The sequence below is a fragment of the Marmota flaviventris genome, chromosome Y (assembly GCF_047511675.1).
Source record: "Marmota flaviventris isolate mMarFla1 chromosome Y, mMarFla1.hap1, whole genome shotgun sequence".
In the NCBI taxonomy this organism is placed as follows: Eukaryota; Metazoa; Chordata; class Mammalia; order Rodentia; family Sciuridae; genus Marmota; species Marmota flaviventris.
In genome coordinates, this window is record NC_092519.1 from 12,351,135 (window position 1) to 12,423,223 (window position 72,089).

At 37.6% G+C, this 72,089-nt stretch overlaps 1 protein-coding gene across 1 annotated transcript; it reads right to left on the reverse strand.

The window, feature by feature from the left end:
- Positions 1-16,668: 16,668 nt before the first annotated feature.
- On the reverse strand, positions 16,669-40,601 carry LOC139703584 (ubiquitin-like modifier-activating enzyme 1). Its single transcript, XM_071607074.1, has 25 exons — positions 40,485-40,601; positions 40,304-40,359; positions 39,977-40,145; positions 39,756-39,890; positions 30,550-30,656; positions 30,256-30,346; positions 30,015-30,147; positions 26,639-26,736; positions 26,396-26,542; positions 26,091-26,267; positions 25,871-25,975; positions 25,702-25,782; positions 25,231-25,386; positions 23,485-23,650; positions 23,160-23,356; positions 21,561-21,625; positions 21,149-21,344; positions 20,518-20,592; positions 20,200-20,389; positions 18,332-18,420; positions 18,035-18,127; positions 17,712-17,903; positions 17,152-17,253; positions 16,959-17,059; positions 16,669-16,804 (listed from the first exon to the last, which is right to left on the reverse strand). The coding sequence occupies exons 1-25, from the start codon at positions 40,599-40,601 to the stop codon at positions 16,669-16,671; spliced, it is 3,174 nt and encodes a 1,057-aa protein (XP_071463175.1).
- Between the last annotated feature and the right edge of the window lie 31,488 nt (positions 40,602-72,089).

Here is a 72,089-nt window from a genome sequence, read left to right on the forward strand (position 1 = left end):
AAGGTATTCCTTGAGTTCTTTATTTGACCATTTTTCTGATGACTCTAGGTCCTCCTGAATATTTAGGCTGTCCTGCATTGTTTGTACTCCTTTTCTTCCTTGCTTTTTTATGCTGCTCATGTTACTTCTTGTTCTGTTTGACTGCTGAGTTACTGTTTACTCCTATAAATTTATTTGATGCTTGGGAGGAAAGGTATTAGAAGGGAAGGGAAGAAGTCACTAAAGAGAATGAGAGTAGGCAGGTAGAATTCAAGGATGGGGGAATAAGAAAATTGAAAAGAAATGAAAAGACAAAAGAAAAAAATAGAAAAGAAAAAATAATAATAAAAAAATAAAAATAAAAATTTTAAAAAATAAAAATAAAAATTTTTTTAAAAACAACAACAAAAAAATGAAAATGAAAAAAAAAACAAATTAAAAAAAATAATAAATGTAGTCTTAGAGTTTGATTAACCTCTCTTCCAGTAGGTGGAGCTGTGCCCACCAGGCCAAGCTTCTCCTCTCAATACCCGGGAACAAATCCCTGAGCAGCAGCTCCTCCTCCCAGACTGGGTGGGTCTCCAATCCTGAGTGCCTAGGGCCTTCTCTTGTGTTTCCTCAAGCCAGGCCCCGCTCACCGGTGACACTCACCACAATACTGGCTACACGCCAGGTCTGCTGCTCCCGGGAGCCCTGTTTTCATGAACGACTGGGCACACTCTCCCTCTTTGCCTCCCTCAGACCCTAAGTTTGTATAGCTTGGGGCTGAGAACCCTCAGCGAATTTTGCTAGCCCTCTGGTAGCTACGCCCCTGTTAGCTGGTGCAAGAGACCTCAGTTATCAGCACTGGAGGGAGCGGTAGCCGGGAGTTCCGAGCCTCGGTCCCGGGCCACTCCTGATTCCCTCAGTCTGGCTATCACGCTCACGGGAGAGCTGGGAGGGGCCCTTAAGGTTTCCCCGCTGTGTGGAGAGGGAAGGCTAGGGGATTACACACCTGTCGCCGCTGGTTTCAATGAAGTTATCTCCTCCACCGCATTCTGGTGACATCAGTTCTCAGCCATGGTGGTATCCCATGCAAATGGCGACAGTTCGTTCCCTTTGCAAGGTGACCAATGCAATGGGTGGGTCCTGACTGTCTCTCCCAAACCCCGTTTCAATCCTGTGGCCACTGCCTAGGATCAGATCCTCCCTAGGATCAGAAGGGCCGACCAGTTGTTTCAGCGGGATCATTTAGTTCTGAGTCACAGCAGTTTGTCTGCGAGAAGCAAGCGAACGGGAGCTTGAATTTAGCCGATCCAGGCTTGGTGTGTGTTCTGAGAGGCCCAGACTGTTCGCCCCAGATCCACGTCAGCTCAGCATTGCCTAGTGATCCTGAGCAAACAGCATTTAGCTGGTTTACGACTCCCTATGCCCGTGCAGCTGAAGAGGTCAGAGACTTGATCTCTCCGCGCCCGCCGCCATGTTGGATCTCTATCCCCTCCCATCCTTGGTGGCTTTGTCATTTTCCATGTAGTTTGGAGCATAGAATAAAAAAAAACCTTTAGAGATAAAGTAGGGGTTTTGAATTGGCCTCATTCCATTCAAACATGTTTGGAAAGTTCTCACTCATTATGGCCCCACTACTTGCCAAGCCCCTGGTGCACATAGTTAAAAACCTCTGTAGATAGCATTCCCCTGGCCTAACCCTTAATCCTTTAAGTGAGAAAAGCCTGGATTCTGCTCTAACCTGTTTGGTACATCCAAGAAGAATTTTAACAGTTACAACCTACTACAATGCTCATTCCTGGTAGATTCCAACCTTAGAAGACCTGAAGAGAATATTAGATAATAAATCACCTATAATAAACCACCCTCATTGTGTTTCCAAGTGCCCTGGATAGGAAGACATTTGCCATTTTTTCTCCAGGAGTTTTAATGTTGTTACTATTGTTTTCTTAATTTATTTTAACTTTTATTTTATTTACTTTCACTATTTTTACTTTTTAATGCTTGATTTCATATTTCTACTATGTATTTCCTTTTCTGTTGAATTTTTCCATTGTCTTATCCTTTATTTTTTAAACATTTACCTTTATTTTTTAAACATCTCTTTTTTTTTTCTCCAGTAGTAGGTATAAAGTCTATAGCTTCATTCGTACTGGTCAGATGTTCAGTTTATGGCTCTTTCAGCTACTTTGAAAAAATCCAAGATTAACTCTCCAACAACCCAGTCTTGTACAAACCCTGACACAATTCTTAATGGAAATGGGGACCATAAGTTCCCAGATGTCAATCCAGATAGAGAAAGGCTAAGTTCTGTCCCGGGAAAGAAAAGCCCTACAGTAGCTGCAAAGAGGGGAGAAATGATTTTATATTTTTAAATCTCATATATATATATATATATATATATATATATATATATATATATATATATATATATATAATTTATATAAAATAGTTTATATTTTTAAATATATATATATAAAATCATTGCATCTAAATATGTACATTTAATACGTTATCAGAGTTGCATTTGGGCTGATCACACAAGGCTAATAAGACTAAAAGTGAATTTTTTTTTTTTTTAGATATCTCTGATTTTAGCTCCCACACTTATGAGTTTTAGGATGAATCTTCTACAGAACTGGTAAAAATAGCATCAGAAGTACTAGCAAATATCAAAGATATTACCAATAGTGCCTGTGGAAATCCCCAACTCTTAACACAGTCTGTTACTCCCAGAGTAGACATAATCACAGAGAATGCATCTTCCATGCTCTGCTGTCTACACTATAATAGCCTGAAGTGCCAGAGTGTACCTAGTCATACAATAGCTGTAGAGATAGTGGGTTTCTCCAACCTGATATTTACACTCTGTACCAAAACCCATAAATCATAACCAAGGATGCTACAATGATATTTTGATATGGAGATTAGTTGGAAATAAACTCAACACCACACAAAAAACCAATACCCCAGGTCACACTAGGAAAAGATAGTAACATAACAAGGAGGACACCACATGGAAGTGAAAGATATCATCAAAAGAGATGTAACGATCTCAATGAAGAAACCTGAGATTAAAAAAAAAAAAAAAAGAGTACTCCCATGGGGAGGAGAATCTGATATTATTGTGTGGTATTATTATCTCTTTGGAGAAGAGACTAGCCTATACTGACTGAAAATTTTTTTTCTCCACAACTATTTGAAGTCAAATTGTAAAAGAAAAAAATCATATATATACATTCAAAGTTTAGCTTTGAAGGTAAACAAGAAGAAACATAATTTCAAAATGTCCATCTTCTAGGTTCTGGGGAAGGAAAACTTTTGAAAGAGAAGGGGCAACAAAATGAGACATAAGGCAGGAATATACTATACACATTTTAGATAGCCTGTGCTAGACAGGCAGAGCAATCTTCAAACAGCTTCCTTAGTGTCTGTCAGCTGTAGGAGATGTGGGGAAGAACTACATCATTTACTAATTTCAGTCTGTTTCAAATTCCTTATTTATTTTATCCTGAGATCTCCTTGTCATCTGACTTACAGTCCATTTCTAAATTGGCTTGTAGAATTTGAACCTAGGAAGTAACATTCTTGTTTCTGAAAGAGGCAAATTTTGAAATATTTAATAGTGCCATCTAAGGGAAAGGCATGTTACTTTGCATAAAAACTCGGTAAGCTCCCAGCTTATGGCAGGATTTGGCAAGTAACTCCATGTGAGTCCCTGTCTCTGAAGAATTTCCTCTGAACATGTCACTGATTATGTGCCAAGCAGCTTTGTTTCATGTTGTGGGAACTTCATTCATTCTTTGATCTGAAACAGAGAGTTTGAGTCATCATTGGAAGATATATCTTATTCAATCCCCCCCCACACACACACACACTTTTTAAATAGTGCATTATAATTGTATCTAATGATGGGATTTATAGCTATATATTTATACATGCATAAAATATGACAATGTATTTAGCCAATACCACTCCCCAGCATTTCTACCTTCCCTCCTGGATTTCCACCCATTGATCACTTTTCTCTATTAATCTCCCTGTGATTTTTAGGAGACATAACCGCAAACGTTTCTTTTCTTGTGTGCTCTATAGTCTGCATGTGAGAGAAGATATATGATCCTTGACTTCCTTGAGTTTGGTTTACTTTGCTTAACATGATGGTTTCATGTTCTACCCATTTTCCTGCAAATGACATAATTTCATTTTTCTTTATACCTGAATAAAATTCCCTTGTCTATAGTACCACATTTTCTTTATCTGTCATCCATTGATGGATACCTAGCTGGTTCCATAATTTGGCCATTGTCAACCATGCTGGGTATGTTTGTACCATGCCTTTCATTCTTCAGGTAAATACCAAATAGCTGAGTCATATGGTAGTCCCATGCCTAGTCTTTTGAAGAATCTCCACACTGATTTCCATAGAGATTGTACTAAATTTACAATCCCAAAAAGAGTATACAAATTGTATAGTGTTCCTTTTTCTCCACATCCTTGCCACCATTTATTATTATTTTTATTCTTAATGACTGTCATCCTAACTGATATGAGATGAAATCTCAGTGTAGTTTGTTTGTTTGCATCTCTATAATTTCTAATGAGGTTGAATTCCTTTTATGTATTTTTTGACACATGTATTTTTTTCTTTTGAGAATATTAAATTCATTTGCCTATTTGTTAATCAGATTTTTTGTCATGTATTTTTTAAATTTCTTTATGTATTAGATATAAATTCTCTGTCAAAAGAGTAGGTAGCAATTTTTCCCCATTTTCCAAGTTCTCTCTTCACATTCTTATCCTTTCCTTTGCTGAGCAAAGCTTTTAAATTTCATATTATCCCAGTTTTTACTCTTGACATTATTTCCTGAGCTTTATGGGTCATATTGAGAAAGTCATTGCTTTAATTTGTGAAGGGTTATGAAAAATATTTCTACAAGGCAGCTCCCCCAGAAAAATAAAGGGACAGCGTGGCTATGGAGGAGGGAGGGAAATTAGCCAAACTTCAGACCTTTCAAACACACCCTTTCCCAGTAACAATGGGTCCTTAGGGAAAAAGCAAACTTTTATCCCTTCCTGGGTTCATCCTTAGCATCTCCACCAAAAGCAAACATTCACCCCTTCCCAACCACAATAGATTCTGAAGGGAAGAGGCCGATACTGAAACACAAGGCCCTGGACTTTTACCCTTTCCATAGCTGGTGAGTCCTGGAAGGAGAAAAGCAAATAGTGAAGCTCTAGGTAACAGTGGGTCCTAGAAGAAGAAGATAAGCAGTGAACAACAAGTACTGAGCTTTTCCCAATGAAAAGAAGTTTCAAACTTGCCTTCCTGATTAAAAATTTTAACCTGCACAACTAGTTCCCTGACTGTCCAAACAAAATGTCGGTAGTCTCCAGGGATTAATTCACCATCATTATAAACTGTAAAACTTTTCTGTAATCTGGGGGCCATTTCCATACCCAGGAAATGAGTCCTCCTGTACCTGATAGATTTACTTGACTGCAGAATAAAAGAGAGCTTGTTGAACTGAGGTTTGGCTTCCCATCTCCTGTCTCCACCATTTTGTGCCCCATGTGTTTACAGGTTTGTATCTCAGAGTCTTCATCTATCCTTGTGAATCTTAGTTTTGACCTTTGTTTTCTATATTTCTGAAAAAAAAATGTATTCGGGTTCTTTTAACATCTTTTCTTTTCAGATTTTTTTCCAAGATTATATACTTGGACTTCGAAATATGAAAATATTTCTTTAAAGTGGTCTGATCTATTTGTGATGCTTTCCATTGAATTTTTGGTTTTTTGATATCTTTATTCTGAAGACTTCAGATTGATTCCTCTTTAGAGTCTCTCTTTATTGAAGTGATATTGCATTTTCTCTATTTTCTTCCTTATTCACTCCTTACATTATCTTTTACTGTATTTTTTTATTTCCTATTGTGATATTCATGAGTCCATTGTTGAGTCATTCTGGGTTGTTTGGAATGGTTTGGTCTTTTGCTTTTTATTATTATTTGTGTCTACCCATCTATCTGAATGGATCTGAAGCAGCAGAATTTCTACCCTACAAGCATATAGGTCCTTATAAATTTCTAGTACCTCACTTATTAGGGGAAGGTAAATAATAACAAATTATGCCACAAATATACAGCAATACACTAAGTACTTTATTCCTAATGTTAATTGGAGCAATAAACAGAAATGGATCTGTAATTTCTATTGATAAAACTAAATAATCATTAGTTATCTCTGCAATAAAATCAAACAACAGGTGTTATCTATTACAGCTGATAATTTCTATAGCAATAATGTTGGGAAAGGCATTGTATAAACCAATTAGTTCTAGAAATGTTACAACAGTTAATTAAGAGGAAGAATAATAGAGAGGTGGGCAGAAAAGAGTTTGCAATCTGAAAAGGTGAACTGGGAGAATATAAAAGAGATGTAGAATATGATGATTATGAGGGAAGAGGAGAGAAAATAGAAGTAAAAATTAAAGGAAGAGTGAAAGAGAGAGCAATAGAATTTTTTTGGAGAGAGAGAGAGAGAGAGAGAGAGAGAGAGAGAGAGAGAGAGAGAGGATATGAATGTCAAGGAAAACAAACGTGGAAAACAATACAAAACTAAACCAAAATATGCGAATCAAAAATAGTAACCCTCAAAAAATAAAGTAAGGAAAAATAACTACTTTCAAAAAAAGTACTAGAAAAGAGAAAATATATATTTGTATAAATGTTCATGAATCTTTCAACACAAATACAAACAAATAAAGCAAAACAAATAAATAAAGAAATCCTTCATGAAAAATTAAGTAATTGCTTCCATTGCAGGAGTCAAAATTATCCATGAGAATATATGTTTATCATCTATGCCAACTGTCTTTCCATTTCTCCTTGAGGTAGGTACTTGAGATTAGTGGCCACACACTGTCAAGTCCTTAATATTTTGTGTTGCTTACCAAGTTGCTATTTGGAGTTCAGAAATTTTCACTGTCCCTTTGTAATCGAAAACTCAGTCCTTGTCCTGGATGCCAATCCAATAACAAGGACATGGTTTTGAAAGAAAGGATAAAGAATGTTATTGCTTTGCTAGCAAAGGAAAAGCACAGGGGACTCTACCCCTGATTGACTCTACTCCTGCTCAACAGGAGACCAGGGTGATTTTAAAGGAGCTATTCAAAGGCAGCATTCCAGGTGTGCTCTGAACGGGTGTCCCAGGGTTCCCTAGGGTGAGATAGGTTTCACTTGTAATTGGGAGATAATTCACTTTCTAGAACTTCTGGCATACATCTCCTTCCTATGAAGCACAGAAAACTCAAGGTCATTTTTTCCTCTCCCTCATGAGGGAAAGGGAGAAGAGGAAAAAGAAACACATCCCTTTTAAAAATAAGCCTCAGAGCTATTTTCAGAAGGTGAAGTGGACTGCTGTTATATGTCTCAGCAATATAATATATTATTGGCTGTGAAATAGTGTCAGCTCCATTCCATGGTGGGGTGTCTGCAAAGTTCTGTTAGAGGAATTCCCATAGGTGCAATTTCAAAAGGCAGGGCTTAGGTCCTATTAGGCTCCAGGTATTTCTTTGAGTGGCACCTCCAGGGCCTAATAGCTGAAGATCTATACTGGAGACTTCACTCCAGGAGTCTCCTCAGTGTTCCATTTATTAGACAGAGGAGCCAATCCTTTTGCTTCTTCTACTGCACAAATTATCACCAACTCTTCTATTAATTGTAGCCTTCAAAATACTTAAATCCCAGATAATCATAGTAGAGTGTGCCAGGGCAATTGTTTTCTAGAGGGAAGACAAATTATTTTGCTTCCTGTTCTGAAATTCTTGCCATATCTGTTTACAAAAGATCTTGTGTCTTTCCTTAGAGGTTCAAAACCTCTACCTCTCAATATTGGCACCAAAGCAAACATGAAGACAAATGAAAAATAATAGAAGACACAGTGAATAATCCACATAAATAGAGTTATATAGTATTAGAAAAAGGTGCCATAAACATACACAGAGAAAAGATAGCCTCTTCAATAATTGGTTCTTGGAAAGCTGGAAATCCATATGTAAGAATAAAATTTAATCCCTCTCATCCTGCACAAAACTCAACTCAAAGTAGATCAAGGCTGTAGGCATTAGATCAGAGACTGTATATCTTCTAGAAGAAAATGTAGGCCCAACTTTATAATGTTGGCTTGGAAACTGAATTCTTCAACAAGACTTTTAAAGTGAAAGAAGTAAATCAAGAATTAATAAATGGGATGGTATCAAACAAAAATGCTTCACACAAAGGAAACAAGAATATGAAGATAGATACTATAGAATGGGAGAAAATCTTTGCCATCTTCATCTCATATAGGACATTAATCTCCATCCAGGATGTATAAAAAAATTCAAAAACATGAAAGAAGAAATAAATAAAACAAAACAAAAACCCAACACAACCAATAAATGGGTAAAGAAACTGAATAGGCATTACACAGAAGAAATGAAAGTGGTCAAAAATATATGAAAAATGTTCAGTCTCTAGAAATTAGAGAAATGCAAATTAAAAGTATACTGACATTCCACCTTACTTCAGTCAGAATGAAAACTATCAAATCTACAAGTAACAATAAGTGTTTGAAAGGGTGTAAAGGAAAAGGCACACTTATACATTGCTGGTGGGACTGCAAATTGATGCAACCATTATTTTAAGCAGTATGAAGATTCCCCAGAAAACTTGGAATGGAACCATCATTTGACCCAGCTATCCCACTCCTTGGGATATATCCAAAGGACTTAAAATCATCATACTACAGTGACTTAGCCACATCAATATTTATAGAAACTCAACAGACAATAACTAAACCATGAAATCAACTGAGGTACCCTTCAACAGATGAATGGATAATGAAAGTGTGGTAAATATACTCAATGGAATATTACTCAATCATAAAAAAGAATGTCTTATGGCTTTTGCCAGTAAATGGGTGGTCTGGACAGTATCATGCTAAGTTAAATTAATGGATTCCCAAAACTAAAGATCAAATGTTCTTTCTGATATGTGGATGCTAACACACAACTGGGGAAGCAGAATAGAAATTCAGCAGATTAGACAAAGGAGAATAAAGGAAAGCGATGGGGGATGCAAATAGGGAAGATAGTAGAATGAATCAGACATATCTTTTTCTATGTTTAAATATGACTATAAGACCAGTGAAATTTTATATTATATACAAGAAAAATGGAATCCTAACTAGAAAAAGCTTACTTCATGTATGTATGTCAAAATATACTCTATTATTATGTATATCTAAAAGAACAAATACATTTTTAAAATGACTTTCATCTTTTGAAGATTTTTTTATCATAAATCATAGTTTATTTTTACAAATACCAGTTTATTATCATAGTTTATTATCATATTAAAATCATAGCTTTACTAAGCATTGAAACTATCATATGAGCAAGCTTTACCACTCCTCGGTTTTATCCTAAAGAATTAAAAGTCAACATACTATAGTGATACATGCATACCCATTTTTATAGCAGCACAATTCATGATAAATAATCTATGGAATCAGCTTATGAGTATATCAATGCATAAATAGAAATACACACACACACACACACACACACAATGGAGTTTTATTCAGTCACAAAGAAAAAATCAAATTTATTCTCTGTAGGAAAATGGATGGAACATGAGCCAAATTCAGGTTAATAGTTGCATATTTTCTCTCAAATGTGGAAACTATAGAGAAAAAGGGGAAAAAAATGGTGAGGGCTGGCTCTCATGAAAATCAAAGGGAGATTGGTAAAAGATAGGATCCAAGCAGGAGAGGAGAGGATGGAATAGGGAAATGCTGTGGAGGGTATTGGCAAAATTATACTGTTTATTTAAGTATTCATGTATGAATATGTGGCAACAAATCCCATCATTATGTACAATTACAAGGAACCAATAAAAATTGTGGAAAACCATTTTTTTAAAAAAGTCTTCTATTACTGTAACATTTCTGATTCTTTTTCTATTCATTTTCTTCCCTTGTATTAATATTTTTAACTTTGCAGCATGATTGGTATATTTTAGCATTATACCAGACTATGAGTATCAAGCTTGACATGACTAGAGTTTTATAATTTGGAGGTTTTCACACTTGTCTGTAGGAACAAAAAATATTCCTAGCCCTATTTGCAAGAAATGGACATTATGACTTTATTCTTTCAACATTAGGAAAGTTTATTCAGACAAATGCACTGATCAGTACATTAAAGAGTGTAGGGGAATCCAATGCATAAATCCAAAAATCTTCAGAGTTCTCTGTTGTCATCTTTTTGGTATTCTATGCTGTGAGTTCTAAACTCCTGTATCTCCTAGATTCAAATTGTTATGTCCTCAGATTGGGATGACCAAAGGGCTCCATCTAACTTTTCTCTGCTACAGCTTTAAAACACTATATAGTAAAATAGCAATTACTTCCATGTTCACCTAATTTGCTTTCATTTTCTCAGTAATCATTGTTGCTTCTGCCAACATTTGGCGAATAATTGAAACTGATTTTTAAATTTGTTTGCTTTTAAAATAATTTGTTATTTCTTATGTGTAAAAAGGTAAATCTGGTTTCCTATTATTCTGACAGAAGTATAGTCTACAAAAAGCACACATTTCCCCGAGACTCAAGTTTTTCTTATTAGCAGTGCCTTTCTACCTAGCTCAGGGACTCCAGAAGCCTATTCTCAGAACAAGATACAGTGGTGGAGCCCATACTTGCTCATAGATAAACAATGGCTACTCATTCTGTCTATTCCAGTTTCCTTTCTCAACTATACAAAGCCATCTTGGGTAAGATGGCTGGATTGAGAATATCATGAGGAAGACCTGCCCATGGATTACAGGTCTAATCATACTTTACAGCCTTACTTCTTTTCAGCCATCTCCCAAAGAGAAACCCTCCCAAAGAGTCCCCAAGTTATCTGCCCACAGAGTTCACAAGCTTGGGGTCATAGGTAAGTGGAAGACAACTAACATGTATTCTTCCAGTTTTCTTTCCTAATTGAATATTCCAAGTCTGAGAATGACCAGGACTTCACAGAGGGATTGGTGTTCCTGCATCTTACTGGCTTACTATTGGGGTGTACTTTGTTGCATGTAAAACTTTGGGAGGTCTTTCCTCATGAAAAATGAGATTCAAGCAGACTGTATTAAAAAATTACTATGATAATTTATAGTTTATATTAGTAATAATAAATGAAACATGGGTGGGTTTTGAAGTGCCACTGGTAGAAGGGATTGCTAACAGCCCCAAACTGAGGCCTAAAGCACTCTTACTCCTGAGACAAAGTTCCATGATGCTTTTCAATGGGAATGACATCTTTTGTATAGGTCTGGAATTAAGGCTTAAAAATCAGTGTCCACCACAAAGAAAGCTGGTCTGTGGGCAAAGCAACAAATAGCTATCGGTGAAAGAAAGAGGATGGATAAAAAAGTGATTTGGCTGAAGAAACACTTATCTGATCAGGCAACAATAAAAATTATGGATGGCCTTCTTTCATAGTTGGATCTTCTTTAGTGCAAACATGGAAGAGGTGTTTATGGGGAGGAGCTATAAATAGGAAATGACCCAGAGTGCTGACCACTATCACTTCATGTGGCTTTAATGGGGAGAAAACGTTCCTTCTTTGAAAGATCTGAATTTCATTTGTCAGATAACTTCAAACACAAGTGGACTATAACTCTGGAAAATGGAATAAGAACTATGTAGTGTTAACACTAATCAGTGCCTAGGAAATATTACAGTGAGATAAAAATGTCTCTTTAAAAAAATTGTGATGAGGGAAATGGAGGAGGAGAATAAGCTATTTCTTTTAATCTTCAGTCTTTGTGAGAGGATCTAAATTACAGTGATCTTGGTTGTAAAGTAAAAAAAAAAAATGTATTCATAAAACCACCTGCATGGTGAATAAACAATCTATCTTATATACTCCTTCTGCTTTTAGGCATGGCATAACACTTCACTGTATCCACCCTGCCCTTACTTGGGAATGAATTAAGGAAAAATGTCCAAAATCTTTCTACTGAGTCCTCTTGAGTTTTTTTCTCCAGGATTTAAAAACTGCTGGAGACTTGGCAGCTCTGGGATTGAAAAAATACTACTCTGTGATGATAAGAAACATATTTTACGAAATATAATAATGAAATTACAATTATGAAACAGGAATTTTTTTCAAACACAAGCTAAAGCATTATGAACATAGTTACCTGTTAAAAGAATTTTTAAAGGCAAATACTAATTTTAAAAAATTTGGATAATATCTAAATTTTAATCAAAATTAATCTAAAAGATTAACTACTTTTTAACATTTTTTATAAAGATGGTACAGTTTTAAAGCCACATGAAGTGATAGTGGTCAGCACTCTGGGTCATTTCCTATTCATAGCTCCTCCCCATATACACCTCTTCCATGTCTTAGAGAAACACTGAGAATTTTCAGACAAAATATGGTATGATTTGTTTGAACATGATCTATAGTATCAATCTTGCTAGATCAGTCATGAACTTATTAAATCTGGTAAGTGGGTACATATAGTTCATTGTTAGTATGATAAATTTTTGATAATGTTGATTATAGGTGAAAAAAATCTAAATACAAAACTGTCCTTTGTGTCAAGTTTAGAAATAGGTAAAACTCTAAGAATTCAGTAAAATGATAACCTTTGAAAAACAATTATAAGAAAACGTGGGGCACTGGTCCTAATTTTTGTTCAGAGTATTGACTGCATGAGTATATTAATGCTGAGAAACTATTAAGCTGTAGTTTTAAGGAATAAAATTACTTAAAAGGTAATGGGTAAAATGAATGGATAAATAAAATAAGCCTATACATTTTGGAATATTATTCAGATTTAAAAAGAAAATTCTGATTCATGGTACAACACAGAATCTGAGAACATTTATTCAAAGTAAACTAATAAGGCAGCTGGGGATATAGCTCAATTGGAAGAGTGCCTGCCTCACATGCACAAAGCCCTGGATTAAAAAAGCAACAAACAACAAGACAAAAACAACAACAAAAAACCCAAATCAAAGTAAACTGATAAGGCAATCTCCCCAAAACACAAGAGAAGAAAATAATATTATATGATTTTACTCACATGAAGTCCTGAAAAAAAATCAAAATCCAGAAAGTACATAGGATTCAAATAATGGGGGTGGGGGGTGGGGGAAGGGAATGGAGACTTAATGCATACAGAGGTAGTTTAGGAAGATAGATATTTTAAAGTGTATGATGATCAAAAAAGTATAGTTCTGCTAATGCCACTATACATTTAGGTAGTTAATGTTATGTTTATTTTACCACAATAAAAAGGAGAAATGGGCAATAAATTATAAAATTAAATATCTGAAGTTTATAATGACTTTTAAATAAGTTACAAAAGTTGTTAGAATTTTAAAAGAAACATCTTTGTATGACTTTAATATGAACAAGAGGCACCTCTGGAAGTGATAAGATCCCAAGACTAATACAAAAAATACACATTATTTGTAGCTGCCTTGTTCTAGTTTTCTCAAAAGTCTACTCAGTCCCTCGTCTCTTTCACTGTGACAAGTTTGTGGGTTTCATTCTTTAGTCTTAGGGCAAAGAGATATTTCATGGCAATCCCTGCAGGAGAATCAATTGCAGAACTCAAAATGAGTAGTTGAGGTCATATCTTTACCAATCCTAACCACATTTGATCACACGTTTACCTATACACACCTCAGACCACTGAAAGCAAGGAGGTGAAGTTAGCCTTATCACTACCAAGGCACAAGAAAACATAGTTCCAAAGAAGCATAGGGCATCCCTTTTGCTAACACATCCCATCTAACCTCTATATCATCATGTGATATATGAGGAAAAATTAAAATGAATGAAGGGGAAAGTGGTATGACTATGATCAGAGGAATTAACAGAAAAAGATTATATGAAACCATGGGGAAACAAATTTAAACAGGGTATGACTATTAAGGTAATTCTGGCTTTAAAATCTATAACTGAATTTTACATTTCTATTTAAGTAAGCTTTCCTGATAGTCTTGAAGACACAATGTTCTAGCTAATTCCATTTTGTCAAATTGGCTGAATAAGGTGCTCAGATTTAAACAATATTCTGAGTATATTTCTAAGGGTGTTTGTGGAAGAGATGATACTGGAATTAAAGTGTTAAACCGAGTACAGCCTGTTGCCTTCCCCATTGTTAGGTGGGGCTCATCTACCTCATTGAGGAGGTGAACTTTTAAAAGGCTGGGTAAAGGAGATTCTTTTCTCTGCTGGTCTTGAGCAGGGACATAAATCTCTACCTTTGGACTGAAACCTTACAGGATAGCTCCAGACTCTCAGGATCTTAGTCTCATTATTATACCTTTGGCTCCAGGAGGTCACCAGCTTGCCAACCATAGATTGTAGAAATTTAGCCTTGAACCAGTTTCTTAAGTAAAATCTCTTTAAAATATAGACACTTTTACCTATACAGATGTCTATACCGTCCTACTAGTGCAATTTAACAGAGTAAAGACCAACACACACTAGAGTCAAAGATTCCCCAACACTTTCTCTTCCACCTATCCTAGTAATCATCAATTTCCTACAAAATTCCAACACTATTCCTTAAGTTTACCATGTGAGAAGGATCTAAGAAGAGAAGAGATACCATTTCTAGGATATCCGGGAGATGTAAAAGCAGAAATACATGTTTCTTTCAGAGATACACAGGAGTCAACATGAAAGTAAACCTATGAGTCTCTAGGTTTCAGAAAGTGGACTAAACTGACTAGTGTCACGGTGTCAAATTCAGTACGTAACTTTTTTTTTTTTTTTTCTTAAACAAAAAGCTTAATTACCCATCTAGATCGATTTTGGAACCCTGATAGTATAGAACGGGGAAAAAACATAATTTGTATGTAAACCTCAAATTCTATAATGGTAGAAAACAGTGAAGAGAGGCTTAGATTTGTGATACTCCTAAGCAAAATAAAAAAGAATGGTGGGAAAACCTATTGACTTGCTAGCAATAAAATAACAGAGATTATAACAAACTTCTACAGATCTACCCTGTTGGATACCAAAGAAGACTCTAGAATAATGGTCACTCAAGCAAGTCAGAGACTGTTGTGTTCACTAAGAGGAACAGGAAAAAGGGGGGTGAGTTGACTCAGAATAGGTTCAGACAGGCTGTGATAGATTAGGTTTAGAGGCAGGTTGAGCTATTCCTAAGCTATGTTTGAGTTAAAGAAAGCAGATTTCAAAGTGGTCAAAAATGTTTAAGGCAAGGCCAGGCATGGTGGTGCATGCCTGTAATTCCAGCAACTTGGATGGCTGAAACAGAAGGATCACAAGATCAAAGCCAGTATCAGCAATTTAGGAAAACTCTCTCTCAATAGGAAAAAAAAAGGGGGGGGGGGGCTGGGGATGTGGCTCAATGTTTATATATCTCTAGATTCAATCCCTGGTACAAAGGAAAAAAAAAAAGGAGGCTAGAAATATAGTTCAGTGGAGGAGCACTGCCTAGTATATGTGAAGCCCTGGTGTTATACCCTGTTCTGGATAGACAGGTAAATTTGTGCTTTCAGCTATCTGGAAAGCTCAGTCAGGAACAAGGATAGGGAGCTGTCAATGATGTGTTTATTGGGCAAATGATGAAATTTCTCTTATGTTATAATGGATAACCCTGACCCCCTTACCCTCCTTTCTGCTGCTGCTGATAAAACCACCAAAGGTCTTCAAGGGAGAACAGGCTTACTTGGGATTGATGGAAGTGGGGTGGAACTTAAAAAGTGCTTTACTTCCACAGATGTTTCTAGACAAATAATTTCTTTTAATAAATGCAAACAATTATTAAGGTGCTGGCACCTCTTATTTCAGCAACCATGATATGTAAAGGTTTAGCCAGGGTCTAAATCCATCAAGTGGAAATCCATCAAAGTAGGAATAAGACTGCTAAATCAAAAAAAGAATTTTTTAAGAAGCTAAAGTACATTCTCAATCTTCGTAAATGTATGTGCAATGTATGTGCTAAGTACTAAGTACTTCACAGAAATTAAATCTATTTGGTTCTCCTATCAACACTTTACCCCTTAAATTTTACCCAAGGAATTTGATACCAAAAGATTAATAGAGATGACAAAACTTACAGACGTTAGTAAAAAAAAAAAAAAAAAAAATCCAGATGAGCAAGAAGCAGAATCTCTACTGTCCTTCAAAATCAAATACGATTGGTAATTCAGAGTAAAAATGTGTGATAAGACTACCTATCAGAATTATCATATGGAACAAGAGACCTATTCTTAAGGACTTGTTACTATTTTTGCTTTTTCCTTAGCAAGAGGCAATAGGGAAAGTTATCATACCCCACATATATAAGAACTGTCCAAATGAATGTTCTCTATTGCTTAACAGTGAATTTTAGACAACCCTTATGCTACTACAGTGAAGCTTTACCTTTTGGATTATCACTTTAAGTTGAGAAGAACAGGAGCCTACTCCTTTCCAGAGACAACAGGACAGTGGCCCTTGAAAAACAAATATACAACACATCTGGACAACTCTTTATTATGAATTTTAACTCAAAACAAAGTAGCCAAAAAGTTCTTAGAAACAAGTAAGACATGAGCCTAGTAAGGCTCAGTCTTTATCAAAATTAGAGATTTTGAAATAGACTGGTGAGATTGGAGTAATTGGGTAACCGGGAATCAGCGGATGATGTATCGTACGTAAGGGACCTCAATGTCTTCTCCACTCTCATTGTTGCAACACAGCTCAAGAACCAGGGTACGCACATGGCGGCCCAGTTTTCGCTTTGACACATGGCTCACAATCTCTGTCATCCTGAGGCAGGGAAGAAAGAGTCAAAAAGTCAGTAAGCAAAAAAAGGAAGGGTTAGTCAGGGAAAAAAAGACATGAACAATAAACTTCGAGAAGTACAGCTGTAGCTGAAGATTCCATACAAGGCCTCTTCCCACCAGCCCAGCTGCCAACTCACGGTCGATCCAATCGTTCCTTAAGTTTGGCTGATGGCATAAAAAATGAATAGAGCATGGACAGGCCCTGGGACAGCATGGTGATCTCCAATTTGTGCTCTGTCTGGGGAGGGGAGAAAGGGGGAATAATGTGAGATGAACACTTGCAAAACCAAAATCCCCCAATGACGTAAGCAGAAAAGAAAGGAACCTTACCTTAAAGTAATCTAGGAACTGCTTGAGGGTCATCTCCTCCCCATTAGACTGCAGTCCTTGTACATCAAAGCGATCCCACAATGTCCACTCATGGTTATAGTACTGGGACAAAGAGAACAGGAATAAGACAGGAGCCACTTGATACATTAAGTCAAACTGATCACAGCCCTTTTTTGTTCAAAACCTCTCATGGCCCCACCTTATAATGAACAAGCAGCAAAATCCTTACAATGACCAACAAGGCTGCACACCATAAAGACCACGCTACAGTTTTCACTCACCTTCCCAAAACTACACTTTTCCATTTAATGTCCTCTAAATACACTGACCCTCTTCTTACTGTTCTTCAAACATGCCAGTCACACTCCTACTTTGCATAGATTCAAAATAACTGAATGAACAGGAATATACAAAATAAACAGGGAACAAAATATATAAAGCCAAATTTACTATCACAAGAGCTAGCGCTGCTTATGTGTATTAGACACAAACACAAAACACATGCATCTTACCCACATATAAAATTTCATTAATATGTAAAATCACACACAGGCCCTTACCTGATGATGGGGTGGTGCAAGGGGCTCAGAGAAGCTGAAGAAGGGCAGAGCTAAGTTGATGAAACTGTTCTTATAGGACTCAAGCTGCTGGTGTCCCTGCACCACCTTGTAAAGCTCCAGACACACAAGGCCAACTATAGCTGCTGTGGTTGTTGCAATGGCTGGGATGATCTTCCCTGCAATAAGCTTGCTCTGTGAGACAAAAAAAAAATCAGCAAAGAAAAGTATTTACAGAGTCTACAGAAAAGACCAAAGTGGGAAACTCAAGTGTGGCAGAAAGTGTAAAACAGGGGGGGTATGTGAGGGTATGGATTATTTATTACCTTATGTCGGTCTGCAGGGGAAATATCATAGTTCTCTGCTCGCAAGTTAGATGCAGCCACAATGAAATCCATATGGAAATTACTGTCATCATCCTATTTAAGTAGAAGCGAGCAAGAATGAAGAGCATTAGAGACTACTGTGAAATAAGTATTTTGTTCCCCCATTATGTTAAATGCCCCCAAGAAGAAAGAGAATGACTAGGCTCAACTGCAAATCTATAATCTTAACAAAAGCCTAGGATTGATCCCTGATCAGTCTGTCCCTCTATGTTGACCCCCGGATCCCCTATTCAGCACCTTTTCAAAGTCAATGGGATACATCTTGAATCCAGGGAGTTTGTCTGGGCTGGGGATTGTGGCCTTGAGTTCTTCCAGGTGGTTGTCATCTGCAGAAAGGGAATGAACAAATACCATTCAGCCTTGTTGATTAGAAATCTATGTCTGACATAAAAGCAAAAGTCCAAATAAAAGCCGGTGGGGCAGGGTGGGGGGGAGCAGAAAAGTGTTTAGGAAGATAAGGATTTGAAAAGAAGAGATCGCTGGCAAAACATTAAAGCTGTAGATATGAGAAAGAAAACAGGTCTAAAAAAGAATAAAATTGGTATTATGACTACCAAGAGATATTAACTCTGGAGACACTGAGGAACAGAGATGATGGTAATTTACAGCCGCTAACAGATGACAACCAAAGTAGTCATCAACAGATGAATAATAAGAAACATGTGGTACACAAAGAAATATTATTCAGCTTTAAAAAACAAAATTCTCACACATACTATAGCATAGATGAATATGTAAGGAGTTGTGAGTGTGGATACATATCCTTTTACATAAAACTGAGACTATTATGCTAAGTGAAATAAGCCAGACAAAAAGATAAATGCTGTATATAATTCTAATTATGTGCCCTTCCTAGAACAGTCAACAAAACTAAAAGTAGTAAGGTTTTCCAGAGACTATGGGGAAAAAATAATGGGCCGAAATTGCTAAAGGGCATACAATTTTATTTTTGCAAGATAAAAATGTTGCTGATATTAACAGAAAACTTAGAAATAGAAGAAAAATCTTCGTATTAAGTATTACCACAGTTTCAGAAAGAAAAAAGGATATAGAGAGAAAGGTGAAACAGATCTTAAGAGAAGTGTTAAAGAGGTAAGTGAGGAGACATGCAGGATAAACATGATAGCTAAGAAAAAAAGTGCCTGAAAAGGAATTGCAAACAAATACAAAGGAAAAAAAGAGGAGGATATAGAATGAGAAGAAATTTTAGAGAAAGATAGGAGTGAGAAGAGATAAGGACATGTATGAAAGGGGAGATGAGGAAATATATGAGCGGAGGTAGCTGCAGAGACATACAGAAATATTCAGAGAAAAGTAGAGGGTTAGGTAGATAAAAGAGGAGGGAAGGAAAATGTATTAATTGGAGGACAGGTTCAAAGGAAGAAATTAATATTCAGAAAAGAAACAGAACAGAGGAGGAGATAACATGAGACAAGATGTGGGAAAAAAGGAGCAAAGAAGGAGATAAAGCTAAAGAATGAGAAAATTTGTTCAGGGCATCAAACCAAGATGAAAACGGACACAGAAATTGTTGCAGATTATAAAGGGATCTGAATGGAGGAAAATAAAGAGTAATAAGAGGTCACCGGTAGAAATATATTCTTTTGTCCACTAGATAAAAGGAAGACAGAAGCCAGGTATGGTGGCACATGCCTGTAATCAATCCAAGGGATTTGGGAGGCTAAGACAGGAAGTCTGGAAATTCAAGGCCAGAATCAGCAATTTAGTGACATCCTCAGCAACTTAACAAGACTTTGTGTCAAAAGAAAAATAAAAAGGCCTGGGAATGTAACTCAGTGGTAAAGTGTCCCCATGTTCAATCACCAGTATCCAAGCAAACAGACAAACAAAAAGGAAAAAAAGAACAATGTAACACAAACACACACAGAATATATGACTGAACAATTTTCCAATACCTACAATACACAATGAGAAGAAAGGACTAATCCTTATTTCAAAATAGAAAGTTGAGGTCCACAGGATGTGTGCATAAATCTCTTGTATGGGGGAGTTTACAGAGCATGGCCAGTGGCTGACTAATGAGAAGCTTGGATGGACAGAGGACAGAGTGGTGAAAAAGCAAAAAAAAAGTGAAACACCCTTACCAACAGAGGAACTAGCACTCTGCAGCTCTTGGTCAGAAACATGGATTTTAATGCCAGATTTGGAAGTAAACTTGGGGACTGGAAGGGACAGCAGGAGTGAGGTCACTGCACCTCGGTCCTGAGATCCTGCCAGACCATATGTCTGGGCAAACAGGTTGGCAGCAGCCATCACATAGTCCAGATGGAGAGGCTGGGATAATGCAAAGCATGGAAATGTAAGGATATCAGCTCACAAATAGTGACTCTCCACCCACTTCCCACCCATCCACCTGACCCAACTTCTACTTGATTCTAGGAGACCCCAGAGAGAAGACTTACATTGTTGACATCAAAGATAAGCGGATGAGGGCAGCGTTTGGGCCCCGACCAGAACAGTGCTCCGGAGCTTGTGAGCTAAGACAGAAAAGTTTTAGGGAAGTCTCTACTGCAAGAAGAGGGCACTCTGGCAATCTTTCCCTTGGCCTAGAAGCCTAGACAATCTCTAGAAATTGACTTTGAGGCAGAAACTTACGAACTTTTAAGATACAACACTAATAATAAATACAAATTAACCTTTACAAACTCCCATGAGATAGATAGGTCTTACTGCATTGATACAGATAGTATGATACAGAGGGAAACTAGGTAACGTGTTTAATGTTTAGTAGAGCTGTGACTTGAATAAACATTTTAACTCCAAAATTTCTTCCCTAGAATACCTACAGCCATCACTGGTAATCAGTAAGACTCCATTCACATCTTAGGCAAGGGGAAAAGAAACAAGTTTCTTTCTTAAGGAAAATGATATGAGGCAAAAACATGTTTGCAGAAAGCTCTGAGCTAATTAATTACTGCCTTACAGTACTTGTGATATATAGCTTATCTGGAAGAAGCCATGTCAAAAGCTATAGTAGATTTTCATTCTAGGAAACAGATTTAGCAAAACAGATCCAAAAAACATGCAATTTACCTGACTGGGAGGGAAGCTGTGCAGCAACTGCTGGATATTGTCAGAATACTGATTGTGCCAGTGGCGGTAGGCCCAAGTCACACAGTCAGCCCAGATCTGTGGCCGCTGTAGCACTAGGCTGCGATGCACAGCCTCCAGGACCTCCAAAGGCTGGGTACCTGCTAGCCGCAGTGTTCTCTCCACAAACTTGGGGTCTCTAAATAATATGAAGCAGCAAATTACTAAAAGGTCCAGAAATAGGCTTAAGACAAACCTATTTTTCTCCAATTCTGACCCCATCCCACATCATATGAGGTTCAAGCACATATCAGTGCATCACTGGGACTGAAGATTTCAATGGTGAGGAGAGAAGACAGGATTATCAGGGAGCAGAGCTAGCAGAAAGGAGTAAGAGAATATCTGAGCTACTTACATGAGGTACTGGTTGACATTTTCTGCTGGCTGTTTGAACAGGCCTTCAAACTCATCCCGGGCCCACTGCAGAGCAAACAAAATTACGTAAAGCAATGGTTGATAAATGGGTTTTTGTAGGTATTAGAAAGATCATAAATGAATACAAAAAGTAGAACATGGCTGCTCTGGGAGAAGACTAAATATGTCTCCCCAAAATGCCCCAATATCTCACTTCAAATAAAAAAATCACATCTAAAATAAAACAAGGATGATTTTTATACAGTTTCTGGAAACTGGGCAGAAAATAAGATTTGCTGTTGTTTATTTCTGCCTTCTGAGAACTATGAGGTCAATAAATATCCTCACTGATAAGGTGGCCAGGAGCACCTAGCACTAGAGATTCAGGTTTAAATTCTAGCTCTGCCACATACTATCTAGTTTTGTGACTTTAAGCACACAAGAAAATACCTCTATCACTGTCTCATTATTAAAATACATACTGCAACAGTAATATTTATCTTCTAAATTGCTATCATAAAAAATTTATTTAAAACATTTATAATACTGGTAAAGTGCACATTAAGTATCTAATGCCTTTACAAAATCTCTGTGGAAGATAATTATAATTTTAACAGGTAAAAAATCTGAAGCATAGAGACATTAAATTTAAGGTTACATAATGAATATGTTTAAAAATCTTTTTGTGCATGCTGAATAAAACAGCTAATTCTGGTTCTTGGTCTCTGCCCAAGATCAGAAAAGGTTTTACATACATGCTTTACACTCATACACATACATACAAACACTATAAACATGTCCACATATATAAATGTACACATTGTGTACAGAGACAGTAATAAACATTAACACAAAGCCTGTAAACTCTGGCAAAGAAGATTAAGTGGGTTTTTTCCTTCACTTTTAATAAAATAAAACATCTCCTCAAATACTCTTAAGAATCACTGTAAGAACCTAATGGGTTATTTTATGGTTAAAAGGAAAACAGAGGATTAAGTTCTAGGTGCCAGTTCCCAGCATATTCATTTTGTCCAGCAACATGAAACATAATATTGTGTATATACCTGCTTTACACAAGAAAATACCTCTATCACTGTCATCCAAGTTTTGAAAGAAGTCATCATCATAAATGTGCTGTGTCAGGGCCCCATGCTGACAAACCATGTACCAAATACATTTGAAGTAATAGAAAATTAAATGTGTACCTAATATTAAAAGTTAAATTTTAAAAGGAAATACTATTAATAATGAATTAATTTTGGTGAACAAGAAAACAGTACTATTTACGCATAGAAACATTCTCATTTCAGGTATATGTTGAATTGTATTCTTTAAAATTTATTAATACAAAAATGAAGATTATAAGTTAAAATATATATTTATATATGTATTTACATATATATATATATATATATATATATATATATATATATATATATATTTACATATGTAAAACTTAGGCTGCTGGGTGTGACAGAAGTAGTTTTGAACAAAACACATATTCCAATGGAATTTAAAGACTTGTTAATGACAAGGACTGATGACAAGAGGCTACCCAAGTCCCTGGGCCTTCTACCTCTCACTTCCCAAGGATGATTACCTGTAGGGTATGCTCAATGGCATTGGGGAAGTTCTTCAAGGTACAGATGGGAATGGACTTCTCAGGTGGGTCTTGGCTAGAGCTGTATGACTCTGTAAGGAAGGGAATAACCACCTGCACATTGCCCTTGGTGCCCAGTGTGCCTGATTCCAGCAATGGCTTACGGTAATATACACAGCGGCGGTCCATGTACAAGCCTTTGGGAAAATGAGTAGAATAATGGCATGAGAGATGGGAGAACATTAGGGCAATAAAAAGATAAGCACCTACCTAATGTACACACAACACAGCCCTTTTTTTTTTTTTTACCCGCCTCCAAACTCACGGGCATCCACATTGTCCAAGGCATTGGCCACACCATCCAAGTTTTGAAAGAAGTCATCATCATAAATGTGCTCTGTGTCAGGGCCCACACGGTTCTGATGGCTAATCACCCTAATGTTTGGATTTATTCGACGCACAGCTGCAGCAGCTGTGTCAGACTTTAATTTCTAGGCAGGAATAGGAAAACAGCTGTTTTCTAGGCATTCATTCACAAATCTGTACAGAGCTATCCTGGAAAATGACTTATTTAATAGCAGATAGGGTATATAGGTTTTGAGATTAGCATGTCCTAATTTAGAATACATAATCTTTGAAAATGCCAAAATGGCCAGAGCTATGACAAATACAGTAGGGGTAAGGACAAAGAAATATAACTGACACAAATAAGTCAGTTTCACCTCCCCAACATAATTATTGTTTTTCAGCTAATGCTAACCAGTGTTGGATCGGATATACTGAAACAAAAGCAGGATGCTATTTAAAAACAAACATCTTTTAAAAGCCCCATTCAAGTTATGTTCCTCTTCTGAAAAATCTCCACTGGCCCTCATGTTTATCTGAGTTGTAGCTGTCTCCAACTGACCACTCTGTTCCTTAAATACCACAAACATATTAATTTCAACCTCAAGAGTTTTCCCCAGTTTATTTCCTCTACCTGGTGTTTCCCCCAGATATCATATTACTGCCTTACATATTTCAAGTTTTTGAAGAAGTCTGATATTCCTAGGAAGGCTTTTCTTCTTCTTTTGCAAAACACCCTCTATGACACTTCACAACAGCTTCTGTATTGTATATCTAACACTAATCATTTACTTTATGTTTATCATGACAGCTGTTAGTCTTAAAAAAATCTTAAAAATTTTCTGTTTTGTAGGTTTAAAGCTATAGTTTTCACACTAGAAATTCCTCAAAATTTTAAAATACTAGTCCACTTAAAATGAAATATGCCTATTACATTTAAACTTTTTATAAAAGAAAATTTATCAATACAAAACATTGATGACATTGTGTTCATATTTTTGCCAATCCCTTTTTAAAAATTATACAATCTCTTAAAGCTACATTCTCACTTCCACTATATTAAATATATCTTACAATTTGCTTAAAGAATAATGAATATTTAGTATCACTGAAAAGTACTGACATTTTAACTAGTTCAGGTACAAAATCAAATCTAATTAATGTTCACAGTAACTACCTAATAAATAATTTTTGAATCATAATTCATTGGTCTTTGAAAATATTGTTTCAGTGAATTAGGGTAAGCTTCCTAAAACAGAGCATAAATTTTCACTTTGATAAGAATGAAAACAGAAAAATAATATCTCAGAATTATTATTACTGAATTTTTTTGGATTAAATGAGTACTATAGGTCTCCAGAAGATATTAGAATATACTTTGAGAACTTCTCATTTACGCTGCATCTTCCCAGTACAGAATGAAAACTTTTGTTCCTTTATATATTCCAAAAAAACTGGGAGTACAAGGTGAATTAGAGGAAAGACAAAGACTCTGTGCATGCAAATTTAACAATGAACTTTACAGACAACTTCCCAGATAATGACCATATAGTATTATCAAGTTTCAAAGTCTCACATTTGCAGTGACTAAAAATCAAACAAAACAAAGGTGGGTGAGGAGCTAAAAAATGACAAATGAAAAGAATATGAGGCAAAAACATCCCAGCTATTAAAATAAGAAATATAAAAAAAGATATGGAAAGAAATCTATCCCTCCCACACTCACCGTGACATCCCATGGGCGGAAGAGAAATTGTCGGTTTAAATTAGACTTTTCAATGGTGTCCATGTCTGTAACTGTTATTTCACCATCTTCCCCACAGCCTAGACCAATCATAGCAAAGTTCTTGAGCAGCTCACAGCCAATGGCACCTGCACCCACCTAGTAAGTAGAAAAGAGAATATGGTTAAAGCAAAGGTAGCACAAGGCTACTCCCAACTTCCTCTAGAGATGCTAACAGATAAGTGGTCCTAGTACTACATGAAGCTGCAGAACCATAAAACCTAGGGTCACCTAAAGAGGAAGGCACAAGAGAAACAGAGATATATTCCCTCAATACATACAGAAAATGGAAAAGGGGATGTGATCAGTCTCTAAGAACCAAATATCTTCCCCTTCAGAAATGGAAATAGTTACTAAAAGGGTGATCCAAGTCCAGAGAAGATGAAAGCATAAGTGCCCAACAGTTTTATTCACCAGAAAATACTTCTGCTTGCCCAGTTTCTCTTGTAGGTCTGAGCCAAACACAGCCACTTGCCCATCATAACGATTTTGGCACTGAATCAAGTGAGAAAAAGTCAAGTTAGAGGACAGCTTCTCTATAGATGCTCCCTATGTTGCTTTGCCATGGATCCCTCTTAAATACCGGGAGGCTTTTGTCTTCCATGAAGGTCACTCTGTTTTCAGGGAGACACTCAAGAGCATCAAAGTACAGCCACTGCCTAATGGGCATAAACTTCCCAGAACAGGCCTGGGGAGAGATTATTGGTGGTTAAACAAGGACTGATAAAGCCAGAGAGCCTGTGGGGTCAGGAAGGCACATGAACCACAGTAAGCCATGCATGTTCTTCCCCACCCATGTTGACCTTCATGACCTCTTGGGCAGCCAATCCCCCAATAAATGCATTTATGGGTGCCAGATTCCCAGCAGCCACATATGCCAACTTCCGGATGAGGTCTTCATCAAGATTGTCCTGCTGGACTGCAGGCAGGGCTTGAGCATTCACAATTTGTGCTAAGGTCACAAGTTTTGCTGCATCCTCCTAGGGAGCCGAAAGGAACCAAGAGAGGACTCATCAGACTACTGTAGGAGTAGGAAGGGAGAACAGACAGATGAACAGAATGATGGAGATTCAAGTGAAGAACTCCAGTGCTTTGCTTATTCATTTACCTCATTGTGGGGTCCAGGAGGTCGGCTATATTGTGCACAGAACTGATGTAGGGCCTGGAAGCCAATGTGCAGCTGAGCAGGACGAGAACACTTAGCAAAGTCTGTTATCACAAAGTCTGGCTCTGCCAGTGAGGCTAACAAGGATTTCTGTATAAAGTGGAATATTAAGACCACAGATATGAAAAACCTAGAAGTGCCAAAAATTTCAGTCAACTCTCCCATCCCTGAACCCACCATACTCACAAAACTAATTTTCTTAGACACTTTGATTTGATGGACAATGCCTCCACGGATATAGTCAGAGAAGCTGGAAGTATCACAGATGCTAAAGGTATAGGGACCTAGAAGATTAAAGAAAAACAAACAATTTACAACAACAACAAAAAAGACCAGAATGGAATTTGTAATCTATTTAGTGTTCCTCTACTACCATGAGCACCATCAAAATGAAAATTTAAAGTCATACCGTCATAATTTGGACATGGACATCTTTGACCCAAGGTCTAATCAGACATCATCAGATCTACTGTAACATTCACGGGAACCAAGTCTAAGTGCTACCCTAGAGAACCTGACAACATTATGTATTTAAGCTTCTTCCCTCTCATTTCAACATTGCGGGAACCTCTATTTTTGTGGCCAGGTCAAAGGAGAAAAAAAGGAAAATCCTGGAATAAGCTCCTTCCACTAAAAACTCATAAGAGTTCTGGGATTGTCTAACCTTAGACCATAACTCAGTTAGAATCCTCAGTCATGCTAACAGAAATCAGACACATCTCGTCTTCCCCTCAATTCCTGTCTTAGAGACACACTTCCTGCCAACTTCTGGGAGTAAATGTTCAAACCCCAGAAATCTGTTTCTATTTAGTCCATAAGCTAGCTCAGCCCAGTCTCCAGTCTCCCCTCTAATCCCAAGGCTTAGATCAGACCTAAAGCACATACACTGTTTATTTCCAAATTCAGGCCAGACAACAAGGTTGTGCTGGGTCTTTTGAGTCTACTTTTTTCCCCCCTTTAAAAAACAACAACAACAACAACAAAAAAAAAAAAAACACAGAAAGGGCTAACTCAGGAGTTCCACTTCTGGCTACATCTACCAATGTTAAAAGCAGTTTTCAGATATAGAACAATAGACAATACAAAATTATAAATTCTGAGATGACAAACAAATGAAATGAATTCTATGAATACTCCTGCTTATTGCTGAGGCATAGGAAGGAAGGAAGAAACAAAGTTAAGCCCAGCTGATTCTGTAAGTTGAGACAGATCTGAAAGTTCAGAAGCCATGACAGCCAGAAATCAGACCATAGTACTGAAAAAAAGCTAGAGGGAATGAGCCTTTGATATTCACTGAGGGTCTTCAGTATTTGACAGATGAATACAAAGAAACTATGCACTGCCAACAAAAGAACCACCAAACAACAACAACAACAACAACAAAAATACAGTCATCCACTGATATCAGTATCTATAGGATACCATGGAAACTTTTTCACAAATGTTGAAGTCTCTGAAAAAAATGACAAATATTGCACCTAACCTATACATGTTCTACCCACTCTCTCTAGATAACTCTTAATAAATAACATAACAAAAATACTATTTAAGTATTTGTTATACAGTATTGTTTGAAGAAAATAAGCAAAAAAAAAAAAAAGTCTATACTGACTCGGCACAGGTGAGACTTTTTTTCTTTCAAACATTTTGAATCCACAGTTAGTTGAATACTAACCTATGAAAAGAGGGTTGATTATACATTTTAAAAAACAAAAAACTCAAGTTCTTAGTTTTCATGTGATTAATAGTTCTAAGTCCACACAGAAAAGACTTTCTAACCCATGGGTATCAACTGCCTGTTTCACTTAATACATGCAATGTCAGATGGAATTACATCAAGTCTAGACTAAATATACAAAAGTTTTAAGGAGAACCAATTTTAAATAATCTCTACAAAAAAACTTAAAAAAAATTGGGGGAGGTGGGTACCAGGGATTGAACTTGGGTGCACAACAACTAAGTCATATCCCCAGCCCTAATTTGTATTTTATTAGAGACAGGGTCTCATGGAGTTGGTTAGCACCTCTTTACTGCTGAGGCTGACTGTGCACTTGCAATCCTCCTGTCTTAACTTCCCGAGCTGCTGGGATTACAGGCATTGGCCACCACACACTGCCTCAAAAATATTTTTGAGCACCAAAAACATTGCCATTCACAGTAATATTGCATATATCTGATATAATCTAACATGTATGTTGGTTTATTAAGTTTTATGGATCCATTAGTTTCCATCAAATTTGTAAATCTGGGGGCCATTATTTCTTCAAAAGTTTTCTGGTATAACATCCTTGCTAGGATCATTCTATTCTGAGCCACCCATGTTCTTCACTTACAGTAGCATAATTTATTTTCTTTTTTTTTGGGGGGGGGAGTATGTTTTAAGACTCTTAACATGATCATGATTTTCTATAGATTCTTCAATTTATAGAATATACTTAAAAGGAACTGCTATATTGACTACTTATTCTATATGCTAAGAGGAATTAATAGATTCAGACCCTTAGAAGATTAAATTTGATATAATAAAATCCAAAATGCAAAAAAAAAAAAAGGGGGAAAAAGAAAAAGGGAAACAAACCAAGAACAACTGTCACTAAGTGGTGTGGAGTATCAATAGAGTGGCTTAGACTTATATACAAGGTGATTAATATCCTACAAAGAATGTTTGCATAGAAGTATAGGTAAGAAAATAGTATTTTTGAAAAAAAAATAACCAATAATTTTATATAATTAAATAAAAAGACTCAAGTACATCATTACATTACAATGTTAAAGGAAAAAAATAAGAATGATAGTGCAATTTCTCCTGTTTGTTTTCTGATAGTGGGGATTGAACCCAAAGGTGCTTTAACATTGAACTAAATTCCAAGTCCTTTTTATTCTTTGAGACACTGTTTGACTATGTTGCTAAAGCTGGCCTCAAAGTATAAAGAGTATCTCAAGAAAAAAAGGAAGTATAAAATATACACATATGAGTCTATCAAAAAGAAAAAAAATACTGGAAATTGCACAATGTGGGTAAAAATGCTTTCTTGTAAATTCTATCAATCACTTTCAAAAGTAATTACTAAAGTAAAAATAATGTTTTGAGAAATTTGGAATACAGGTAAAAGCAAAATTAATAATAGTAGACAATGAAAAATAAAATTGTAATATTTTGTTGTAGGGTCTTCTACATATGAAGCAATAAAATATAACTTAGAGATTATACTAAGTACATACTACGGATACACAAATTTTAATTGGTACATGCTTTAATACCAGCAGCTCATGAGGTTGGGGCAAAAGGATCCCAAGTTCAAGATCAGCCTCAATGCTTTAGCAAGGCCCAAAGCAACTTAATGTCTCAAAATAAACAATATAGAGGGCTGGGAAGGTGTTCAGTGGTTATGGTCAGATCTCACTGACACATCTTACTAAGTCCCAGCCCAGATTTCACAGACACTTCTCTTGTCCCTAGGTTCAATTTAGATATGTGTCCCTTCTGGGATAGCTCATACAGGTCAATTTTCTCTCTCCTCTGAGAAAACATTTCTCACTCTCCCAGTAGACCCTGACATACCCAAGACTTTGATCTCTATGGGGTGGATGTCATTGAGTTCACTCATGCCCTGTACTTCTGTGAAAGAGACAAAGTCGCCACTCTCAAATCCATGACGGGCCTCATCCAGGCAGGTAACAACTCCAGGGCTATCCTAGTTTGAAAAGAAACCAATTTTAGAGGCAAGGTCAAGGTGCCAGTAGATAGGAACACTACCCTTTTTTACCTGTCTACCAGAATCCCCAGGGGCTAACCTCCTTACCTTGGTAACCATGGAAACCATAGCACTGAGTGGTTGTTCCCCATTGGAATCTATAAGAATCATTTCCTCTCCAAAGTCACAGAAAAGTTGCCTACAGAGAGAGATGAGACCATGACAGAGGCACTCCACAGTCCAGTACATGTAAAGCAAACTCAGTCCATCTATAGTGGGATTCAGGACAATGCTCATAGAAGAGTGAACACACAGAATCGAAAAGCTGATCGGCTCAGGGTAACAGGGTAGTAGAGCCTTTTGTTCTGGCAAGGATTCGGGAAGGAAGGGGCAGGTACTCACCCAAACAGTCCTCGAGTGTCTGCCACCACCAGCTTGATTCCACAGCTGTGACAGACCTCACCCACCTGCAATTGGCACTCCAAAGAAGTGTTGGTAAGGACCACCACCTGTATTTAAGAGCAAAAGGTTTAGGCAAGGGCCTGTGACTAAGGCAGACTAAGAGAATAAAAGGGAAAGCCCGAGGGTTAGAGGGAAAAGAATCAATATCCAGGCTTTTTTGCTGGTTTAGCCATTTCTACAACAAATATCAATGTAAGTCAGACTCAGAAGGGAGTCTCAGTTTAACAAAGAGGTACTAAAAGGACAAGACTAAGGACAAGCAGATTCATTTATCTGACAAATTTAGATTACAATCTGTCGCGACCCCTTGCCCGCAAGGAAGACGCAACTCAGGAATCTTCTCTCAGCAGTTTATTCAGGTCCCTTGATATTTCTTATTCTTTCTTCTTCTCTCCTCCCCGGATGCCCTCCCAGCCTTAATAAAGCATCCCAAGCCCCAATGCAAAGCTGCCGCGTGGAACTTTCTCACAGGGTGGTGAAAAATCATGTGCCAACTCTCTCAGATAAGGAGTTGTTTGTCACATACCACAGCGGAGCCAGCGCCATCTCGTAATGGCGACCATAGTCTGCAGAAACGGCAGAAGCGGCTCACCACAGTTCCCCCTTTCTGTTTTATTAAAACAATACAGGCGAGAGTAGAGGTCCTATCCCACTGTGCAGAAGTGGCTGCATAGTATGGCTCAGTCCTAAGGAGGGCCCTTCCCCAGATCCGAGGCCATATCAGCCGACGCCTTTTTTCGTGGGGCGGGGCGTGGACGCGTCTAACCCGCATGCAATAGGACATGCTCTCCTTGAGGTCCACGTCAAGGATCACTCAAGTGCAGTGCCTTGCCTCGCATCCTGTATCGTGACGATGGTGGACGAAGGGGGATAGCTGAGGCTGAACTGTGGCTGTATTAATGACAAACAAGTTGACAGCACCCTGAAAGAAAGGCACGGACTTTAAAGCGATAGAAAAGCACTAGTGTGGAAACCCATCTGCGTGCAATGGCAGCAAGACCGGCAGAGTGCAAGGGCTTTCCAACACTAAGAGAATAACAAGGAAAGTCATGTCGATCCCAGTGCAATGTTATAATAACTTGGGGTGCAACAACCATGACAAAGGTTTACTGTTTAAGATGCGCAAGCCAGACTTGAGGTGAGTTGCCATTTTCTAAAGCTGCAAGAGCTTGTATGATCATAGCCTTTTCTTGTGCATGGCGAGTTTTAAGGCGACAGAGAAACCACAAACAAAGTATAACACTGAAGCAACACATTGCACCAAAAATGCCTACTCCCACCCACTCTTTGAAGAAGGAAAAAGCAGAAGATATCCAATCGGTGAATTGACCCAAAGTCACTGGTTCAACGCGGGTACTATTCAAAACAGCAATCTGAGTTAGTTGAGACTGGATCATGTCTTCCGCTGCCATGGACCAATTTCCGGCCAAATATTCGCCAATGATGCGGGAGGCATTTCTGGAATCATTAAATCTGACAGAGGTTATGCATAAATGTGCACGTTGATCAACACAACCCAAAAGCACTAAGTCAGCCAATTCTTCTACCTGAGCTTGAAGTAAATCTATCCTTTGGTTGGCAGCTAAAATCCCTGACAAAATATGTTGATTAATTGAATTTTGGGATTCAAGTATGGTGGAAGTTTGTTGAACAACCTGATTAATAGTGGCAGCAGTTTGTACTTGGCTGGCCATGGCTGCCACAGCTGTCACTATAGCTGCCGTAATTCCAAAATCTCTGCGGACTCTAAGTAGTTCAACAATGGGGAATTTATCTGGGTCCGCAGTGACTGGGATTGGGACAAAGGTTGGAATTTTCATAACCACTGCTACAGTCCAAGAACCATTCCAACACTCAGATAAGAGACAGGTAACACTAGAACAATCCAGCATCCCCGATGAGGTATTATTAGCCAAAAGGAGCAAGAACGGGGATTGGACGCAGACCATTGCAGGAGGCAATGTGGCATTATATAGCAAAGAGTTGAGCGAAACAGATGTGAGCCTATTACCTCGTTCACTTTTCCTAACAGTGCCAGAAACATTAGCCAGCCAGGTTTTGGCTCCTAGCAATTGAGCCAATGCAGAAATATCAGCTGAAGCCCCCTTCTCATTGGAAATCAGCCATTGAAACCAGGACCAACCTACTCCTGTAGAGGAGTTGGCACTATGGTTAAAATTATAAACACCTCTTAAGAGAGGGGGAAAAGGAGAAACCCTTAGCAACTTGAAGTTTCTCCCAAGAATGATCCTGACAAGGTGTAAATGTTGGGGGGAAACCAAGATTAGGGGTACAGTAAGGAGAGGCCTTGAAATGAGTGGCATTGTAAGTACTATTAAAAGAAGGAGGTACTGGGATTAGTACCTTGGAGATCATAGCCAAGGTAGTTATGTTTAAAGCAGAGCTATTTACAGGGGTCCCTGAACCTGATTGCTTCCCTGAAACTACTTGGCTCAGTACAGCATTAATAATACTCCCTGAGACCTGATTGGACCGCAATGGGTCCTCCCAGTTAGTCAAATTTTTGGTCTTAAGGCTAATGCAATTAGCGTTTCCAAGGCTGAAACAAAAAACTCCTGTGAGATTAACCTGAGATCGATTAAAAATGCTTTCCACGTCCCCTCTAGGAGAGGCACAGGGAGCAGACATCTCACATGAGGTAGAGAAAAGAGTGGGGAGGACACTAGAATTACCATGAACCGGCATCGGCATTGGCCAAGCCCGTGCCACTGCCCACCACTGCATTGGTGTCGTCTGTGCCATCGGCACCAGCACCAGAACCAGAGCACGTAGCAGAGTGAAGATCCTCATCACAGGGTTGCTGTGGTATCTCTTGTTGCTGGTCGGTTGATGTCAAGACTCTTCTTGTCAGGCGTTCAGGGACCCACAACGGCTCCGTGCGATCCTGGGGAAAAACACATACAGATCCTCGTGCCCATGTCAGCACGGGGTCGGGGCCGTTCCATTGGCCTGTAAGAACATCCTTCCACTTAACATAACCAATCACAGAGGGCTGAGGGGACACATGTCTATCAGCCACAGAGCGACCATGAATATCCAAATTTAAAAAATTAATGGTAAAGAGAGCTAGGGACAGGCGTTCTTTAGGAGTGTGTTCAGCTCCTATTCCCCCTTTTTGTTTTTGTAAAGTTTCCTTTAAGGTGCGATGAGCATGCTCAACAATGCCTTGTCCTTGAGGATTGTAAGGCAGACCATGAGTAAGTTGCACTCCCATGGTAGAACAAAAGGATCTAAATTGTCTGCCAGTATAAGCAGGTCCATTATCAGTCTTAAGGGATGCAGGAGCACCCCATGCTGCCCATGCTTCTAGGCAATGAGTGATAACATTACGTGCCTTCTCTCCCGACAAAGCAGAGGCATGAATAACTCCAGAGCACGTATCAACAGAAACATGTACATATTTGAGGTTACCAAAGTCAGGTATGTGCGTCACATCCATTTGCCAGACAACCAATGGTTTTAATCCCAGTGGGTTCACTCCATAAGTAGGGGGATGAAGAAATGTGACACAATGGGGACATTGTAATACTATCTGACGAGCATCCGCTCTTGAAATGGAAAAACGCCTGCGCAGCGTTAAAGCATTAACATGGAAATTTCGGTGAAATAATTTAGCCCCCTCTAAGGAGGAAGCCAAGCATATCAACTGGCCTCTAGTGGCTGAGTCCGCACAGGCATTACCCTGTGATAACGGACCAGGAAGAGAAGTATGAGCCCGTATGTGCATTGGATAAAAAGGAGCAGTGCGGCTACAGATAAGTTGTTGAAGCTGATTAAAATAAGCAGATACATTATGGGCATTACTAATAGCTCCCACGGCCTCCAGGACTTTGAGTGCTTGTACCACATAAATGGAGTCCGAGATAAGATTAAAAGGAAAAGAACACTGTTTAAAAACCTCAATAACAATTTGCAATTCAACCCATTGTGGATTACCAGGAGCAAATTGATGCTGAACAGGGGGAGAATCATTAATTACATAAGCTCCCATTCCAGACTTGGAACCATCAGTGAATATATTAACAGCCCCCGGAATTGGATTGGGTGAAGTTACCTTAGGGAAAATGATGGGATGTTCTTTAACAAAATGGAGTAATGGATGGGAAGGGTAATGATTATCAATATCCCCTTGAAACGAGCAACATAGAATAGCCCAGTTGTCTAGAGTAGCACACAAAACATTAAGTTGAGCCTTAGTATAGGGTATAATAAGAGAAGAAGGTGATTGTCCGAAAAATTGAATGCTTTGGTGAATCCCTTTAAGTGCTAACGCTGCAACAGCATCAGGATAGTATTCTAAAGATTTTCCTGGGGATATATGTGGATGGATCCATAGTAAAGGCCCATCTTGCCACAGTACTCCAGTAGGCTGCCGCATAGTGGCAAGCACACATAACTGGAAAGATTTATCACTTTGGAGCCTGCATAGAGTAGCATGTTGTATAGCTTCTTCTACTGTTATAAGGGCCGCTCTAGCCTCTTTGGTAAGGCTACGAGGAGAAGCAAGATCTGGATCACCCTTAAGGGTAGCATACAAAGGCTGGAGCACACCATTAGGAATATGTAAATATCCCCTTATCCAATTAATATCTCCCAACAGTTTTTGAAAATCATTTAGAGTTTGGAGATCTTGAGTTCTTATGGTGATTTTTTGTGGTTTAGTTTATCATACCCAATTATTGCTCCCAAATACTCAATAGAATTCCCCGTTTGAACCTTTTCAGGTGCAATATGTAGCCCATATTGAGCTAACAGCTTTACTAAGTCTTTATAGGCCTCATTAACTATCTGCTCTAATTTAGCGGCCAATAACACATCATCCATATAATGAATAATCTTGATGGAGGAATACTTATGTCTGAGAGGTGCGAGTGCCTTCCCCACATACATCTGGCACATCGTGGGACTATTAGCCATTCCCTGTGGCAACACTACCCACTCAAACCTAAGATCTGGCTCCTCGTGGTTACACGAGGGAAGGGTGAAAGCAAAACGTTGTGAGTCTTTAGGATGCAAAGGAATAGAAAAGAAACAGTCTTTAATGTCAATAGCAATAATATGCCAGCCCTGAGGAATAGAGGAGAGCAGAGGTAGCCCTCTTTGAATGGGCCCCATAAGTTGCATTTGAGCATTAACTGCTCGTAAATCATGTAGTAGGCGCCACTTTCCTGATTTTTTCCTAATAACAAATATGGGAGTATTCCATGGAGAAGTAGAAGGTTGGATGTGACCCAAGTTTAGTTGTTCTTTAATTAAATTATGGGCCGCTGCCAATTTAACCGAGGGAAGAGGCCACTGAGGCACCCAAACAGGCTCCTCGGTGAGCCATGTTATGGGTATTTGAGCCCCAGTGGCCCCTAGGAAAAACCCAGACCAAATCTGTTAAGCTTTTGATGACCTTGTACAGGATGCCTACACCCCTGTAGGTGTTTTCCTAGTCCTAGACCTGGCCTATACCCCATATTTTGCATAATCTGTTGAGACACCGGAGAATAGTCATTACTAAGAGTGAACCCCATGTCTTTCATCAGATCACGACCCCATAAAGAGATAGGCAAATCAAGTACATAAGGCTGAAAGGTGCCATTGTGTCCTTCTGGGTCCTTCCAAGATAGATGTCTACAGCTGATTTGAGGGGCCTGGGCATATCCCAAACCTCTTAGTGATTGATCTGAGAGCTGCACCGGCCACCCCTTTGACCAGTCCTTTTGTGCTATTATGCTACGATCTGCTCCAGTATCTAGCAATCCCAAAATTGATTTACCTTCTATGGTTAAGTTTAAAGTAGGACGGTCATTCATATCTAAGGACAAATAAACAGAATTCCCTCCAGTGACTCCAATCTCATCACTTGTCCTTGAAAAGGAATCAGCAGGAAAGCGGGTATGCAGACTGGGTAGAATTAGCAATTGAGCAATCCGGTCTCCTGGGGAAATGGACACAATACCCCTTGGAGCTTCCACCATAACCTTTACTGATCCTACAGTATCAGGACTAATGACTCCAGGAAAGACATGAAGACCTTGCAATATAGAGGATGCACGTCCAATTAGCAAACCTACAGTGCCAGGTGGTAAAGGTCCTTTGAATTCAGTTTCCACCAATTGGACTCCCATTTTAGGTGTTAGTACGAGTCTGGATGTGGAACAGAGGTCCAATCCCGCGGCACCTGTAGTGGCTCTCCGCGTCTCATGGGATGGCGTAGAGATGGCCATGTCTCGGGTTTGGGTGTGACATTCTCCATTGCCCCATATATTTGTGGGCCCTGGGGTCGGGGGCCCCTTCGGCCGTTTTTTGGCCCAGCTGAAACAGGCTGTCCATAGATGTCCCACACTGATCTACACTCTTTTGCCCAATGCTTTCCCTTTTTACATTTTGGACACAGCCCCGGTTGACGAAGGCCATTGGAAGGGCCACCGCGAGGGGGTCCAGTAAAATTATCTTTTTTAGGACATTCACGTCTGAAATGACCAGGTTGACCACAATGGAAGCATGTTCCGGCACCAGGACTGCCCCCTTTTGCCATCCGAAGGACAGCAGCTGCAAGACCTGCATTAGTTAAAGGTCCTCCAATCTCTCTACACACTTTCATCCATGCTTCTATGCCCTTATTTTTATAAGGAGTGATTGCTGCTTTACATTCCTTGGTGCACTGCTCAAAGATCAATTGCTTGATAAGGGGAATGGCTCTATCAGGATCCCCAAAAATCTTTCCAGCGGCATCCACCATCCTTGCTACAAAATCTGAAAAGGGTTCTGTAGGGCCTTGTAGAATCTTGGTCAAATTACCAGACACCTCTCCTCTATTTGGAAGCGACTTCCATGCCCGAATGCAAATGTTGTTAATTTGATCATATGCCTCAAGAGGAAATCCTGTCTGTTGATTTGCAAATCTACCCTGCCCTAAGAGCATATCCTTGTCCCAATGGGGATGTCCCGCCGCATGGTTTTGGGCGGCCTGCTCTATTGCGCCCTCTAGCACGAATGCTCTCCAGTCCAGATATTTACCCGGGGAAACGCAAGCCCGAACAAGGCTAGCCCAATCAGAGGGAGTCATACAGTATCTAGATAGATTCTCCACCTGAGTCAGTGTGAAGGCGGCATCCACCCCATAAGTACGCACAGACTCCGCCAGGGTCTTTACAATTTTAAAATCTAAGGGTTCATGGACTCTTCCCCTGTTGTCATCCTGAAAAACTGGATAAGCAAGACCCATCTCAGCGTGAACAGCCCTCCATGTTTGGGCATGGAAAACTCTCCCCGTAGTGCCCCCACCATATGGCGGTGGATCCGGGGGATCGTTCTTCCTGAGCCCTTGTTTCTTTTTATTCCCTTCTCCTATAGCTAAACTCCCTAGCTGACAAGACAGCCTCCCGAGCTCTTCCTCCTCATCCTCCTCCTCCTCTGACCCACTTTCGCATGGGGGTGTACACAGCGTACTGAGATCTGGATACAACCGTCTCCTCCCCCGTGTCATGCTCCGCACACTCCCCTCTTCCCGAGTCACTTCACTTTCTGCCGTCTCCGACTTTTCCTCATGTAATCGCTCTAAAACCTCCTGTCCTTTAGCAAGTGCTTCCTGGCATCTGCCATCCGTAAGGCAACCACGGACCATTTTCCAAAGGGGTATCACCCCACCCTCTAACATGCCGTGCTCAGATGCAAAATCAAGATCTTTGCCTAATTTATCCCAACTAGGCACAGTAAGGCTGCCCGAAAATGCAAACCAAGGTGCAGCGATATCTACCTTCTGTAAAAATCTCTGTAATGTACTATGCTTCACTTCCAGTCCCTTGGAACGTAACAGGCCATCTAGGGCCAGAAGAAGCAGACTTGAAGATGCGGCACCCATGACACAACGACAAAAAAAATACAGACAGCAGAAACACACTGACGCAGCAGAAAAAACACAGAAAGCAAAAGTGAAAGTAGAAGCAAAAGTACACGGCGCAGCTGCAATAAAATGCAAGGCTTCCTCTTTCATTACAGAAGAGCTGCCCCGCTTTAGTCGCGGATCCCACTTACCTAGGGACTAACCCCGCTTTGAACGCGGATCCCCCTTACCTGGGGACTAACCCCGCTTTGATCGCGGATCCCACTTACCTGGGGACTAACCGGTGCACCACCCCTGACTACTGAGAGTTCTGATTTCCCGGGTTTCGGCACCACTTGTCGCGACCCCTTGCCCGCAAGGAAGATGCAACTCAGGAATCTTCTCTCAGCAGTTTATTCAGGTCCCTTGATATTTCTTATTCTTTCTTCTTCTCTCCTCCCCGGATGCCCTCCCAGCCTTAATAAAGCATCCCAAGCCCCAATGCAAAGCTGCCACGTGGAACTTTCTCACAGGGTGGTGAAAAATCATGTGCCAACTCTCTCAGATAAGGAGTTGTTTGTCACATACCACAGCGGAGCCAGCGCCATCTCGTAATGGCGACCATAGTCTGCAGAAACGGCAGAAGCGGCTCACCACAACAATCTATCTATAATCCTGCTGTACCCTAAGAAAAAATGCAAGTCAACCCTTGTTCCAGTCAATGTCTGGATTAATTCCCATACCTAAATGTTCCAATTCTCAAGAAAATGACTGTATGGCTATAAATTATGGAACTTCTGTCTGAATTCCCTTCCCTATTCACCAAAATAAGTTTACATTTCTGTTTCAAGAATTTTAATATCATAGTCCTCAGGGCAACATAAAAGCATCCAAAGCTCCTCTTATTTAATAAACATCTCTATAACACTAACTACCTACTACTATTTTAAGATTGACCCTTAAAAAAAAAAAATTCTGTTAACAATACACATTGCTTTTGTTCTTACTCTACAGAAAGAAAAAACTAACAGAAAAGAAGCTTGTTCATGGCTACACAAACAAAAGAGTTCCAGACTTAACATGAAAGCAGTTTAGCTCCAGAGTTGTGTTTGAAAACCACTACACCACAAATGTATGGCTTCCTAGAATTAGGTGACCCACCCACCCACCCAAAAAGATAGAGTTTAATTGCGTCCTATGTATATCCCCTAACTTCCAGAACAAAAGCTAATACACAAGGCCAAAACATTAACAAATAAGACATATAATTATCTATAAAAATTAGGCAGCATGCAGGGTAACACTCATGTACTTGAAAATCACTAAGGAAGTCCTCAACAAGAGGTCCAGTGTAGGTGCTGACAGGCACATAACTGTTAAGTTCAGCAAGTCGGGGTTGAGATACCTCAGCTCGATTTTTACCAATATCCTCCTCACGCAGGTAGAACTACAAAGGGAAAGAAGGAAGAACTAAAATAGATGCAGAGTTTAAGGAAGACTGGTATTTTGTGAAAGGGAGTCAAAAAGAAGTACCTGAGAGGAGAGATCAGCCCATTGAGCAGTGTCCTGGTCATGAAGGGTGACAGCCTTGACCCCACCAAGGATGATATTCTTGGCAATTTCCACACCTAGGCCCTGCAGGCCTGATACTAACACACTGGATGTCTGGAGATGCTTCATTGCTTCATGACCCAATACATACCTGCCAAGAGAGATCTCTGAGTAAAAGCTGGACCCACCCTGTACTGAAAGAAAATTGAGACCACCAGATTTATTTATCTGACAAAAAAGGATTGTAATCTACCCACAATCCTGCTGTGCCTACTCCAACTTTTTATGTCCCACTTTTGTCTGACTTACAACTGACGGGAGTAAAGACCTTCATCTATGTCTGTTTCACTGTTTTTTGGCATTCCCTATGGAAGGATGAAAAAACATTCAAGATGAGATAAACAAAATCTGGTTTTTACAGCTGAAAAAAGATATTTCCCTACAACCACTCTACAAGCCACCTGCCAGTGTTCAGAAAGAAGGCACTCACGTTTGTTGGTCCTGGGGGCACTTCAAACCTCACAGAGTAGGTAGGAGAGCAGTTAGAACCCAGCTTTGAATCAGGTCCAGATACTCGACGTTTCTTGGACAGCAGTGAGCTGGACATCTGGAGAGAAAAATGAACATAAGAGGTGAGGCACAAATGCGGAGGATTTTTCTGTTGAAAGTAATTCTGGGAGAAGAGAAGATCTACAATACATTCCTATTCTAAAGAGAAACACACAGAGGATATACTTGGGACCTAAGACTATGTAGAAAGGAGAGAATAAACATGAATAATTTAGAACAGAAAAGATTCAAAAATGAGTCACTGATGGATTCTAAAGGTGGAATGGGTTTCTGAAAAATAATAGTGAAACCAATTTTGAACCCTACTTCTGAATGCAGAGCTGGGACCCAGATAAAGTTAGCGGAGTGAGTCTCTGTAAGGGTGATGAGAATCTAATCTGTTAGGGTCTATGAGGCTATGATAAGAACATATGATGGAAGACTATTTGCTCAAATAACTCTCCCTGAAGTCTGGTTTGGAGGGGAAACACCAGGATTTATGTGAACCAAAAAAAGAGATGGGATTAGAGCACTCCTCAAAAACAGATGCTGGGAAGTTTCTCTAAAGGACAGTTTTTAACTCAGGGTTACTGATAAGAAGAGAGCAGGAGTTGGGTCAAATTCTGGATTTAGGGATGCTTCTGAAGGTGAGTGGAGGGAAAATAGTCTTTAAAATCAGATTTTTAGGAAACTTCTTACAAAAGATTCTGGAAAGGTAGGTCAAAGTCCTGGATACAAATTTTGAGGCTAGGCTGAGGATGTGGGGATGGGAAGGACTATCACAGAGATTAGGAGACTCAAGATGGTTAACAACACACACTCTCCCCTCCCCGCCTCACTTCCCCTTCCCTGCCACCCCGTGTGTCTCCTTCTGGATTATGAAAGTTGACTTTGATGGAATCCTAAAAAAGTTGACTGTGATGGAATCCTGCGATGTATGAATAGCCACGTCAGGAAAAATTCGAAAAATGTTTAGTTAAAATAAATAGGCAAATTCACTCTTCCAGATATATGGCCCCTTCTGGAAGCCACGAGGACAAATACTTCTGGAGGATCTTTAAAGACCCGTGAAACTAGCTGTGATCAGAAATATTGAAACTGGCGAAAATCCACTGAGACTCAAGGGAGTTCTAAAACACAAAATCTAGGAAAGTGATTAAGTTTTTGACTCTAAATATTCCGCCCGAGACTGTTAAAAAAAAAAAAAAAAAATCGTGGCGACATAACATGAACATTTCCCGGGTTTCGGATGCCCACAGTAGCAAAATAAAGGGTGAAAAAAAGAAAAATGAAAGGAGAAAAGTAAAGATCCTGCGGGTCTGGAGTCCCTAAACTGTCCCTAAGCCACCCCGTAACCGCGGGATAACAAGAAATCAGGATGCGATCTGCTCCGCCTCCCCTCACCCCGGCTAAGGTCCCAGTTACCGCGGTACACCCCGGAAAAATCTAGCCCGGCTCAGCGCCGGCCCAGGCCCCTCCAACGCCTCCCGACGCCTCCACCAGGGGATAGGCGCCCAGAAAGGCCGTTTGTTACCAATGCTGGTTCCTGGGTCGCGCCGCCAAAGGAGCGGAAGTCAAATTCGGCTGCCACCCTCTTCCTACTTCCTCCTCCCCGCAGACTGGGGGCCGCCGACAGTTGCAATCCCCGCCTTCCCCTCCCGGGGCAGTTGTGATTGTGGTCCTCCCACAGAAGATACCTCCTTCACCTTAGCCACAGGAACAAGATGGCGACTGCAGAGCCCGAGGCCGAAATAAAACGTTTGATCAGCCGGGAACCAGGATGCAGACGAGCCACGCCTACTTATGAATCATGCATGACGTAAATAGTCCTCCTAGGACTCAATTACTTACAGGACTGAGGAGATAACTCCATCTGGTGGTTGGATTCAGTAAAATGGATATTAATTAGCTCCATTTACGAAGAACTCTTGGACAATGAAGGGCCATTTAAAAATTATGTCTTTTGATCATAAATTATGTATGGCACAAGACCACAGGTAACTCAGGAAAGCCCGTTCTTAAAAAAAAAAAAAAAAAAAAGATTTGTAACAAAGGCAGATAATGCCGAATAAGTCATAATCGATTATGGGCTTTTAAATTAGCATTTGATTTAAGAGTTTAAAATTCCATGAGCTGGGATATAGCTCAGTTTGTAGACTGTTTGCCTTGTATACACGAAGACCTCGGTTCAACCCCGCCCTGCACCACACACAATAAGTTTAAGATTCCTAAATTGTTCTCAAGGTTGTGTAATTTCCGTTTCACACTCCTATTATACTTCACTATAAAACCTGATATTTAGTTTTAAGGAAAAGAAAAACCCAGCATATGAAAAACGTATAGAACACTGTTTGGCATATAGTGAATTAAATATTTATTAATGTTAATTGGATACATTTTAACACTCCATCAAGATTATTACAACTTAAAAACAAATTCAGTAAAATGTCAGGTTACAAAATTAACATACAAAAATAACATTTTTTGTACATAAGTAATGAACTTGTAAAAAAGTAAATTCCATTTATAGCAGCTACAAAAAATTAAATATTCAGAAATAAACAAAAGAAATGAAAGACCTATACAACAACAACAACAAAAAAAAACCTGTTAAATTATAGAGGACACATACACAAATTGTAAAGGTCAGGCGAGTGTCGGAGGAAGAGACCACCAAGAGACTGTCTCATGCAACAGCAAAGGGTTTATTGGGGTCCAGCATGCTGGGGCTCAGAGCTCACTTGAATAGAGCAAAGAGCCCTGAGAACAGCTTAAGCAGAGCTTATACACTTTCCTTGGAGAGGACAGGGAGCGAAGTTCATTGATGGGTCAGGGCGAATGGGCGGTTGCCTGCAACCGCAGTTGGGGACAGCACATCTGGGAACAAGATTAGCAAACAGTTCTCAAGATTATTAACCTTTCAAAATAATTAAAATAACCATACCATCCAAAGTAATCTTCAGATTCAATGAAATTTTCACCAAAATTCCAATTATTTCTTCACAGAAATAGAAAAACAATCTTAAAATTCATATAGAAACACAGAAGACCCAGAACAAAGTACCAAAATACCAGACTAGAGGCATCACAATACCTACTTCAAAATATACTACAAAAGTATATTTGCTAAAGTTGATTGATTCTGTTATTAAAACACAAAGAATAATGGGAAAACAGAATGTCATTGGAATGTTGATAGGGACTGAATTGAATCTATAGATCATTGTGGAATAGAATACAGAACTCAGAAATTAATCCACAAACATATAGCCCACTCATTTTTGACAAAGCCATCAAAAACTGGCAAATTAAGCCAGGTGTGGTGACACATGCCAGTAATCCCAGTGACTTCAGAGGAGGAAGAAGGCAAATTCGAAGCCTGCCTCAGCAACTTAGTGAGGCCCCAATCACTGAAAGACAAAACATTTCCTCTATGATCAGGAACATGACAACCATGTCCACTTATACCACTTTTACTTATATAGATTTGGAAGTCTTAGCAAGAACAATTAGACAAAAGAAAGAAATAAATGGCAAGCAAGACCTGTTTCAAAAAAAGTGTGTGTGGGCAGGGCAGCACTGAAGATGTTGCTCAGTGGCCATACTTGTACAGAAGAATTAAACTACATTCCTTTCTCTTATTAGACACAAAAACAAACACAAAGTGTACCAAAAACCTAAACCTTAAATATGAAAACATAAAATTACTACAAGAAGATGTAGGGTGAACTATGATATTTAATACTATGAAATAGGCAATGGGTTTTTTAGAGAGACCTCAAAATCATAAGCAATAAAACTAAAAATGACAAAATAGAAATCTGTCAATCTAAGAAGTTTCTGCAAAGAAAATCAAGAGAATTCAAAAACAACCTATAGAAAAGGAATAAAAATTTTCAAATTATATATCCAATAAGAGTTTAACATCCAAAATATATATAAGGAACTAAAAAAAAATTGTACACACACAAACACCCCCCCCAAAAAAATCCAACTAAAAATGGGTTAAAGAACTAAACAGATACTTTAAAGGAAGGTACACAAATGAACACAAACACAAAAAAATGCAAAAAAAAAATTCTTTTTCACTACTCATCAGAAAAATATAAATCAAAACCACAATGAGATATCATCATATTTCAATTAGAAGACTATCATTAGAAAGACAAGAAATAACAAATGCTGACTAGGATACGATACAACATACTCTAAAACACAGTACTGGTGGGAAGGTGAATTAGTATAGTCATTAAAAAAAAGTATAGAGATTACTCAAAAAACTAAAACCAGAACTGTATATGACCCAGCACTTCCACTACTTGGTATACATTCAAAGGATCTGAAATGCTTATACCAAAACAAGAGTTGTATTTCCATATTTACTATAGCATTATTCACAACTGATGCCCTTCACAGATAAATGAAGAAAATTTACTTAATGGAATATTAACTGACCATAAGAAGAATGAAATTCTGTCATTTGAAATTCTGTCTCAAGACTGAAGCAGGCATTTGAGGATAAAGCAAGGAATACATATGGAAAAGTAGGTAAGAATAGTACCAGTCTGGTAACCTTAAGACAGTTTTTGGTGATCTGGTCATTCTCAAAATCCTTGTATTGACATGGTCTTCATAGTGCTAGAAATTCCCCTAAATTAAAGAAAGTCCCTTAAACTGTATGACTCTTTTTTTGTTTAATCTATTTACTGGGAGTTAATTTATAGTGTACAGGTATATTTACAAATTTCCCAGAAATTTGAGAGTAACAGGCCTGGAAGAGAGACGGGCTTAGAGAATGATAGATCTAGAAAAGTATACAGAACTTCTGAATTAAAACATTTTTCCTCATTCTTTGTTTCCTTTCTATTTTTTGTCCTTCTATTGTACATAAGAACAACTATACAATACAGCTATACCATGCCTCAGTAGGTATCCAAAATAAATTAGGTCAGCATGCTACAGTAATATATATGTATTTATAGCAGCATAATTAAAAATAGCCGAGTATGGTACCAGCATAAGTGTTCATCAACAGATAAATGAAAGAAATATAGGAAAACTAAATTTTCTCATTTGCAGGAGAATATATAAACTGGAGAGTTTCAGGTAAATAAGTAAGCCATACTTAGAAAGTCTAGGGCATAGATTTTTGACTTTTCACTAGATTGATATGGCTCCTAGAATGAGTCAGTCTGGGCACAGAAGTAACTGTAACAAGGACTACAAAGCAACTCAACTGTCTAGTTGATCAGTCCACAGACAAAGACCAAATTTCATCTGAAACTGGCACTCTGATCTCTAGGATAAGAAGGCTGATAGGGTTTAGGAGGAACTGGGGAAATACATGGTCTGGAAGAAGCTGAAATTCTCATGTTCCCTCCCACCCCAATGCCCAAGAATGCTGGAAAATAGACTGATACAACCCACCACTTCATTGAAGTACACTGAAAATCATGGAACAGGTGTGTGATACAATTCAGATTGATTTACAGATGGAAAGGATGAAAGGGCTGATCTCTCTTCTATGTTATCATCATTATTTCAATTAGTGCAACATATACACACATACATATGCATACATACAAATACATATGATTCACTATGGTATATTCATACACGGACATAGCATAATGTGGAAGATTTCATTTCCCAGTACTTTCTCATGCCCTTCCCTCCCCACTCCCCCCTTTTTAAGTTGTAGATGGACACAATATCTTTATATTTATTAACATATATGGTGCAGAGGATTGAACCCATGTATGCCAGGTAAGCAAGCATTCTACCACTGAGCCATAACCCGAGCCCTCCATCCTTCCTCTTGATTCTCTTCCTCTACTCCACTGATCTCCTTCCAGTTTTCACAAGATTCCTCTTTATTCCTTCTCTTTCTCACCCCAAACCCTTTCACTTTTGCATATGAGAAAACTAAATTAGGCCATTGACTTTATCAGTCTAACTTGTACCATCTGCTGTGATTAAATACACTTTTGAACTATGTATGAATCACAGAGGAAATTAGGGGGAATTTTTTAAAAACCTTTCACTTACATAAGAAAAGAGTTACAACATACCAAAATCCCCTGGGTTAACAGAGAAGCCAGACCTACAGAAATATACCCTGCACGACTTTGCTTTGTCTGAAGGCCTGAGCAGGCAAAGTTGGTCAGGTATACAGTCAGAAGATTTAGAGACAAGTTGGTAATGGAGAGGGTAGACAGAGACCTGGTGGCACCTAACCTGAGCTGATGTTTGGTCTTGGTGGAGGTTACTTGGTGTGTTCCTTTGTGAAAATTCAGTGTTGCATATTATATGTCTACAGGGATAATGCAGTCACTTTACTATGTGTTATTATATATTCAATAAAGTAAGATATATGAAGGAATCAATTTTTTTAAAGTCTTTGAAATAATGAGAAAGCAAGTTCTAAAAGAATAATTTATAACAATAAGTAACTACATTAATAAAAACAAAACAAAACAAAAAAACAGCCTTTTGTCCTATCAGAATCTCATGTCATACTCACTTGCAAAAGATACAAGTATCCAACATTCCATTGTCTTAAGTAAAGAATGACCCTTGCCAAATAATAAACCATGCTGAGTCCTTGAGTTTGGATTCATAGCCTCCAGACTTGGAACACTTAACCATTTAACTCATTAAACATGCAATGACTTGATTAACAGCAGCAGAGAAAAACTACTAATTTAGAGATTTTTAAATGGATAAAGCTTAAAAATGGATTACAGAATTTTAAACATATCAGTTTTAATCATGTAGTTAAAGAACTCCCACAATTTAACTGTGAACTTTTCAAGTATTGAGTTATGTTTATATTCAATATTAAGTATCAACAATTAACAAGCCAAGAATATATAACAACAAGCCAAGAATACATAAGAATTCAATTTTAAAAAATCTTTGTAACTTATGAAATCCCTTGAAATAGTAATGACTAGGAACAATTTTGAAAACATATGCCAACAAATTGGAAAATCCAGAAAAAACTGACAATTTTCTAGACACATGTGATCTATCAAAATTGAGCTAAGAGAATATAGAAAACCTAAACAGACCAATATCAAACAATGAGAATGAAGCAGTAATCTTTCAACAAAGAAAAGCCCAGAACAGACAGATTCTGAGATGCAGTCTATCAGAACTTTAGGGAACTCATGCCAATGCTTGTCAGATTATTCCATGAAATAGAATGGTGAAGGGACATTTCTGAATTAATTTATGAATTATCAAAACCAAACAAAGACACATCAAGGAAATAAAACAAAAGACCAATATTCCTGATGAACATAGGTGAAAAATCTTTAATAAAATATCAGTGATCCATATTTAACAACTATTGGATGTATGTCCAATATAAATGAAACAGTATACCCATGCTGGCCACTAACAGATGGACAAATGTGTTATGTACATATACTAATAAAACAGATTTCAAGATGAATATATCTTGAAACTTCAACATATCTTCTACTACTCTACAAAAAAAAGTGGCAAGTATATACTCATACATTTTGAGATGTGTGGTCATGGGATAACACTGATATCAACAAAAGAGACTGACATTTTTCAGAGACCTCTGCCACCCTATTCCCTCAGCTTTGGAAAGACTCCCCTTTATAAGGGTAAAGGTAAAACAACAACAACAAAAAAAGAGTCTCAGCCAAACTCTATTGGTGTAAGTGCTGGCAATCCTAGCTATGGGAAAGTTGCTGAGTCCTCATAGGGTTGCTGGCTAGAAGCATACCTGGAAAAGTAACCTGAAATCGGAAAAACAGCCTTGATCTGAAAAAGAATATCACAACTTCTACCAGCAAAGTCCAAGAAAAGCCATCATAAGAAGGAAGCTACTATCTGAATCAGGCTGATAGAGGGGTCTGAAATTCCTGAATATTTCCATATCTGGGACTATAAAGACATTCTATTGCACTGAGTAGGGGAGTAATTGCCCCCAAAACCTAACTTAACACAGACGAATGGCAGTATTAAAGCTACACTTATCTCTGGGTACTGTGCACTTTTTTTTTTTTTTTTTGGATTTTTTAACATTATATCACTGATTTGTCAGGAGTGGAGTATTGACATCACACACACATACTCCAAAAAAAAAAAAAAGGAAAAACCCAGAAGAAATAGACAAACTTTTGGACACATATGACCTCCCAAAACTGAACAATGAGGACATTAAAAGAGGTGGGAAGGGTAGAATCAAATATTGAAACTAAAATCAGCTATGCAAAGATAGTCTCCCAAGAAAGAAAAGGACCAGACCAGATGTGATTACTTTCCCAAAATTTTTCACATAAAAATACTGCTAACTGTTTCTAAGTTATTCCAAGAATTTTAAGGTAGAGAAAACTTCCAAGTTCATTCTGAGGCCCACATGACCCAATCAGCAAAACTCAACATTAATATACCTAATAAAGAAAACTATAGACCAATATCCCTAAAGAAATTTTGTTGAAAATTTTCTCAACAAAACACTAGCAAATCAAATTAAACACTACATCAAACAGATCAGGCATTATTATTAAGTGGGTTCCTCTCAGAGATGCCAGGATAGTTCAGCATACATAAGTCAATAAATATAAGACATAAAAATCAACAGAGTGAAAGATGAAAAGCAAATGATCATCTCAATGGAAGTGAAAAAAAGTATTTCACGAAATTTAACATTCATGATGAAAACCCTCAACTACTAAATTCAACATAAGAAAGGCAATTATGAAAAATCCATTGACAAAATATTACTGAAGAAAACCTGAGAGCATTTCCTCTGAGGTCTGCTGCAGTCTGGCTGGGCACAATCCAGGAGCCACTTGTCAAAAGAAATGAACTTTATTTTTAGAACCACACACACCAAACAAAACAGCTCCTCAGGAAAAACCCTCAGAGCCCAACTGCCACCACCAGCTTCCCACAAGCCTCTCCACCTCCCCCCTCCTCCTGCTCTTGAGGCCGATTGGCTGGGTCACGTTGACGGAGCCAAAAAAGTCCCCCAATGAGCAGCTCCGTGGTCTGAAAGGGCAGGGAAACAGCCCAATGAGCATCACCTCAGAGGAGCCAATCAGCTAGAAGTTGCTGGGGCCGCTGTGAGCCAATCATCAGCTGGCAGTCTGAAAGTTTGCTGGGGCCTCTTTGGCTGTGGCTCTCAACATCTCCCCCTCTCTGTTTAAACAACAAACATGTGGCTTAGGGACCATGCCTGCCTTAGGTTGTCCAATACTACATATGGTCCTTACCCGTTATCGGATGAGCTGACCTCAAGGCGTCAGCCTCCTGTGTTAGGTTGGTACCATTGCAATTGGATCTTACCCATCACTGACTACTGGTCCACTATACAGCCACACCTGTAGATAGGTCTTTGTATCAGCGGTGGGGCAGGGGGGGTTAGGTTCTTTGCCTCACCTCTGTTGGTCCCCAAATTTTAACTGAACGACCATGACAAGCAGAAGGGAGGAAGATACACCAAGCCAATTGACGGTTCCTTTTGGAAAAATTGTACCACTGATGACATCATCAGCAAAAAAAACCCCAACACTACCACAAGTCGCTGCACCAACAGAGAGTTCACAATGCATACAGGTGAGTTCACAATGCATACAAGTGATTCATAGTCCAGGCAAGTTTTGCAAGAAGCTCAGTGATGGCTATTGCAGAAGCTGTAGATTGGTTTTATTTTTGTCTTCACCAGCACTGGGATGAAGATAGGAATTCTGGCAATAATGGCTAAAGAAAAAATTATGTAACATTCCAGAAGGCACTAAAAGAAAACAATTTTCTTAACAATTTACATTGTCTTGAAGAGAATTATTAAATATAATGAAAAGGAAAGGTGAAAGTAAACAAACAGATCTGTTAACCTCCTTTTTTATTCACATTTTAAAACAATCCTCAACAGCTGTTTACCCAATTTAAATTAAGCCATTTAAATCACGTGAATAAAAAAATTATTTGGATCCATTTTTTCATGAGCACTCTTCATATATGATATATGGACATACATACATTCAAACATATAACCCAAAACATAAGTGTGCACACATAATATAATACATACAACACATAACATAATAGTAAAGGCCTTATAACTTTTTACAGGTGAAATCTCCATTGCAATGTTTAAAAACTCTATAGTCAAAAAATAGAACTGATCAGCAAAACATTAACCTAGGTCTGTATGAGCTCAAAAAACAAAATAGAACTTCATGATGTGGAAAGGGCAATAATAAAATAGATATTGATAAAAGCATCCTGGTTCTGTCGCAGATGTAAGAATAACCAAACTGGAGTATTGGATATCAGTTGTTATGGATTTGAGCCAAATCATCTTCTTTTTGGTCTATAGAAATAGCTTTAGTTAATTTCTCTGGAATCAAAATTGGCTGCTGTTCTCCCTGTGGAAACACACAAACAGACCCCCGAGTCCAGATGATTACTGGGTCAGGACCTTTCCATTGTCCTGTTAGAATATCCTTCCAAAGTACCTTGGGCTTATGTACATTTTTTGGACACATATGCCTTTCCGCAGCACTAAACCCTGATTAATCCAAATTTAAAAAGTTTAGAGTAAAAAGGGTTATTTTAAGTTTATCTTTGGGGAATATATACCCCTTCCCAATTCCTTCTTTTTGCTTTAATAAGTACATTTTAATAGTTTAATGAGCTCTTTCAACTATGCCTTGTCCCTGTGGATTGTATGGGATTCCTGTTATATGAGTAATGCCAAATGTTGAGCAAAATTGTTTAAAAGAGATAGAAGTATAACCAGGCGCATTATGTTTTTAACTGTTTTGGAATGCCCACAATGGCAAAATTTTGTAAGCAATGAGCTATAACATCTTTAGTTTTTCTCCGGCATGAAGGGAGCCCATCAAAAATCCAGAAGAAGTATCAACTGTAACATGCAAATATTTTAATTTTCCAAATTCTGGCAAGTGTGTGACGTCCATCTGCCAAATATGGTTAGGTATCAATCCTCTAGGATTGACTCCAAGATTAACTAGTGGTAAAAAGGTCACACAATTTTGACATTGTTTTATTATTTGTCTAGCTTGTTCCTTAGTTATTTTAAAATGCTTTTGTAAAGTATTAGCATTGACATGGAACTTTTTATGAAAATTTGTAGCTTCTTCTAGTGTAGAGAAAATATGTATGTCATGTGTAGTTTTATCTACTAAATCATTGCCCAAACTAAGGGCTCCAGACAATCCTGTATGTGCCCTGATATGTCCTATAAAGAACGGATCTTTTCTGTCCCAGATTAGACTTTGTATAGTGGAAAGCAAAGAGAAAACAGTAGAGAAAGGGGAAATCCTACCAGCATCTTCAAGGGATACTATAGCATTAACTATATAGTGATTATTGGAAAATAAATTAAATACAGAATCTTTAAACATCACAAAAGCTTGTAATACTGCATTGAGCTCTACCTTTTGAGCCGATTGTTTGGGTACTAAAAATGTAAAAGTTTAATCAGGTGTAACTATTGCTGCTGTACCATTATTTGATCCATCAGTGAATATATTTGGAGCATTCATGATAGGTGTTTTTCTTGTCATTTTTCAAAAAATTACAGTATGCGATGACCAAAAAGACAACAAAGGATTAGATGGTAAGTGGTTATCAAATGAAACATTAGATTTGCACATGAGTATTGCCCAAGTATTTAACTCATTAGCTAACTCATCAATTTGATTCATAGTATATGGAGTAATAATTTTATTGGGAGAAATTTCAAACACTTTCTTCACTGCTTTTATTCCTTTGAGTATTAATTGTCCTACAGCCTCAGGATGCCTAGTAAGAATAGTGTTAGGAGAATAAGATAAATGTATCCATAATAATGGACCTTCTTGCCAAAATACTCCTGTAGGAATATTTTTTGTTGGTAGTACAATAAATAATAAAGGCAAACTTATATCAATTCTATCCAAATGCATATTTTCCATATATGTTTCAATGATTTTTAATGCCTTTCTTGCTTCAGGAGTTTACATTCGGGGTGAATTTGGATCTGATGGACCTTTTAGGATATCAAATAAAGGCCCCAACTCTCCTGTTGGTATACCTAAATAAGGCCTTATCCAATTTATGTTGCCTAATAACTTTTGAAAGTCATTAAGTGATTTGAGTTGATCTACTTATATTTGAATTTTTGGTGGATGGACCATGGTTGAGGATAATAGAACTCCTAAATAATTAATTGGAAAATTTAATTGTATTTTATATATTGCTACCTCTAGATTATAATTTTTTAATAAGTTTGTAAGTGTGGCATAACAGTCTAGCAATGTGTTTTTATCTTTGTGTGCTAATAATACATCATCCATATAGTGAAATATTTGTAGTTCAGGATTTTGATTTCTAAGTGGCTGGATTACTTTGTTAACATAAATTTGACACATAGTTGGGCTGTTAGCCATCCCTTGAGGGAGTACTTTCCATTCATATCTCTTATCAGGACCTTCATGATTCAGTGCAGGGATAGTAAATGCAAAACGTGGACTATCCTCAGGATGAATTGGAATTGAAAAAAAAACAATCTTTAATATCTATAACTAAAACATACCAGGTTTTTGGCAAAGCAGACAATTGAGGAATCCCCGATTGAGCAGGTCTCATAATAACCATTTCATTATTAATGGCTCTTAAATCTTGCAGTAATCTCCATTTACCAGATTTCTTTTTGATGAGAAAAATAGGAGTATTATGGGGAGACACAGAAGGTTGTATATGTCCTTCCACTAATTGTTGTTTGACCAGGTCATGGGCTGCTTGAATCTTTTCTTTAGTCAGGGGCCACTGAGGAACCCATACTGGTCTTTCTGATTTCCAAGTAATTTTTATTGTCTCAGTGGCCTTTTCTGAAAATCCAACCCATGTCTGTCTGTTCCTTGATCTATTTGTATAGGTGCTGCTATACCTTGTTCTTGTTTTTCTAATCTTTTTCCTTTCCTAAAACCTTGACTATTCATAATAGTGAGTGCATTTTGGTTGATGTTATTTGTTAATGTCAAACCTAATTGATCTAGGACATCTCGGCCCCATAAATTTACGGGAAGATGATCCAATACATATGGCTGTATAGTTCCTTCACATCCTTCAGGATCCTTCCAATCTAATACCATTGCACTTCTATGGGGATTAATCGCCACTCCTAGGCCTCAAAGCGTTTGAGTGGCTTGTTGTAATGGCCAATGTTTTGGCCATTCTTGATGAGATATGATGCTAAGGTCTGCACCTGTATCCAGTAGCCCATTAAATTCATGTCCTTGAATATTTAGTTTTAGCATGGGGTGAGAATCTAAATTTAAAGAAAGCATAGCCCAATCTACACCTGTGGAGCCTAATACCTTGGAACCTCTTTCTACAGTGTGACTGGAAAATTTATCATGTAGGCTGGGTATTATTAGTAACTGTGCTATTCTATCTCCTGGTGAAATTACTGATATACCCTTTGGAGAACTGGCTATAATTTTTATTTCACCTTCATAATCGGGATCAATTACCCCAGGACTCATCATAAGTCCTTTTAGAGTAGAAGAACTGCATCCCAATAATAAGCCTACTGTTCCTTTGGGAAGAGGTCCTTTTACCCCTGTGGGAATGATTTGAACTCCCATCTCTGGAGTTAGTACTGATCTGGTGGAGGCGCAGATGTCCAACCCTGCACTCCCTCTGGTTTGTCTGATGAAGGATCTAATGGACAATGTGTCCTGGGCACTACCCTGATGGGATTGCTGGGTTGCTCCAGTGCTCCATATATTTGTGGTGTGGGGCCCCGGAGCATTGGGCCCCCCTGTCCATTTTTTGGCAATGGAGCCCAATGGCTTTCTCCACGACATCGTGGATAAACACCTGGTCCTTGTTCGTTTTTTGATAATGGAGTACCCTCTATGGTGGTTTGAGAACGGCATTCATTAGCCCAATATCTCCCTGTACGGCATCGTGGGCAAATACCCGGTATTCCACTCCTTTGATACCTAGTTTTGTTAAACCCTCCTCCTGTGGGGCAATTCCTTTTAAAATGTCCTGTTTGTTCACAATTGTAGCATGTTCTTGGCCTGGCATCTAAGGCCTGTTTTACTGCAGCTGCCACAATTTGCCCTTGTTCATTAATGTCTCTGACATCTAAAGCCTGTTTTACCGCAGCTGCCACGACTTGCTCTTGTTCATTAATGTCTCTACATAATTTAATATATGTGTTTAAATCTTCATGTTTCCATGGTCTAATGATTTGTCTGCACCAACGATTCGCTTGGTCATAAGCGAGTTGTTTTATTAATGGCATTGCTTGTTCTGTATTCCCAAAAACTCTGGTAGCTGTTTGAATAAGCCTATCTACAAATTCAGCGTAAGATTCATTAGCTCCTTGTATTACCTTAGATAATTGACCTTGTAAACCTCCATGTCCTTGTAAAGTCTTCCATGCCCTAACCGCCTCTGCAGCAATTTGTGTGTATACGCCAGGATCATATGCAATTTGTTGCTGCTGAATCCTCATAAGGTCCCTTTCCTAACAACATATCTAGATTTCTCTGAGGATAACCAGCTGCTGCATTTCGCTTAGCCATCTCCTTACAAAATTCCTCATTGGCAACCTTCCATAACAGCTATTGTCCTCCATTTAGCACAGCTTTACACATATTAGCCCAATCTGCTGGTGTCATGTTCAAGTTGTTAATGGATTTGACCAAGCTTACAGTGAAGGGTGCTTGAGGACCATAGGTTGTTACAGCCTCTTTTAGCTGCTTCACTGTTTTGAAATTTAAAGCATGGTGAATTCGCTGCCCTCCTGCCTCAAATACAGGGCATGTTAATACTTGAGATCCTGTCTCAGGATCCCAACTATCAACTGCAGGGGTTGGGGGCCTCCCAGCATATGGAGGTGGCCTTGTTAGTTGGACATTTACGTCCTCTGGTGATAGAAAGATGTTAGTAGCAGTCTCCTGTAGAGGTGGCGCTATTGGTTGGACACTTACGCCCTCTGGTGATACAAAGGTGTTAGTAGCAGTCTCCTGTTGTAACTTTCCCCCTGATGGCTTTTTCTGCTCTAAGCTTTCTTCCTCTATCTGACTAGCTTGAGAGGCCTTTGGACTAAGCAAACAAGATATGATCGTCCACAATGGCAATGTGCCAACTGGCAGAGTCCCTGGGCTTTTCTTTTCTATTCTTTTTAAATCTTCACCATGATGGTTCCATTGTGATATATTTAACAACTCCTCCTTAAAAAGCCATGGGCTACATTTTTGTATTGTATCAACGTATGCCCTGACTGCTATTGATTTTACTGGGATGCCTCCTTCCTCTAACAATTTACTTAACACTCTTTCGGTTTGTTTTTTACTAATTTCTGATCCCATATTTCTACTATAATACAACCCAACAAGATGACGCCAAACAAAACCGAGACAGAATGAAATAAAAATGGAACAACACAAAATCATTATATCAGGCTTTCTATCCTCCTGATATGTCCATCCATCCTTTCTCCCTATCTGTTCCTCAGACGTAAATAGTTTTTCCTCAGATATGAGCGGTTTTTCTTCCGTCTCACTCATCTCCAGGGACAGGCAACTTAAAACAAAAGTGAAGCAAAACAAAAGAAGAATCTTAAAATGGCTACCCATCCTCTTGCCCTGCCCTCAGAGGCAAGCAGTTTACCTTATCACTTACCCTCAGTCATTCCCTGTGTGGCCCACCAAATGCCACAGTCTGGCTGGGCACAATTCAGGAGCCACTTGTCAAAAGAAACTAACTTTATTTTTAGAACACACACACCACACCACACAGCTCCTCAGGAAAAACCCTCAGAGCCCAACTGCCACCACCAGGTTCCCACAAGCCTCTCAACCTCCCCCACTCCTCCTGCTCTTGAGGCCGATTGGCTGGGTCGCATGGGCTGAGCCAAAAAAGCCCCCAATGAGCAGCTCCATAATCTGAAAGGGCGGGGAAACAGCCCAATGAGCATCACTGCAGAGGAGCCAATCAGCTAGAAGTTGCTGGGGCCGCTGTGAGCCAATCATCAGCTGGCAGTCTGAAAGTTTGCTGGTGCCCCTTCAGCTGTGGCTCTCAACAGAGGTCATAACAGGGTACACTTTCTGGTTCTTAGATAACATATTACTAGAAGTTTTAGCCAGAGCAAGCAGGCAAGAGGAAGAAATAGGAGGCATACAAATAGAAAGGGAAAAAGTCAAATTAACTCTCTTACAAATTATGTGATTATATATAGAGAAAAAAACACCAAAAGACTATTAGACTACAGAAAAAGAATATAGAACTGATAAAAAAAATCAGTAGAGTTGAAAAATATAAAATTAATATATAAAACCAGTAACATTTACACATGAATAATTGGCTTACTAAGAAACAAAATTATTAAAGTAATACTATTCAAAAATAATGACAAAAATGTACCTAGGAATAAATTCAACTAAGGAAACAAAAAACCTCTGTGAGTAAAAAAAAAAAAAAAAGAAAAAGAAAAAGAAAAAACAATTGAAGAAAACACACAAAAAAGGAAAAACTTCCTATGTTCATGTCTTTAAAGATTAAAGTTGATAAAAGGTCGATGCCACTTAAAGTAATCTACAAAAATCATACAATCTCACAAAATACTTTGATAGTTTCACAGAACTAAGAAAAACCATCATAAATTCATATGACGACAAGACTCAGAGTAGCCAAAATAATTTTAAGCAACAAGAACAAAGCCAGAAGGATAAAAGATTTCATGACATAATACAGAGCTATAAAAACCAAAACAATGTGATATTATACTAAACACACAAAGAGATATCAACAAAACAGAAATAATTTCACATATCTATAGCAAAATGATTTCTAACAAGCATTGTCAACAACATACATTGGAAAGAATAGCTTCTTTAACTTTTGGATATCCACATGCAGAAAATTAAAGCTTGATCCCCATCTCTTACATTTTACAAAACTCAACTCAGAATGATCTGTGACCTAAATGTATGCCTAAATCTCTGAAACTACTAGAAGAAATCACAATTTTTCAGTTATTACTCCAAAAGCATATGAAACAAAACAAGAAATGGCAAATGGGATTATACCAAACTAAAAAGTTCTTGCACTCTATTGAGAGTGAAGAGACTACAGAACAGGAGAAAATATTTGCCAACTATTTATCTGGCAGAGGATGAATACCTAGGATATACCAGGAGCTCAAAACACTTCAAACAAAAAAACAAAATACTCCAATTTAAAAATGGTCGAAGGATCTGACTAGTTAATTCCCAAAGAAGAAATACAAATAGGCAAGAAATATATGAAAAATCTCAACATCCATGATTAGGGAAATGCAGATCAAAAGTAAACTAAGATAGCATCTCAATACAGTTATAGTTGGTATCTCTCTCTCTCTCTCACACACACACACACACATACACACAAAAAAAAATGCTGATGAAGATGTGGAGAAGAAGAAAGAAGAAGAAGAAGAAGAAGAAGGAGGAGGAGGAGGAGGAGGAGGAGGAGGAGGAGGAGGAGGAAAGGAATAGCTAGTGGGAATGTAAATTAGTATAGCCATTATGGAGAATGGTATGATTCTTTAAACAAGCAAAAATAAATGTACCTGTGGTGAGCCGTTCCTATAGACCGTGGCCGCCATTAGAAGATGGCGCCGGCTTCCACTGTGGCCTGTGATAAACAACTCCTTTTTTGGAGAGTTGGCACGTAATCCTTTATCACCCTATGAGAAAGCTCCACGTGGCAGCTTTGCATTGGGGCTTGAGATGCTTTATTAAGGCTGGGAGGGGCATCCGAGAGGGAGAAGAAGAAATATCAAGGGCCTGAATAAACTGCTGAAAGAAGATTCCTGAGTTGCGTCTTCCTTGCGGGCAAGGGGTCGCGACATGTACCCATATGATTTATTCCTAAGTATAAATCTAAAGGAAATAAAATCAGCATACCAAAGAGATATTTGCATGTGCTTGCTTATTGTGACACTATTCACAAATAGTTAAAAAATGAAATCAACTTAGGAACTTGTTATCAAATAAAGGATATTGTGAATAAGGATAATGTGATATTCGAAAAATAGAACATTATTAGCCACCAGGAATAGTGAAATCCTGTCATTTGCATCAAAATAAATGGAAATAGATGATGCTATATTTAGTGAAATAAGGAACACATATGTAAGTATTACATATTTTTGTATGTGGAAGCTTAATAGTGATAACTATAAACTACAGTGACTACTGATTATAGTTTATAAACTATAGTGATTACTACAGCCTGGGAAGGATAGGGGACAAAGTTTGTATGATGTATAGATTTAAACCATAAATGCTATATGCATTTAGAAAATATCACATACTAAATCATGTTAGTAAACACAATTAATTAATACGTTAATTTTAAAAAGACAATGTATGGGCTAGGGCTGTAGCTCAGCAGTAGAGCGTTCACTTAGCATATGCAAGGCCCTGGGTTCGATCCTCAGCACCACATAAAAATAAATAAAATAAGGTAATGTTTCCAACTACAGCTAAAAAATAAATGTTAAAAAAAAAGACAATGTATGTTTCCCCCTTATATAAAGTATTTAATGGGTCAAAATTGTAGAGCTAGAAAGCAGAATGGTGATTGACAAGAACCAGTTGAAAAAGGTATGGAAGAAAGAGGTATAATTTCACTTCTGTCAAATGAAAAACCCATTCTGGAGCCATTGTGGTATACATAACGTCTAATATTATAATTATAAATGGTTGAAATGGTAAGAGGTAAAATACGTGTTGTATCATGTTAACTTGGCAGAAATTATGAAATATATCAAGGTATCCAAGACACATGTATGATTAACTGTAAAATTTCTGAGTATTAAAAATTTTAGTTTTTAAATGAATTTTAAATGATAGAACAGCTAGATGTGATAGTGCACACCTGTAATCCCAGTGGCTTGGGGAGGCTGAGGCAGAAGGATTGTAAGTTCAAAATCAGCCTCCAACAGCAAGGTGCTAAGCAACTCAGTGAGACCCTGTCTCAAAATAAAACAGAAATAGGGCTAGGGAATGGTTCATCAACCAAATGCTCCTTAGTTCAATCCCCAGTATCTCCCTCCACAAAAAATAAATGAAATAAAATAAAATGTCAGAACACTATAAAAAGAAATAGAAGAAAACACTACAGGTCAAAAGAACCTCCCATATTCTTATATAGGAGAATTAATATTGTTAAAATGGTCCTTTTAGCAAAAGTGATGTAGATTCAATGCAATCCCTATCAAAATTCCAATGACATTCTTCAGAGAAAAAAAAAGTTTTAGAAATTCATTAAGAAGAACAAAAGAATAAGAATAGCAAAAGTAACTCTAAGAAATAAGAATAAAGCAAGAGATAGCATAAAATGTCATTTCAAATATTATTATATGGCTATCCTAACAACAATAACAAAAGAGATAGCATGACAGTGGCATCAAAATACACATGAAGACCAAAAAAATAAAATAGTAGACAGAGACAAACTTATATACCTATCGAATCTTGATACCTGACAAGTGCCAAAAGTATATGTTGGAGAAAAGAGGCTTTTTGATAATAGCTGCTGGGAAAATTGAACATCCACATGTATTAGAATGAACCTACATCTATGTAGAAGAATAAATCTAGTCTACCTCTCACTCTGCACGAAAGTCAATTCAAAATAGGTCAAGGTCTAAGGAATTAGACCAGAGACTATATAACTCTTACAAGAAAATATGGTTAGTACCTCAAAATACATGTATGTGTTGTATCATGTTAACATGTATCATGTTATCATGTATAGGCAACAACTCTCCAAAAAGTATTTCTATATGTCAAAAATACAAAGAATTAATAAAGGCAATAGTGCCAATTTAAAAGGCTTCTGCACCGAAAAGGAAAAAATAAAAAGTATGAAGGCAGCTTATGGAATGGTAGAAATTTTTTCCAGCAGCTCTTCCAACAGATGATTAATATACAGAATAAAGAACTAAAAGAAAATCAACATCAAGAAACCAAATAACCCAAATAAGTGGGTTATTTGAACAAACAAGCAAGACATTTCTCAAAAGAAGAAATACAATGATCAAAATATTATGAAAAACTGTTCCATATCTTTAGCCATTAGGGAAATGCAAATCAAAACTATGATTTCATCTCATTCCAGTCAGAATGACAATCATCAAGAATATAAATAATAGGGAGTGCTACTGGCTAAATTATATTGTTACATGGTATGCATTCGAATATGTAACAACAAAAATCCCATAATGATTTAGAACTCTAATGCATCAATCAAAAAATATGAAAGGAAAACAACAACAAATAATAATAAATGCTTGCAAAGATGTAGGGAAAAAGGATAATTTATAAACTGTTGATGGATTGTAAATTAGTTCAATGACTATGGAAATCATTACAGAAGTTTCTCAAAAGACTAGGAATGGAATCACAGTTTAACCCAGTCATATGGCTACTCAGTATTATCCAAAAAGAACTAAAGACATCCTAAAGGTCTACATGCATACCTATGTTCATTGCAGCACAATAACTAGACCTGTCCAGAAACCTACTATTTTTATTTTATAATGAATACTTAGTCTTCCCTTTTCAAAACATTTTTATGTATCTAAAATGGCCTTATAAAATGTATTATAAATAATAATGAGTTTAAAATTAATTAAGCCACAAAACAAATATTCCACTAAACAAGTACCTTTCAAATAATTTCTTAAAATAGGTAAAAGATCAGAGGGTAACTTCAAATATTAATTCTAAAAGCAACACATCATCTTCTTTGCTTTATATGTTGAATAAAAAATCAAATTTTGCTCTTCATGTAGCTATAAATTCACTGTTCCCCAAAAGAATAATCAGAACAATTTCATTACTTTTAATAACAGTATATTTTCATAGTTACAAAAAATTAAAGCAAATATTTTTAAGCAATTATCTTGCTGTTTATTATTGAGCTGAAAAACACTTTTTAAAATTAACAGAGCTACTAAATTTAGGGTACTTGGTGAGGCTTGTTTAGTAAATGACAGATGAAGGAAACTAATGAATGCAAGAAGAAAGATCAAAAAACATTTTTACTTTCAAACAAAGCTTCTAGAATTTAAAAATTTCTCAACCTAAAAAGATCTACATAAAAGTTGAAATAAATAATCCATATCAAATATTTATAATATGTAGTTGCTTTTAGAATTTAAAGTCAGCAAAATAGAAGAAAGATCAGCAAAGTAATGAAGGGAAGAAGGAAGAATGGGAAAAAAAGCAGAAAAGTGGAATAAATCTTGACTGAGCTTTGTATGTATACAGACAAATATAGCACAGTGAATCTCAACATCCAATATATATACAAGATAATAATTATAAATAAATAAATAAATTGCAGAAAAATCAGTAAAGGGAGTGAAGAGAGATGGAAGGAGAAAAAAGATGGGAAGCTCTGGTGACTGAATTAGGGCAAATTATATTCCATACTTTTGTGATTATGTCAAAATGTATCCTAATGTCTGTATAACTAAAAAGAATCAATGAAAAAGAAAGATTTTGTCTGCTGCATAAAAAAGGGAGGGGACCAAAAACAATGACTATGTTAATATTAATATTAAAAAGTTAACACCTTACTAGAGAGAAAAATATTAAATGTTTTCTTGCTTACTTTATTTTATTCCTTAAATATATACATATGCATTTCTTTTACCACATCCTATTTGAATTTTATGAAATCAATTAAGATTTGGGGCTGATTATAAACATATTTCTTTCTTTTTCTAATATGCATTTCTGTGAAGAATTTCAAATTTACAGAAATAGTTTATGGCAACATGTAATAATGGCTTTTTACAAACATTATCATTGTTTTCCAAAGATTTATTTACTCTCATATTCACATGCCATAATTACTTATTTTCTGAAGTATTACCACTTGTTTTCAAAGACTTATTTATTCTCATATTTATGTTTTTTTTACTGTTTATTTGCCAAGCCACACTCTATGTGCATTAATATTAGATAAGCATTCTTAAAATACAAAATAAACTGCAGCATATCTGATTCTTTTTTTTTTTAATTGTTGATGGACATAATACTTTTTTGTGTGTGATGCTGAGTCACAAAAAAAAGTGCTCACCTTACATGTGCCTTCCACACGTAAGGTGAGCACTCTAACACTGAGCTAAAGGCCCCAGCCCTCTGGTTCTTTTTTTTTTTTTTTTAAAGCATACTTTTCCCTCTCATGATTATTTCAATGAAATTCTAAACGTACTTCTTTTTTAGCAATTCTAGATATTAAAGCCTTTTTTAAAAAGTTACTTTAGTCAGGCACTTGGCACACATCTGTAATTCCTGAGGCTGGGGAGACTAAGACAGAAAAACCAAAAGTTCAAGGCCAGCCTTAACACCTCAGTAAGATCCTAAGCAACTGAATGCAACCATGATTCAAAATAAAAAAATAAAAAGAGCTGGGGACAGAGTTTAGTAACAAAGCACCACTGGATTCAATCCCAATTGCCAATCATCATCATCAAGAAATTTTAAACATTATTTTCTTTAATTAACACCAAGCTTTCTCCAATTATCCCAGGAAATTGGAGACTGAGAAAAACCTCCAAAGATGGAAAGGCCTCCTATGTTCTTGGCAAGAAACATTACTAAATACATTATGTGAAGCCTGTGTAATTCTCACTCCAAAATGAGATAAAGACAGACCCATTAAAGAAAATTAGAGACAAATATCCCTGATGAACACAGATGAAAAAATCCATGATAAAATTTACCAAACTACATTCAAAAACACACCAAGAAAATAATATCAAGAAGATAATGATCAAGTGAGCTCATCTCCAGGAGGCAAGATTCCAAGCAATATACAAACATATACAAATCAATAAATGTAAATCACTACTTAAACTAAATTAAGAAGAATCACACAATCATCTCAATAGATCCAAGAATTTTTTTGATAAATCCAACACCCATTAAGATTAAAAGTACTCAAAAAACTTATCTCAGCATTAAAGTCTGTACATGAAAAACGCAAAGCCAACTTTATACTAAATAAAAAAAAAAACACTGAAATCATTTCCTCAAAAATCAGGAACAAGATAAAGATATCCACTCTAACTACTTCTATTCAATATAGTACTTGAAACTTCATCCAGAGCAACCAACAAGTAAAGGAAATTGAAGATAAAAAATAGGAATGTCATGCTAATGACATCATCCTTTATTTAGAAAGTCCAAAAGACTCCACCATAGTTGACTGCTGAGAAAAAATTAAGAAAAGCATCACTTTTTATATAAAAAATATAATAGAATACTTGGGAATTAATCTAACCAAGGAAATGAAAGATCCCACAGTAACTACAGAACACTGAAGAATGAAACTGAGGAAAACATCCAAAGATGGAAAGAACTCCCATGTTCTTGGATAGGCAAAATTAATATTGTCAAAATGTAATCCTACTAAGCATCCTTAATTAATCCCCAAAGAGACCTGTAACATAATTGTGACATATAAGCTTCTCCCTTGTCAGCAATATTCTTACGAAGAATGTTAGTAAGATTTTTACAGAGAGCTATTATGGTTTGAAGCTTCTTCTTTCTTGTAACAGGTTGCAATTAAGGTTGTTGCTGTTCAAAAATTACTATTTCTGTTTTCCTTGGAACTGTTAGGTAACTATCCATTGAATATAACCTCAAGAATTTCCACACCTGGGGTCCAGTAGCCCCTTTGGACCACTGCAGCAAGATGAAAACCTGCTTCCTGAAAATTCCTCAGGTGTACAGCTTCATCTGTCCTGCATCATTTGGTGACCAGGATGGGACAAGTGGCAGAAAAAATGACATTATTGCCTCTTTTGTGTCTGGGGTCTAGCTTTTCTGGGACCTTGGATGGCAATGCTTTCCCTTGGTATACCCACAGGTGACTCTGCCTATAGGTGAGGCAACTCACCTGTTACCCTGAGCAGCAGCCCCAATCACAACAGTAACCCACAAGGTATAGGAACCAGGGATAGGGAACTTGGAACACCACCCGATCAGACAAGTAGGACCCTAGTTTGTTAGTGGTATATAACCTGACTTCCCCATAGAGGCCTAAGCAGGTAGAAAAGAGGCTTGACCAACCTCTAAGGGTCCTTAATTAATCTACAAAAGGAACTGGAGCTGAAAAGGACCAGAGAAATTGCTCAAGTAGTCTCTGTTCAGGGGAAACTGTGACTCCTTTGGTTTTGGAATTTGCAGATTTAGGGCAGTATAAAATTTTTTCTGACCATGTCTGTGTAATAGTATGTGAATAAGACAGTGGAAGGGTTCCAAGTCCACCTAAGGGTAGAAACAAATGTTGAGTCCCAATCCCAATTCTATGATGCCTCATATAGTCAAAGGTAGAATTTTACCAATGTCTATATGAAAGCTCCTGGTCCAGGGCTTATACCAACCCATTACAGTTAATTCTCCATGAGGAAATTGGCTAGAGATTGACAAAGAAAATCTTTTCCTAAGTGTGCAACACTGATGCAAGGGAGAACACAGGAGGTACATCAAGTAAACTAAGTACTTCAGAATATATGTTAGAAAACTTTAACAAAGGTTTTAAAGGTGACTGTGGGGGTGAACAGAGACTTCTTGGGCAACTTGTCTGGTCCTTTTCAGTATTCAACAAAAGTTGCATACTCTCTGTAATTCAAAAATAGCCAACCTTGATGTGGAATGGCCATCAAAAGGGTTATTAGACAGAAGGATATTTACTGAGATCTTTTTAATAATTGTTGGAAGCCCTCAACAATTCCCTTTTATTGATTGCTGACAAGATACAGTACAGAAGCAGCTCCCTTAGTTGACTACCTATCTAGGGCTGGGGATATAGTTCAACTGTTAGAGTGCTTGCCTCACATGCAGAAGGCCCTGGGTTCAATGCAAGTATTGAAAGAGAGAGAGAGACAGAGAGAGAGAGAGAAAGAGAGAGAGAACCTATCTAGATGGACAGTCCAAGCTGATATCAGCTTTGATTACAGCAACTTTTAAGACCCAGCGAGAAGGAAACAAGCAGGAAAAAACTGACAAAGGAAAGACAATAAGAAAGTCAGTTTTGCCCAGTGAGTCAGGAGAGAACCCGTCACCTTATGTACCATTCTACCTGACTTTACTGAGACTACCAAGATAACAGCCTGTTCCTGCAGACATCAATTACTTTACAGCCAACAAAATATTTGTTTGTCACTTATATATTTCAAATTTCACCAAGCGTTGTCCAAAACAGAATTCTATTAGCTTTTTTTTTCTTTTCTTTTTTTTTTTTTTTTTTTTTTTTTTGGTACTGGGGATTGAATGCAGGGGCACTCGACCACTGACCCACATCCCCAATCCTATTTTGTATTTTATTTAGAGACAGGGTCTCACTAAGTTGCTTAGCACCTCACTTTTGCTGAAGCTGGCTTTGAACCTGTCATCCTCCTGCATCAGCCTACCAGCCACTGGCGTGCACCACTGAACTGGCTCTATAAACTCTTATTGTGTGTTGTATTGGAGACTCAGCAAGAAATTTTTTAAAAAATATGAAAAGTTATCTTTATTCCTCAAGATTCATTATGTTCAGTTGTTTTATAAATTACTCCAAAATAATAAAATCACTATCCTAAAACTGATTTAAGAACTATTTTTCTATGCTTAAAAAATGAAAGTAAGCAATTCCACTCTCTCCTTATAACTAATGATTAATATTTTCTTAGATGTTTTAAGTCAATATGTACTATTTTGTTTTGCTGAAAGTTTTAAGAAAATTCATCATAATTATTTTATAAGGACTTAACCTTTTATCTCTTAAGCATGAGAACAATTTATGCACCTCAATAATTTCTCTTCTAATACTTAAACTGTTATAAATTAAAGAATTTAAACTGAACTTTTTTAGGGACTTTCTCAGAACTGAAAAAAAAATAAAATGGGCCATCAGTATCAATGTGAGCCTTCTAGGATTCAGTTGTAATATTGTTGCTACTCTATAGTATTGAAATAGAATGCCCAGTCAGAATGCCTAATACCTAATACAAAGAGAGACAAAGAGCTGGCAAAAGAAAGAAGAACAAGTAAGGAGTATAAAAGCAAAGCAGCTTGCATTCAGTGCTCAGCCTTTGAATACAAATCTACTGGGCTAGTACTGGTATTAATAAAAGCTGATTCCTGATAAACAGCCCAATGCCTTGTCTCTGTTTAAGAATCCCACATTTCTTGGGGCTTATGTTCTGGATTTGGAGGCAATGATTGTACCTCCTTTATTGTGGTGGTGCAGACCCTGGGGAGGTAACCACCAGCACCAGATTACCAATTGATCTGTACGCCAGGACAAGAAACCCAGATCATAAAGGAACGTGATAGGGCCCAGGAGCCACTTAAGGAAGTGCCACCCATCAGAGATGTGGAACCTGGATTCAAGATGTAGAGCAGTCCCTACATGGCGGAAGAGAAACTGCTTTTGATCACTACCCAGAGTTCCCTAAGTATTCTCAAATGGAAAAGAAAAAACTAAAATGATAATGTACTGGGTGATGGGCAGGATATGCTTTTTTAAGTGTGAGAGTAAATGGTGACTCAATGAGAAGGGTTAAGCAAGTGTATGATTTTAAAAATTTTTAATTAAGTATATAGAGTGTATGGTTTTTTAAAATGTTAGATATTCCAGAGGATATGGAGTTAAGTTGACTACAGACCTTCTCTGAAATAAATTGGCCTTGGCTCAAAGAAAGTTGGCCAAGGGGTCACTAGATAAAAAGCTACAAGAGCAGTTGCCCAGATTATTTTGAGACAAGGGTTGGTGGGGAGTGTCACTTCTAATTACAAGCTGCAGTGGGATATAAATGCTTGTTTTATCTGTTCTTATGTTCTGAAATTCTGCTAAATTCCTCTCTAATGCTTGAAAACTGTAAAGACAGAGAGAGGGGATCTGCAAAAGCCAGACAGATCAGGTCCTGGTTGTGCCCCAAATTGAAGAAGTCAGCTCTATAATTTCTTCAAATGCCTCATAAAAGAGCCTAAGGGAGCTAGGAATATCAGGGGACACAATACTCCCATCTGCTCTCCAAATGGATATAAGTAGCAGAAATGGAAGAACCCCTTTTCTTCAAACTCTCAAATTCTTTAAGTAACTGGGCCTACTATATTCTGATCTAAAAGCACACTCTGGTCTGATAATATGTTCCATGTGCTTCCTTACTAAAGTAATTCTGGCTGTGTTCTTATTTCAGTCTATGAATTTCAAGATTTTATGATGTAGTGGTCTGCTCCAATTAGTCTTATTTTGTCTGTTTTTCTTTCTGTTGACTTTATTGAGAGGCAAGTTGTTCAAGGGTTAACTCCCAATACACTGGTAGAAAACAGAAAGAAAGACCTTCTCTATGGAAGACTTCTAGGCAGTAAAAGAGTGACGATGGGACAAAGTCTGCTCCATGAAGGATGACTAAAACTTTTGACTTTGCCATCCACTGTGGCTGGCAGACTCTATTCCTAATGTTTTCAATTGCACAGGCACCTTTCATGCCTGGGTCATACTGTAGAAATCTCTGTTAGACTAATTTAATTTGGGGGTTAAATCTAATGAGGTTAAATCTAATTGTCTCGTACTTTAGTACCTACTTAAAGCTATAAGATCTTTGTTTATTCTCTCTTTTATGTATGTGTTCACATCTGTATATTTATGTCGTATCTATATATGTCCTTATACCCATATCATGTAAAATGGCAATTAGGATTGGCTTGTAGTAAGTGAGCACTCATAAATAAAGGAAAATAAATGAATCCAAGTACTTCTTAGTTCATGTGATCTCAACATTTAAGAAAAGTTCAGTTTAAGTTGGTTAAACAGATAAGAGTAAAGATGTCTTTAAAATCACTACCCACATTTTTCTAGGTGAAAACCAATCAATAGAGTGTTAATTTCTATAAAAATTTAAAGTATAATACTTATTGCTTCTAGTATTTTTCTTTAGCAGAAGAAAGATGGTTTAAACTGTTAACTACAATTGTCTGATAGCTTCATTTTAATGGGTAACTTAAAATTAACAATTGAAAACAAGTAAATTAGACTGAACATAAATGGGACTGACTAGTATTCAAAAATGTGTTTGTTAGAGGAAAAATTCAATTGATTTACAAAGTTAAAATACTAAGACCTCAACTAAATATAAATTTATTTGCTCTTGTCTTCTTTAATTCCATTAGATAGCACACATTTGAGTATTAAATGAGTTTTTAAGCTTGTTTAAAAAAATAAGCTTTTGTTTCTAGGTCTTCATTAAAGCAAACTTAGAGTTAAAAATTCTAACAGATGTAATTCAATATAAAAAAGAGTACAAAAAAATCAGCTATATTTAATTAAAATATTATAAAAAGTATAAAGTATTTTCTTATTAAAATGAATTAATTTATCTAAATTCAGAAATTTCCTAAGGCTCATTCCAAAGTATTAATTTTAATCAACAACAAGGAAAGAGAGATAAGAAATCTACCATGCGGCCTGCGCAATGGTTTCATTAATGAGGTTCTTGGCATAAAGTTAGTTAGAAGAGATCGAAATAAAACACACAGACTCAGTTACCTTATTTCTATTGCCAGGTCCGAGACGGCTCCCCTCTCTGGCTCCAACCTCTAACCGCCCAGCAGGGCAGCAAGGATTACTCAGGGCTAGCAGGAGAGAGAGAGAGTGAACACGCCAGGGAGTAGCCTTTTATTGGGGAACAAGAAATTCAGGGGATAATTCCATCCAATGAAGGTTGAGGGGGGACTGCACTCTAAGGTCAGGGTCAGTGATTGGGCCCCCGGGGTCAGTGGTCAGTCACACCCCCACACGGACGGGTTCTCTCATCAGGAAAGGGCCGGGAAAATTCCTACACAGCCAGAAGCCTCAGACCCTTATCGGGAGTCGCCCAGTCACGTGTCAGGATGGCTTCCCACAAAGAAAGTTATAAGTGGGAAAATATTATTTAGTATGGAAAATTTTAAGTAGAGAAAAAATGTTTCTGGATGAGGAAATACTTTGTATTTTGTATGGTAGAGTAGGCAGGCCTAAGTTACACAAGAATTCTAAGTTGCACAAGGTTTGTGAAGGGTAAATCTGAAAAAGTTTGTGAGTGATTCAATTGGCTACAACTTGCCCATCAGTTAAAGTTTTTTAAGGATTTTTTTTCATAGGCACCTTTCATGTCTGGGTCATTAATGTACTGATAAATTCTCTGTTAAAGTAATAAGTTTTGCACAATTCTGGTAAAACAACACAAAAGCAGGGAGTTTTCTTAGATTTTGTTTGATTCATGTTTCATATAAAATTTTGTATTCTTAATTAATATTTATACATTCTTAGGAAACAACATATAAAATTTTTGTAAAATAATATTAAGAGACAAATATCAGCTTCAGAAATGAAATACTATACCAAAGATTTATCAAAAGGCTGCCTCATCTGAGTTAAGACACTGCCTTTCACTGTATTCCATGTTAAGATGGTACAAAATCAGGCTAAACTTAAGTTCATTAAAGTTAAAATCAAAGGATATATTTTTGTGGTAAAATTACTATTATCTCAAAATAACCAAAATCTAATACAAAATTAAGTAAAGCTTTGGGTAAGTTATAAAAAGTATGTAAGTCTATATAAGAGTTTTTATTTAGAAAAGGTAAAATTTGTAAAGGATCTCATGTATAATTAAATTAATAAATTTTGCGGTATTTGTGGAGGGTAAAAAGATACTAAAGATATGCTAATATTATTATAAAAATTACATTTATTGGCTCAAATCTATTATATAAACTCTTGTTAATTGTTAATTTCATTTTGTATTTTCATTATAAACTTTATAACTATTAATTAGTGCTTTACAGAACTACAATTTCTAATATAACAATCTGAGTTAATCTGAAATAAACCATTACCCATAGGTAACTTTCAGTTTTAAAACTGACCCAAAGGAAAGGGATAGATAACTGTAAAGTTATAGACATTAGGATTAAAATCTAGTACTCCTACAATAAGACTGATGAAACTGTCTTGCTAGATGTTTAAAACCAAAACAAAGTCAAGGACGTTAAAGGGGGAAAAAAAAGTCAATATTTTGGCTCTTGTCCCATGATCATGGTCAGCTAGGACCCAGGGAATAATGGGACCTCTTTCTTTAAGGGCTTTACAACTCAGAGTTACATGACTTTCTGGGGGATCAAAGGGACCCTGAAAACAGGAACCTATCATGTGCACTTTCTATAAAGAACAGGGTCATTGGAGAAAGAATCCGGTGCTTCCAGGGGAAGCCACAATTAGTCAGTAGACCCTAACCCAATCTGGCAGATGGCACAAATGATAGAAAAGTTTAGAGGTTTTTCACAAGATCCAAAGTATAATCCCAGAGGAATCTCAGCTGACTTGTGGTAGATGACAATATGGTCAATTTTATCCAACTTGTTCTTAAACACCTATATGGAGAGTTAGAACCAAAGAACAGCAGTATATGGGCCAGAATTCATGGCTCACGAGATTATAAATGGGTAGAAGATCATACACTGCATATCATCCCCACAGTTCTAGGAAGATGGAATGAATAAACCAAATTCTAAAATTGCAACTATGCAAACTGTCAGGAAACTCACCTACATTGGGATTAAGTGCTGCTAATTGCTCTACTGAGACACAGAAGATGCAGGCTCTTGGCTCAGTCCCGACCACTACATATCACTGAATTAGGGAATGAGTACCCATGACCTGATAACAGTGTCTACCCATTTAAACCAGGAGATGCTCTATGGATAAACTAATAATAATTAAGTATCCACTACAAAAGCTTCTTTAAAGGGGACAAATCACTGTCATTTTATCCACCCATACTGCAATAAAAAGCTGACTTAGGTGGTCCCCTAGAATTACAAAAGCAAAATAAAGCCAGCTTCTCATGACTGGGAATGCATTCCTGCTCCAACTACACCTTACAGGTGGACCATCCAAACTAAGCAAGCTGTATCTCAAGAGACCTCTGAGGACAACAGTGCTGCTTTAGTCATGACTACCCGGAAGCTGACTAATCTATACAAGCAGAAACTTAAGGAATTGATTGATAAAGAGACTAATCTTATTTACAATATTGACTTACCCTGAAGCTTTGGCTCTTTACCCTTTACCCCATCTGTGGATTCGAAACTCAAGTATTTTGGTTTTAATGCAGGATTCTGTCTACTACCACCCTACCTGTTTCAATTGGTTATTAAGATCTATTTCTACTTTCATATTAACACTGGTTAAAAAAAACTGCTCCTGTTATGATGTTATGGAAATAGAAATCATTAAATTAGGATATGCTCCTTGGTATTGAAATAATCCCTGCATCAAGGAGGCAGGGAATGTGATAAGAACTTTCTCAGAACAAAGAAAAAGATAACATGGCACCCTCTGTATCAAGTGAGCCTTCTATAACTTGTAACATTTTTGCTACTCTGTAATATAGAAGTAGAATGCCTAAATAAAAAATGTGGATAACTTTAAATAGCATATA

Coding starts and splice junctions, on each gene's coding strand:
- LOC139703584 (XM_071607074.1), bottom strand. CDS start 40,601: ATGTCCAGCTCACTGCTGTCCAAGAAACGTCGAGTATCTGGACCTGAT. Junction 40,146..40,303: donor GGTCTTTACTCCCGTCAGTT/GTAAGTCAGACA, acceptor CTCTCTTGGCAG/GTATGTATTGGGTCATGAAG. Junction 26,737..30,014: donor CATAGAGATCAAAGTCTTGG/GTATGTCAGGGT, acceptor TTAATCTTCTAG/GTCCCTATACCTTTAGCATC.